Source organism: Chionomys nivalis, chromosome Y (assembly GCF_950005125.1).
Source record: "Chionomys nivalis chromosome Y, mChiNiv1.1, whole genome shotgun sequence".
NCBI classification, from domain to species: domain Eukaryota; kingdom Metazoa; phylum Chordata; class Mammalia; order Rodentia; family Cricetidae; genus Chionomys; species Chionomys nivalis.
Genome location: NC_080113.1, coordinates 747,363 through 819,451, shown reverse-complemented (window position 1 = coordinate 819,451; position 72,089 = coordinate 747,363). Strand labels below are relative to the sequence as shown.

At 40.5% G+C, this 72,089-nt stretch overlaps 1 protein-coding gene and 1 pseudogene across 1 annotated transcript; both read right to left on the bottom strand.

The window, feature by feature from the left end:
* Window positions 1–16,866: 16,866 nt before the first annotated feature.
* On the bottom strand, window positions 16,867–17,787 carry LOC130868856 (olfactory receptor 2AK2-like). The gene has a single exon (XM_057760871.1). It carries the CDS (start codon window positions 17,785–17,787, stop codon window positions 16,867–16,869), a length of 921 nt encoding a protein of 306 aa, XP_057616854.1.
* Window positions 17,788–36,575: 18,788 nt separating this feature from the next.
* On the bottom strand, window positions 36,576–67,509 carry LOC130868796 (spindlin-2-like; annotated as a pseudogene).
* Window positions 67,510–72,089: the final 4,580 nt, after the last annotated feature.

Genomic DNA, 72,089 nt, shown 5'->3' with positions numbered 1-72,089 from the left:
TTATAATCAATGTGTTAGGACGTTACTTACAGCTACTGTTAGTAGTATTGTGCATTGAAGGCACATTACTCATTCTGAATATCAAGTACTAGACAGCTGTTGGAATCTTCTCTGTCTTGTCGTGTGTCCTAGAAGCCATGAGATTTTGAATAATGTATTAATTATATTTCTTTTAATCTATTAATATCATCTCTCTCCTTTTATGCATCTATCCATCCATCCTTCCATCTATCCATTTATTCCTCATTTGTTTACTTACTATCTAAAACCTGTCTGTCTCTCTATCTCTATCTATCTTTCTATCCATCTTGTTTCAGGTATGGTTTCTATTGCTGTGAAGAGACACCATGACCACCATAAGTCTTATAAAGGAAAGCATTTAGTTGGGTGCTGTCCAGTAACATCATGGCAGTATTATGTCAGACTTCAGGGAGACATGGTGCTGGAGAAGAGATACTGTCAGATCCTCGGGCAACAAGAGGCAAGAATAACACACTGCGTCTATGTTGAGCTTCAGACATCAAAGATTATTCTGGTGACACATTTTCTCCAACAAGGCCACACCTCCCAATAATGTTACTCTCCATGGGCTGATAGAGGACCATTTTCATTCAAACCACCACATATCTATTCCTGTATGTGATGCTGCCTTAATTAGCATGGTGGATTATTTCTGTAGAATGATCACTGAAGTTGTCTTTTGGTCAACTCACATGTACAAACAAAAAGACAAACAATCACCCAGACTCATGCACACACCCACCCGTACACACACACTATAAAAGCTACAAAATATCCCTCCAAATCACATTACTGCATATATACTAATTATTTAATACACTTGGCATCGTTTTTGTGCCATGTGTCAGTCATGTTTCCAAGATTAGATGGTTGGACAGTGCTGCTTCCAAAGGTGAATAATGAGATTTTAGCTATTGTGTGGCTTAATTATCTTAATTGTGAGGCAGAACCCCAGCCAACTTTCTGGAATCTTCCAGCTTCCTGGGACCCATCCCATTTTTAGAACTCTATCTATTAACAGCTCCATAGGTCTCAAAGAGTGTTACTACTACTGGCTGTTAAATATATTGGAGCAGCTTGGGAGTGGTTGGGAAAAGTAGCCAGCTCATCATGTGTGTGGTGCATTTGTTGAAAAAGCAGTATTATAATTATCAGACCTGGGAGTAAGACAGAGAGCAGAATGAACTATATGAGATATACCGCAGGTGAACATGACAGGACCTCTAATGGGAAGAAGAGGTTTCCTTTAAATCATGGAGAAAGACTTGTGAAGACAGACAGCATAAGTACATATCAACCTGTAGAAGAATAAAAATAGATCCATATTTATCACCATGCACAAAACGCAAGTACAAACGGATTAAAGACTTCAATATTAATCTGACCACACTGAACTTGATAGAAAAGAATGTTGTAATGAGTCTGCAACACATGAGCAAGGAGACCACTTCCTATGTAGAACCCCAGTAGCATAGACAATGAGACCAAAAAGGAATAAATGGGACCTCCTGAAACTGAGAAGCTTCTGTAATGCAAAAAACATTGTCACTAAGACAAAAAGTCATCCTACTGAATGGGAAAAGATCTTCACCAATCCAGAATAAAAAGCCTTATCTCCAAATATATAAAGAAATCCAAAAACTAGACATTAACACTCAAATTAATGCAATTAAAAATTGGGTACTTAACTGAACACAGAATTCTCAACAGAAGAGGTTCAATGGCCAAAAGACAATGTCATGCTCAACATTTTTAGCAATCACGGAAACACAAATCATAACAATTCTACTATACAATGATAGAACTGTCAGAATGGCTAAAATCAAAAACACCAATGAAAGACTATGCTGGAAAGGATGAAGAAAAAAAGGAACACCGATCCATTAGTGTCGGGAATGCAGACTTGGGCAACTACTTGGGTAATCAGTGTGGCAGTTTTCTGTTTTTGTGAAACTGGCAGTCATGATACCTCAGAACCTAATAATTCCAGTCTGTAAGAGTATTGTGCTCTTGAATATAGTTCCCTGCTAGTTTGAAATAAAAGAGTAACTACTATTTTTAATATAAATGATTAAATTTCTTTTTATGTGTCTGAGCTTATCTGCACATTTGTGTTCACCATGTGCATTCAGTGCTCGTGGAGGCCAGGGTCAGATTTTCTAGAACTGGACTTACAGATGATTTTATGGGTGCGAGGAATTGAAACATGGTCATCAGGAAAACAAGGCTGTGACGTTAATTGCTGAGCCATCTCTCCCATCCAAGAATGATAGTTCGCCTTCAGGGGCAGGCCTGTTTCCTAACAGGCCTAAGGCCTAACCAACAAAACCGTGGAGGATATTTTGTAGTCCTAATTAGAGTCCAGGTGGTGGGTGACTCATTCAGTTGCCCTTTCTCCCCTTTTCACTCTTATAACCTGTTTGCTCACCTGTGTCCTTTCCTCTCTTGCTTAGGACACAGAAACCTTGAACACTAATATACTCCATGGAAAGGTCTTAGGGGTCAAGCAATAAATTCTGTGTTGGATGTCTTGGAGTCTCTGGAATGCTGGTTGCCTGATAAAGATTTTGGGATGGTACAGGAGGAACACACATGCTCTGGTGTTCCATACTCTCTGTCTTTACACCTCCAGAATGTTTCCTTTCTTTTTCTCACCCTTCACCTCCACCATGTTCACACATCTCTCTCCTGCATGTTCTGTCTGAATGTCTGTCATTTGTAGGAATGAAGATGACCTTAAAGAAGAGGAGATTTTTGTCAACTAAGAAGCTTTTATTTCCTTTGTTGGTTTTTAGTCTCAACAGATGATCTCTTCCCTTTTCTCTCTTCTTCCTTCCTCTCTGTCTTTCGCATAAGAGGGCTGCTTCCTTTACTTTGGCAATCAATACATTATTGCAGGTTTTAACAAGTTGTAATGCCTAGTTGAATTATTTACTGAGTATTCTTTCTTTATGTGCCCTACTTTCTTGCAGCAGCTGTCGGCATTATCTGGTTGAAGTCTCATACCAATAAAGCCTCTTTTACCTTAGCTTAAAAACTAATTTGGGGTCAATGTAAGATAAGAAAACCCATAAGCTTGATGTGTTAAAATTTTACTTTATATATTAATGTAAATGACTATTAAAATTACAATAAAAAGCCTCATCATGCACATCCTGGCTTAATTTGAATTCCACCAAAGGAACACCCAGCTTGCACTTGAGATATATGGACATGGGATACTTCTACCCAATTCTCTTCATTTGTGATCATTGATTAATTTGGCTCCAAATTCTTTCAGAATTTTCTGGAAGTTTCATTGTTCTTACTTTCTGTCAGAAAGCTTAAAGATTAGTATTTATATTGCCCCCCCCCCCTATTTTTGCATATTGGATACTCATTGCTCTTCTAACAGAAACTGCAGGGAAAAAGGATTCTAAATTTGAATCAATCAGAGTGCTCCCAATTCCAATCATCTCAGATAGTGTAGGAAAATTAAATTCACACAAAGATCCTCCTCTTTTCATCTCATCTGCTTCTGTTTAGTGGTGAAATGAGACCTGGTCTTAGGCTTTTCCAACCTACATTAATTAACATAATTTCATAACATGTGCATGCACAAACAGATGCATGCATGCATTTGGAGGTCAGAAGACAGCTGTCTAGGCTCATGTTCCTCCTTCCACTGTATGTGTCTCTGGCTTGAATTCAGGTCATGAAGCTTAGAAGAAGGTGGCTTTATCTGTTGAGCCACTTGCCAGCCCTTGGTATCAGCTTTTTTAGACACATGCTGATGGCTAGCAAGGGAATGCCTAGAAAAGGTTGATGCTTTCTCTGTGTGGCCTGCACAAGAATGAGCTTGGTCTAGAGTATGTCTGATAAAGAAGGATGTTTGATCCATAAAGTCTCATTGAACCTGAATGTGAAGCAGCTTCTAATGTGACATACTTTGTTTCCTGGGCATGGACTGGTTTAATACCTACAATATGGCCTTGCCCTAGAACTCCTGGCAATTCTTGTGCTCGTTAGGTAAAACAAGTTAAACAAAACAAGGTCTTCCATATTAGGAGTCAAGAAAAACCTGAGTTTAGGAGATAGGTACATAAGAGACAGACTGACAATGCATATCTACACACAGACACACTCATAAACACACACAACCATATATTTGAGATAGGTTCTCTCATTAAACCAGATGCTTACAGATTTTTCTAGAAAAAGTGGTCCAATTGGTTTATAAGTATGTATCTGTAGTTGATTCTAGATCATAAAGAGGCAGCCCTAGTGCCAGACTTGGCCCAGAAGGGTGTAGGGATTAGTATGTGTGCAATCATACATATGGAATTTGTTTCCTTCTTTTTGTGTTTGTGTATCTCTGTGTGTTTGTGTGTGTGTGTGTGTATTCAAGAGTGTGAGTGAAAGTAGGCATTGCCAAAGTAGCATGTGAGCTTGTGGAGAGGAGAATGCATGTCAATCGTTGTCTTCCATTTTGTTTGATGTGATGTCTCTGTTCATGTGTTGCATTTTCAAGGCTAGATGACTAGCTAGCTTCTGAAGAGTCTCCTGTCTCCACCTCCCACCTCCTATTAAGAGAAATGGGTTTGCAGATACTTGTACACATCCTGATTTTAAACAGATTCTGAGAATTCAGTCACAGTACCTTTCACTTCCATGGCAAGTGTTTTGCCCACTGTGTCAACTTCCTGGCCCATGAGTTACTTATTGTTACTATTATTTAATTCAGTAACATTTCTATTAGTCATGGTTCTCTAGAGTAACAGAAATTATAGAAAAAGTTTTAAAACAATGGTTTATAGGTTTTGGCCTCGTTAATCCCACTATAAAAGGAAATCCAAGAGCACAGTAGGTATTTAGTCCGAGAGTCGGAGTATCTCAGCTAGTCTTTGGTACACACCAGAATTTCAAAGAAGAAAGTGTTAACGCTGGTGAGTGTGTAGCCTTGCCTTTGAGACCAAACAGGCAGAGAAAGAGATTCCTTCTTCCATTTCCTTTATATAAGCTGACAGCAGAAGGTGTGGCCCAGACAAAAGTGCCTCTTCCCACCTCAAAAGAGTCCTATCTCAAAGATCCAGATTAGGAGTGTGTCTTACCACTTCAAAATTGTAATTAAGAAGAAATACCCTTCATAAATATGTCCAGTCATTAAAATTCTTGTCAATTCTAGATGTAGTCAAGTTGACAACTAAGAATAGCTATCCCATCATTATGAATAATTTGTCTATTCATGTAGAAATATGTATTTCTAGTTCATGAAAACCTCCAAAGTTGTATGGCCACAGATGTACTTTGCTTCCTATGAAACTTTTCTTAAATTGAGCAGAGACTTGCCGCTTCTGTGGAATGTCAGTCCTGCTCACTGCAATCTACACCACTAGTTTATCTCCTTGTGGGGGTGCAGGGATGTCACATTTACATGCTGATATTCTGGTTTAGATGTGACAGGACAGTAGAAAGCTTATTATTCAGGCCCCCTCTTTTATAAAATAATGGGACACAACTACAGTTCATCCCATCAGTCTGGTGGCAAAGTCTGTCTATGTAAATCTCAAAGGGGCATTGGGCAGTTTGGGATTTAGGAATAATGTGAGGGGATGGAGGATTCTGGAAATCAAATCACAGAAGGAAAGATTGAGCAAGGTAGGTAGCCAACTGACCTGTCAAATACAGAGGAATAAGATGTCATTTTATAAATGGAGAGCTGGCCATAAGAATGCTCTTCACATCTATCATGGGCCATTGTGGGGTAGATGCAGTGTGAATTTGCCTTTCAGCTCCACAGAGTGTGGGTTCATTCTCAGTGGAAAGAAAGTATGGTCGTGCACTGAGTTCCTTGGTTAAGATTTTAAACTTTGGCAATTAATTCAGATCTTGATTTCATCCTTCCTTTCTGTTGGAACTTTGTTAGACTCTGTAACATGTCTGAGCCTAGCTTTCTTATCTCTTAGGAAGAGAGGAGGCAGGATTCAAGAGAACAAATGAGATAGTGGACAGGGTTCTAACAGAAAGATTTCTTCTAATGTCATTGTGTGAGGCAGGCCAAAGTGATGGAGGAGGACTGTATGTCTATAGGTTTATAAAGAAACTGCCTTGGTCCTTTTGATAGGACAGCAGCTTAGATAGGCAGAGTAAACAGAACAGAATGCTTGGAGAAAGAAGCCACGTCAGACAGATGCCATGCCACCACTCTCTGAGACAGGAGCAGCTTAAGAATCTCCCTGCTAAGCCAACAGCTCATGGTGCTATACACATTATTTGAAATGGGTTAATCAGGATCTGAGATTTAGCAAATAAGAGTCTAGAAATAATGGGTAAAGCAGTATTTAAAAGAATACAATTTCTGTGTAATTATTTCAGGTAAAGCTAGCCAGTGCAGGATATGGGTGGTAGGATGCAGCCTGCAATTCCTACAACACCAAAGAGCAGTGAAAATTAGCTCAAAGATCCTCCACAGAAAAGTGTGTATTTAGAAAGTCAAAAAACAGTTGTTTAAAAAGATGAGTATAACTTTTTTTCTAAATGTGTATGCATGCATGCAGAGGCCAGAATTAACCCTGGGTGTCTTCCTTAGTTACTCTCTGTCTTGTTTAAGATACATCATCACTTTGAACCTGGAGCTGACCAATTCCCCTTGACCAAAGAGTGAGTCTCAGAGACACAGGTGTGGCTGTCTCCTCAGCACTCAGTGATCGGTTTATATCTTTAATGCCAAGATTCTTGCATGAGTTCGAAGGGATCAAATTTATGTTCTCCATTTTTATGGAAAACACCTTACTGACTGAGCCATTGCTAAAGAACAAGAGTGTTGATTAAAAAATACTGAGCTATGAGCAAATATTCTGGCTCAGAAAAGGGAATGGTATAACTTTAAAGAAATGTTGGGTGCACAAGTTTGCATTCCCACCAGCAATGAATGAGTGTTCCCCTTTCTCCACAACCTCTCCAGCAAAGGCTATCATTGGTGTTTTTGATTATAGCCATTTTGACAGGTGTAAGATGGTATCTCAAAGTTGTTTTAATTTGCATTTCCCTTATCGCTAAGGAGGTTGATCACGACCTTAAGTGTCTATTGGCCATTTGAATTTCTTCTGTTGAGAATTCTCTGTTCAGTTCAGTGCCCCATTTTTATTGGGTTCATTAGCATTTTAAAGTCTAGTTTCTTGAGTTCTTTATATATTTTGGAGATCATACCTTTGTCTGTTGCAGGGTTGGTGAAGATCTTCTCCCAGTCAGTGGGTTGCCTTTTTGTCTTAGTGACAGGGTCCTTTGCTTTACAGAAGCCTGTCAGTTTCAGGAGGTCCCATTTATTCAATATTGTCGTTAATGTCTGTGCTGCTGGGGATAAACGTAGGAAGTGATCTCCTGTACCCATAGGTTGTAGAGTACTTCCCACTTTTTCTTCTATCAGGTTCAGTGTGTTCAGACTAATATTGAGGTCTTTAATCCATTTGGACTTGAGTTTTGTGCATGGTGATGGATATGGATCTATTTTCATTCTTCAGTGTGGCGATTTCTCAGGAAATTTGGGATCAACCTACCCCAAGATCCAGTAATACCACTATTGGGAATATACCCAAGAGATGCCCCATCAAATGACAAAAGTATCTGTTCAACTATGTTCATAGCAACATTGTTTGTAATAGTCAAAACCTGGAAACAACCTAGATGCCCTTCAATGGAGGAATGGATGAATAAAGTGTGGAATATATACATATTAGAGTAATACACAGCGGTAAAAAAAAATGACTTCTCGAATTTTGCATGCAAATGGATGGAAATAGAAAACACTATCCTGCGTGAGGTATCCCAGACCCAAAAAGAGGAACAGGGGATGTACTCACTTATAATCGGTTTCTAGCCATAAATAAAGAACATTGAGCATATAATTTGTGATCCTAGAGAAGCTAAATAATAAAGTTAACCCAAAGAAAATCGTATAGTCATCCGCCTGGATAGGGGAAGTAGACAAGATTGCAGGGCAAAAACTGGGAACTTGCGGGTGAGGTGGCATGGGGCAAAGGGGAAATGGGATGAGAAACGTGAGAAGGGGAGGATGGGAGGAGCTCGGGTATTGAGATGGTTGGGATAGAGGAAGGGTGGATACGGGAGCAGCGAAGTGTATATCCTAACTAAGGGAGCCATCTTAGGGTTGGCAAGAGACTTGACTCTAGAGGGGTTCGCAGGTGTCCAGGGAGATGTCCCCAGCTGGTATCTTGGGCAACTGAGGAGACGGAACCTGAAATGATCCTATCCAATACTGATGAATATCTTACATATTACCTTAGAACCTTCATCTGGTGATGGATCGAGGTAGAGACAGAGACTCAATTTGGAGCAACAGTCTGAGTTCTTAAGGTCCAAATGAGGAGCAGAAGGAGGGAGTACATGAGCAAGGAAAGCAGGACCACGAGGGATGCACCCACCCACTGTGACAGTGGGAACTGATTTATTTGGAGCCCACCAAGGCCAGCTGGTCTGGGACTGAATAAGCATGGGTTGAAACTGGACTCTCTGAGCATGGTGGACAATGAAGGCTGATGAGAAGCCAAGGACATGGCACTAGGTTTCGATCCTAATACATGAACTGGCTTTGTGGGAGCTTAGCCTGTTTAGATGCTCACCTTCCTGGACATAGATAGAAGACCTTCGTCTTCCCGCAGGGTAGAGAATTTGGACTGCTCTTCAGTATCGAGAGGGAGGGAGAATGTTGTGGGGGGAGGAGAAGAGGAGTGAGGATAGGGGGAGGGGACTGGGGGGAGGGGGCAATATTTGGGAGGAGGGGAGGGAAATGGGAAACGGGGAGCATGTGGAAATATTAATTAACAAAGAATTAAAAAAAAGAAATGTTGGGGAGATTGAGATGAGAGACATTTAAACATGAATGCCTTTGCTTCCTCCCCTCAAGTCTCCTGGGGGATGTATCAAGAGGGCTACTGAATTATCACAGCATGGGAAAACTGCGTACTGTGAAATCTGTTTGTGCTCAGGTCTTCATATCAAATTTAGGGGGTAATTATATAAAAGTGTACATCCAAATGAAACATGCAATGGTAGGTCTATCACAGTAGTATATTGCTTTTAAAAGCAGATGTTAATTTCTGTAGATGCTCATTTTAGAGGGGCATGGCAGCAGAGGTGCATTGTTATAGATGCTTAAGGCAAAGAAATATTGCTCCAGATGCTCAAGGCAGAGATACATCATTATAGATGCTCAAGGCAGAGATTCATTTTTTGGGGGATTGAAAATGGAATTCCAGCTCCTGAGCTCTGACTGCTAGGATTTGTGGTTCATTAACCTTTAAAAATGCTCTCATTATCTTCCTGGAATTGGGATGTGGGGTTCTTCATTGCTCAGTGACCACCTTTGTTTCATCAGTGCCTCTTATTTTCCATAGTCTCAGTTTTTCTACTTTCTGATTATGAAAGCCATCTTTTGCAGTCTTAGCTTCTTCCAAAATGTAACTGAATTTACTCTCTGGAACTCTACAATTCCTCATGGTGTTACATGCCTTACCTTTGGTATTAGGTCCTCAGCTTCCATTGATGCTCAGATTTCTTCATGTTTTTCCTTGTTGCTGTCTATGTAACCATGTATATTATACATGTATATTATATTATGTGGCCATGTATATTATACCTCAAGCTGGATGCTCAACCTATTTTTCTGTTATTCCTGCAACTGCTTCATCCCACTGTGCCTAAGATAGAGACTACCCTGTGGTAGAAGACCAGCAAAGAGGACATTTTAATGCCCTGGTATTACAACCCCAGATGAGATGCTTCCCAAACCAGCAGGCATACTGTTCATATGATCAGAAGGGAGGCAGATGTGCCCGTGTAGATTGACATCATCACATCCTGGAAGATGTATTAGCTCCCAACTCTGTTAGTTATGATGCTTCCCCAAGGGTCCTTCATAAGCCTTTTGTTACATCAGTAGACTTGTTGTTGAGACTCTAGGGAGACATGCCTCCTTCTGTGCATGGTGAGGATAACTCCAGGGAAAAAGGTCATCTGTGCCACACTCTAGCTGGCCCTCTCAGAGGAAAAACTTCCATTGATTGTGCTCGCTGCTTGGAGATTTTGTGGCCTAGACAGGAGTAGTGACTGTGGAAACAGCTGTGACTGTTTCCCTCTTTCCTCAGGTCCCCTCCTCCATTTTGAAAGCCTACACTGCAGTGCCCTCATACTCCCTCTCTTTCTCTTTTCTCTCTTCTGTATGAGCCCATAATTTTACCTTCTTATCTGACTCTGACCCTTCCATCTCCTCATATAATGCTCTCTAATGCCAACATGGAGTCTTGGTTGATAGACTCTATCCTGCAGGGAAACTACTTAGATAGGAGTAAACAACTCAAATTAGCTATAGAGAATCTGTTAACCTGAGCAGTTTCACTAGGCCACTTCCTCTAAATGGTATATTCGCATTAAATATATAACCGAGCAATCATCACAGACAAATAGAGATGCTTAGATGAGGCTCAGATGAACTGAGCCACCAGATTTAAAAAAAAAAACAAAAAACAAAGTACTCTTCCCTTCACTGAGCTTCCTGAAGGCTGTACAGTGAATTCCAGGTTCTCAACTATACTGAACTATTAACCATGCTGTGGTGGGCTTTGGTAAACCAACTCTCATTGAGTCACTTCTACTCTAAGTGCTCTCTCACCCATTTTCCTGTAAGTAACCCCAATAAAATTCATTGGTTCCCCTAGTTAGACTTGGTCAACTGTTAGTTCCATAACTCTGGAGTGTAGTCAATTTGTTCACACAACATAGATTTCACCCAGACAAGCCATCTCAAGATAGTCAATGAATCTTCAATACACTTTGTTGGTGGAGGCCACTCATTAGTTTGTTTCCTGACAACCTCGACTTGAAATAATAACATAAAACCTATATTATTTACAATACTGTTTGACTAATAGCTGAACCATATTTCTAGATTCTTCCCTTATTTGCATTTATCTGTATCACCAGTAGTTCATGTCTTACCAACAAATTTTTGGCAACTCCAGAGAAGGTGTTCTTCCATGGTGGTGTCTAGGTGGCTTCTCACTGGCCCCACATTCTTTCTCCCAACATTGTTTACTTTTTCCACCTAGGTCTATTCTGCTAAGCTAATGTCTGAAAAAACATTATTCATTAATCAATAAAAGCAAACATAGACAGAAGGACTTCCCAAACCAACCCTTTGTCCAATGTATTAATTCCAAGAACTGGTATAAAATTTTCTATTAAACCAAATACTTGAAAGAGGTTGATGTTTATTCTCAGGATCTGAAATAAATGTGTTGGTGGGGACCCTTCTTCCTCAAGATGTGCTAGGAAAGTTGGCTTCTGATATTCCTCAGTTTGTATCAGTTCTCTTCTTGTCTCCATTGTTTTGTGAGAACACCACTGTTTTCCTGTGTGTCTCTTTTGATAAAGGGGTTTTCCATTGAATTTAAAGACCATCTTAACCTGAGATGACCCAGTTTTGAGAATCTTAAGCTTCTATTTTCAAAGTACTTTTTAAAAAATATGATCCCTCTCAGTGGGTGCTAGGACTTGGATATATCTCTTTTATGTCCTGGTTCCCTACTGTACTGTGTATTCACATATTCTCAGGATTAAGACTGTGTTACTTGGCAAGAGGAACTACATTTTATGTGACCCTGTGTGATTTGTTTTTCCTTTGTTAAATATTATCTTTAATGATCTTGAGAGAAAGGAAGTGAAATGCTATTTCAATATGTTAAATATGCTTTATTCCTTGGGCATTTGTCTTTCAGAGGATTGGTTTTGTTTAAATTTCATGTATGTACTTGCAAAATGTAATGGTTTTATTCTGATTGCTTTGACAAAGCATTGTGACAAACAAACAAGCAAGCAAAAAGCATCAACACAAAAACAACTTAAGGGAGAAAAGGTTTAATTTTGTCCACCATTTCAGAGGGATTGGTTCAATAGCTATTGGAATGGCAGAGCAAGAGTAGTATAAGGATTGCTGGCCATGTTGCATCAACAATTAGGAACCAGAGATAGAACAGGAAGTCGGTTGAGTCTACAGATTCCTAGACCCTATCCACAGTGTCATACTTCCTCCAGCAAATCTCTGCCTCCTAAAGGTTTTGCAACCACTTCAAAGAGCACCACCTGTTTGGGATAAAATGTTCAAATATGGGAGCTTGTGGGGGACATTTCTCACTCAAACCACAATATGTTCTATGCCAATTGCTTCCAGAACTAATCAGTGAAAACTACTATCACAGATGATGGGTGCTTCTCATACTCAGGGAGAGATAAATATAAATTCATGCACCACTTGAAGACGGATCCTGTAACTTTAGGCTGTCATAATTACATGCATAAAATATAGGTATCAGGTAGGTTAATAATAATGTAACCTTGAATGTCTAAACAATTTTAATATTTTAAAGTCTATTTAACCACAAGCAAAAATCCTGCTTCTGAAAAAGTTGGTCTGTGGGCGACGACGTGAATAACAGAGAAAAGGATAAAGTGTTCTCTAGTTTAGTTAGCTGTTGAGGTGCTGGTCATTAAAGCTCCATGGGGAATAAGAGCAAGACCCACAGTAGCAGCTTTTTGTGTCAGTGTGTGCAACCACAGTAGGCTGTGTGATCAAAGTCACCCTAAGTGTTGGGTTCCAGAGTAGATTAAATGGAAGGCAAGTGTATTCAGAGAGGGCTCCTCAGGGACACACACGAGTTGACATCAGCCCTCAAGCAATGGAAACAGGCCAGGTGTAACACACAGGGAGAGGGGGATCTGACAGAAAGAGGATGAATTCTGGAATGAGCAACTATTATTTTCATTGTTGTTTCACATTAGAGAAACCAAAATACACCTGCCTCTTTCAATTTGACTTGAAAAAACATGGAGAGAATGGTAAAAAAAAATCAGAGATTTAAAGCCATGTCTTTTGCTCTTGCAATGTACAATGCTTCACACAATAAAAAACCTATATAAAAAGACCCACTCTTTGTCTATCTCTGGGCACAAATTTCCTTCCTTCCCCACATTGCCAGGAGCCATCCAGGTAAGAACAAGTTGTCAGGCAGTTTGGCTGTTGCTATTACTGAATTCTGTCCTTCTTTTTGCTTGTAATTTTGATGTTTATTGTTTCATTTTGTTTTGGAGATGTGTGATATTGGTCAGGCATACACACTGCTGTATTCTCAATATTTTGTTCTGTAAACTTCATTACATTTCCAATATCAATTAGAGGATTTGTTCCTTTTCATCTTTGGCATCTCTAATTAAGAAATAAGCATCCTGGCACTACTTCTGCATATATCTGGGCAATCTTAGAGTGAGCCTGCTTGAACCTACTTTCCTCCAGCTTCTCCCAGGAGCTGGGCACCTGTACTTCCGTCCCACACACTTTATGATTTGAACACCTGTTGCTCTCCTTCTCTTTACAGAGACCTGGACAGATCTGATTGCTGGTACCTATGACTTCCACAGATACATTATTGTCTCCTAGACATGTGCTCCCTGGGTATTCAGTGATACCAAATGTATTTTTGATTTGACCTAAGTGTAATTAGATGGTGGGTGGAGCTATCATCTTTATTGGCATGAATTGAAATAAACTGCCAGGTTCAACTAAGTCACACACATGTAAGATTCAGTCCCAAGTAGGAGTGTATCTAGGAACAGGATATGTGACAAGGATATAAATGACACCAGAGTGTCAACATCTGCCGTAAGTTTCCTAACAACTTTTCAGAGCAGTAATGGATGTCCATGAAGGGTAAATCTTTAAATGAAAATCTGATAGGTGTTTTTTATGTTATAGGTGTTTTCCAATGTATTGATGTTATCAAAATTACTCATCAGCACTTTCACAGTTGGCTTTAACTACCAACTTGACCCAACTTAGAAGCAGATAAGAGTCTCAGTTGAGGAATTGCCTCATCAGGTGGGTCTGTAAGCATGAGTGTTAGTCAAGTGTTAATCAAGCCCAGTCCACTGTGAGTAGCTTCATTCCCTTGGAAGTGGTCCTGTGCTGTGTATGAAAGCTAGATGAGTGTGAGGCTGCAAGCAAGTTAGCAAGTGGTATCCACTACACTTGTGCTACAGGGGCTGCTGGAGTTTTAATGATATAAATTAAACAACACACACAGAATGGGTCTATATTGGAGTCAACAGTCGAGGGATGGTCAAGTGTAAAAGTAGGCTATTTGGTATAGCAGAGAGACAGGTATTTGACTCTTCAATTTGGACCTGTCTTGCTGAAACTATAGAATGTATCAGGGACATTAAAATGGAAATAACTGAAGTCCTTATTCTTGGTAGTGTCTCTCTGCTGAGATTTACTGACTATTCTTAAATACACAGGAGTTTTGTCTGGTCTTGGAGTAAGCATATCTCTTTCTTCATCTGTTCTAAATAAGAGAGAAGGGTCAGAAGTTTGTGCCAGACCCAAAAAGCACCTAGATGACAACTGGTATCAGTGGCCAGTGTGTTTTTAATTTTGCTACAGAGTGCCCCATGGGAGATTCGAATAACTTGTTTCCCAGTGATGAATTTTCTCCCCCTGAGGACGACCTGGTGGACAGTATGATTTTAAGATTTTTTGAAGGCACAAACTGCAAAATCATCTGGAAGTAATAGCTCAAAGAGATATAGGAATATGGCTGCTCTCCCTTAGGCCACTTGCTTCTCTTGCAGATGAAGAGCACTTCAGAATGTAGGTGGTATCTATAACAGCATGGCTGTGTTTGCTAAGCATATCTCATTGAAGGTTTCCAACACCTTAGGCACTAGCTTACAACAAATAGGTGCAGGATAGGGTGGGGTTAGCACATGTGCCCAAAGAAATTCTTAAGGAATTTGGTTACCAGCCATCTCAAATGTATGGTGCTTTCCATCACCATCAATTAGGCAGGGGCTTTTATGTATCAGCTACAGATGAAATTTTTTATGACTCTAATAATTTCACAGTATCTATGACAAAATTTTCCACCTGATATCTCTTTGGAATAATAGATGAGCTCCCTGAGGGCCACAGACATGTCTCAGTTTTCACCTTCCAGTCCCAGAAGTTTCAATGGTACCTGACAATCTCAGGGCTCTCAGTAAGTGATAAAGGGAAAATAAGGTTTTGGCATATCCAAAGACAGCAGAAAAGTCCTGAGGGACTGAAGCATGGCCAGGTCTTTCCTTAGATCTGCTGTTACTCTCCATGCCCCTCTCCTGAAAATTCATGGAAGGAAATGTGACTGTAGTCTGTGTTTGATGTCAGGAAGGTGTGGAAGAATGCTGGCTTATTGACCTTATGAGCATTTTTCCCTTTGATGAAGGCTGTGTGATGCAGTGGGAATCATGCTAACTATCTTCTCAGTTTTTCTGGGTCACCTGTCAACATGAGTGTCCTGTGAAAGTGTTCTATGAACAGATCCTAGTGCAGTCTGATGAGGAAAGCTAAAGGTACTGAAACATAATGTCATTGCTGGGAAGACAGTGATTCTTTGAAGTCCTTTGTAAGAGGTTTATAAAAGACCCCAATTACCATTTTCTGGGGTACTGTGGGATCAAACTTAAATGTAGGCACTCTTTGACTTTTATTCATTTTTTTCTGTTGTTTACTTACGATGTATATGTGTGTATGCAAGTTTCTTCATGTGTGTGAATTCACATGTATGTATGTGTCCACATGCATTAAGCAGCACAGAGATCACTGTTGGGAGTCTAGCTCAGTCATTTTCCAACCATCGGCATTCAAGCAGAGCTTCTTAAACAAATATATCCATTGACAGTGAGGCCAGACTCTTTAGCCAGCACACCAAGTGGGTTTCTGGGGGATAAGATCTTTGATGCTTACACTATACCAAGCAGCCATCTCCCCAACCTCTTAGGCACCAACTTTACATGACATAAGGAGTAGCACTTATTGTGAACCCAGATGCTTGATGCCTATCATTCTCTGCAGTATTTCAAACCTCTTGAGGCTTGCCTCATAAACTCCACATCCTACTGAAGTAAAAACCATTTAGCGCAACATTCATTTTCTATTCACCATGGATAAAAGAAAAAATCTTCTATACAGAAGCATTCTGGGACCATTTGTCCTAATGTACTTCTCATAAGCTAGCATGATGCTGGAAAAGCAGCATAAAAGAGTTTGTGTAAAGAGACAGAGTCTGTGCTGACAAACAAATCCTTTGCTGATTCCTATTACCAAGCAATTTGTGAATTTTGGAGAAAGGTATTAATAAAATGGAGTCAGTGAGACATCACTAAACACGTAGGAGAACAAGGAAACCTTATTTACATGGGAACAGTCAAAAAGCATCAAAGGAAACAGTAACTTATCTTCTACTTCTTTAAGAATTGTCCTTAAGATATGTCATACTATCAAAAGAGATGTGCACTCTTAAATAATAGTTGTATCCAACAAAAAACAGCAGAATATTCCAGGTTTATGTAAAGTCTCTGCAGACATATGGCTGTCCGCAAAAACTGCAGGAGAAGCATCCAGAGGAAGAGGTGGGTATGTGCATATGCTGACTCACACAGTTGTCTGAGAAGACACGGTGCCTTGCATCAGGGCAGAAGGTGAAAAAGTTCTGTGAAAAGCAACCCAGCATTACAGGCAGACAGAGATCCCAGGGACAAGGACAAAGCCCTTGAACTTCCTCAGAGCCAACATTCAGATTCAAGCCATCCACTCGATGTGACACTGAGAGGACAATGTTTCCTGCTCTTATTGGTTTAGTTAGACAACTTGATGAGCATCCAATGGAACATCAATCCTGCCGGCTTCCCAGTTAATGTCAAGACCAGCTTTTAGATCAGTCCACAAGGTGACACAACACCATGTTTACTGTCTCAATATCCTCATCCCATCTGTCTCCTTAGGGCCCCCATGACTTCCTTGTTACACAGGCTGTAGATAAAAGGGTTCAGAACAGGAGTGACAATTGAGTAAAACACAGCCAGCACCTTGTCCCTTGAAGGAGAATGCAGGGAGTGTGGCTGGGTGTAGGTGGAGAGACCAGTGGCATAGAACAGGCTGGCCATAGTCAGGTGGGAGGAGCAGGTGGACAGGGCTCTACTCTGTCCTTTCCCTGAGTGCATCTGGAACACAACCACTAACACATGAATATAGGAAGCTAGAATGGCCAGGAAGGGGAGCAGCAGAATGACAAGGCTACTCATGAGGATTGTGTGCTCATATTGGGATGTGTCTTCACACACCAATGGTAGGAAAGATGGTACTTCACAGAAGAGGTGGTTAACCTTCCTAGATTGACAGAATGGAAGTTGAAACACATACAGCATGTATATTAAAGCATTAAAGGAAATGCTGCTCCAGGCACAGGAGACCATGGAGCAGCAGATCTTCCTGCTCATGAGCACAGGGTAGTGCAGGGGCCGGCAGATGGCTATGTACCTGTCATAGGACATGAAGCCCAGCAGCAGGGCTTCAGAGCCACCCAAGGTCAAAAACACAAAGGCTTGGATCTTACAGCCCAGAAAGGAAATGGTCTTGGTGTCTGACAGGAAGTTAGCTGCCATCTTGGACACGGTGGTGGAGATGTACATCATGTTGATGATGGAGAGCTGGCTGAGGAGGAAGTACATGGGGGTGTGGAGTCTCTGGTCCAGCCTGAAGAAGAGGACCAGTGTGATGTTGCCTATCAGAGCTACTGCAAAGAGGATGGCGATGACTGTGAAGAGGAGAGCATCCATCTGGCCATACTGGAAAAGACCCACCAAGATGAAGTCTGTCGCCCAGCTGTGATTTCCTGTTTCCATGGCTCAGACTGAACCATCAGAGCAGACACAATCTGGAAGGGACATGGTCTGATGAGGACTGTCCTTGGGAAGAAAGCAAATGACAGTTAACATATAAGATTGTTCTGGAATAGCTGTAGGGCAATTTCTCTTTTTTTTTATTTGTATGTGTGAGTTTATTTTATAAACAGAATTCTGTATAATATTTTAGGTTGATAATTAATAGTATAATAGTATGTTTCCTTATGACTTTCTGACATAGTATAATTTTACTTTCCTCTAACCTTCTATATTTACTCCACCCCTTTGACTTCTCTCTGATTATAGCCTCTTTGTCTAATTTCCTCATCATATCATTGTCCCATGTAATTTCTTTCTCTTTTACTTTTTTTTTATTCTTTTTTAATTAAAATTTCCAACTGCTCCCCGTTTCCCATTTCCCTCCCCCTCCTCCCACACATTGGCCCCTCCCCTCACTCCCCTCCCCCATTCCCACTCCTCTTCTCCTCCCCCAGTCCATTCCCCCTCCCTCTCGATACTGAAGAGCAGTCGAAATTCCCTGCTCTACAGGAAGACCAAGGTCCTCACACTTCCATCCAGGCCCAGGAAGGTGAGCATCCAAACAGGCTAAGCTCCCACAAAGCCAGTTCATGTATTAGGATCGAAACCTAGTGCCATTGTCCTTGGCTTCTCATCAGCCTTCATTGTCCGCCATGTTCAGAGAGTCCAGTTTCAACCCATGCTTATTCAGTCCCAGACCAGCTGGCCTTGGAGAGCTCCCAATAGATCAGTTCCACTGTCACAGTGGGTGGGTGCACGCCTCGTGGTCCTGATTTCCTTGCTCATGTTCTCCCTCCTTCTGCTCCTCATTTGGACCTTAAGAGCTCAGACGGTTGATCCAAATTGGGTCTCTGTCTCTCTCTCGATCTATCGCCAGATGAAAGTTCCTGTGCCATTCTCCTTGGCCTCTCGTCAGCTCTCATTGTCCGCCACATTCAAGAGTCCGGTTTTATCCCATGTTTTTTCAGTAGCAGTCCAGCTGGCCTTGGTGAGCTGCCAATAGATCGGCCCCCCTGTCTCAGTGGTTGGGTGCACCCCTCATGGTCCTGACTTCCTTGTTCATGTTCTCTCTCCTTCTGCTCCTCATGATAACCTTGGGAGCTCAGTCCGGTGCTCCAGTGTGGGTCTCTGGCTCTATCTCCATCCATCGCTAGATGAAGGTTCTATGGCGATATGCAAGATATTCATCAGTATGATTATAGGATAGGTTCATTTCAGGTTCCCTATCCTCAGGTGCCCCAATGAACTAACTGGGGACATTGCCCTGGGCATCTGGTAGCCATTCCAAGTTCAAGTCTCTTGCCAACCCTTAGGTGGCTCCCTTAACTAAGGTATGAGTTTCCCTGCTCCCCTATCCAACCTTACTTTATCCCCAATCACCCCGATTCCCCCAGTACCCCTCATCTTCTCCTTCACACTTTTCTTTCCCCATCATCCCTCATCCCCATCCCACCCCACCCCCAAGATTCCAATTTTTTGCCCATCATTCATGTCTATTTCCCATAGCTGGAAGGATATCTATATGTTTTTCCTTGGGTTTACCCTCTTGTTTAGCTTCTTTAGGATCACAAATTATAGACTCAGTGGCTCATATCCATGGCTAGAAACAAATGATGAGTGAGTACATCCCATGTTCTTCTTTTTGGGTCTGGGTTACCTCACTCAGGATCATATTTTCTATTTCCATTCATTTGCATGCAAAATTCGAGAAGTCATTGTTTTTTACCGCAGAGTAGTACTCTAATGTGTATATATTCCACACTTTCTTCATCCATTCTTCCATTGAAGGGCATCTAGGTTGCTTCCAAGTTCTGGCTATTACAAATAATGCTGCTATGAACATAGTTGGACAAATGCTTTTGTCATATGATAGGGCATCTCTTGGGTATATTCCCAAGAGTGGTATTGCTGGGTCCAGGGGTAGGTTGATCCCAATTTTTCTGAGAAACTGCCACACTGATTTCCAAAGTGGGTTGCGCAAGTTTGCAGTCCCACCAGCAATGGATGAGGGTACCCCTTTCTCCACAACCTCTCCATCAAAGGCTATCCTTGGCGTTTTTGATTTTAGCCATTCTGACAGGTGTAAGATGATATCTCAAAGTTGTTTTGATTTGCATTTCTCTGATTGCTAAGGAGGTTGAGCATGACCTTAAGTATCTTTTGGCCATTTTAACTTCTTCTGTTGAGAATTCTCTGTTCAGTTCAGTGCCCCATTTTTTAATTGGGTTAATTATCCTTTTAAAGTCTAGTTTCTTGAGTTCTTTATATATTTTGGATATCAGACCTTTGTCTGTTGCGGGGTTGGTGAAGATCTTCTCCCAGTCAGTAGGCTGCCTTTTTGTCTTAATGACAGTATCCATTGCTTTACTGAAGCTTCTCAGTTTCAGGAGGTCCCATTTATTCAATGTTGCCCTTAATGTCTGTGCTGCTGGGATTATACATAGGAAGCGATCTCCTGTGCCCATATGTTGTAGGGTACTTCCCATTTTCTCTTCTATCAGGTTCAGTGTGTTCAGATTGATATTGAGGTCTTTGATCCATTTGGACTTGAGTTTTGTGCATGGTGATAGATATGGGTATATTTTCATTCTTCTACAGGTTGACATCCAATTGGGCCAGCACCATTTGTTGAAGATGCTTTCTTTCTTCCATTGTATACTTTTAACTCCTTTATCGAAAATCAGTTGTTCATAGGTTTGTGGGTTAAAATCCGGGTCTTCTATATGATTCCATTGGTCGACTTCTCTGTTTTTATGCCAGTACCACGCTGTTTTCATTACTGTAGCTTTGTAATAGAGTTTGAAGTCAGGGATGGTAATGCCTCCAGAAGTTACTTTATTGTATAAGATTGTTTTGGCTATCCTGGGTTTTTTGTTTCTCCATATAGAGATTATTATTGTCCTTTCAAGATCTGTGAAGAATTTTGATGGGATTTTAATGGGGATTGCATTGAATCTATAAATTGCCCTTGGTAGAATTGCCATTTTTACTATGTTGATTCTCCCAATCCAAGAGCAAGGGAGATCCTTCCATTTTCTGGTATCCTCCTCAATTTCTTTCTTCGATGCCTTAAAGTTTTTGTCAAATAGATCTTTCACTTCCTTGGTTAGAGTTACCCCAAGATATTTTATGCTGTTTGTGGCTATCGTGAAAGGTGATGATTCTCTTATTTCTCTCTCTGCTTCTATATCCTTTGTGTATAAGAGGGAGACTGACTTTTTGGAGTTGATCTTGTATCCTGCCACATTACTAAAGGCGTTTATCAGCTGTAGGAGTTCTTTGGAGGAGTTTTTGGGGTCGCTCATGTACACTATCATATCATCTGCAAATAATGCAAGTTTAACTTCTCCCTTTCCAATTTGAATCCCCTTTATCCCCTTATGTTGTATTATTGCTATTGCTAAAACTTCGAGAACTATATTGAAGAGGTATGGAGAGAGTGGACAGCCTTGGCATGTTCCTGATTTTAGTGGGATGGCTTTAAGTTTCTCTCCATTTAATTTGATATTAGCTGTCGGCTTGCTGTATATCTTTAATTATATATAGGTATGACCCTTGTATCCCTAAACTCTCCAAGACTTTTATCATAAAGGGATGTTGAATTTTGTCAGATGCTTTTTCAGCATCTAGTGAAACGATCATATGGTTTTTTTCTTTCAGTTTATTTATATGATGGATTACATTGATAGATTTGCGTATGTTAAACCAGCCCTGCATCTCTGGTATGAAGCCTACTTGATCATAATGGATAATTTTTCTAATGTGTTCTTGGATTCGGTTTGCCAGAATTTTGTTGAGGATTTTTGCGTCGATGTTCATGAGTGAGATTGGCCTGTAATTCTCTTTCTTGGTTGGGTCTTTGTGTGGTTTTGGTATTAGAGTTACTGTAGCTTCATAAAAGGAATTTGGCAATGACTCTTCTGTTTCTATATTGTGAAATACATTAAGGAGAATAGGTATTAGGTCTTCTTGGAAGTTCTGGTAGAATTCTGCATTGAAACCATCTGGTCCTGGACTTTTTTTGGAAGGGAGGTTTTTGATAACAGCTTCCAATTCTTCATGACTAACAGGTCTATTTAGGTTGTTCACCTGGTCCTGGTTTAACTTTGGTATATGGTATTTATCTAAAAAAGCGTCCATTTCTTTTACATTTTCCAGTTTTGTGGCATACAGGCTTTTGTAGTAAGATCTAATGATTCTCTGAATTTCCTCTGTGTCTGTGGTTATGTCCCCCTTTTCTTTTCTGATCTTAGTAATTTGCAAATTCTCTCTCTGCCATTTGATTCGTTTGGATAGGGGTTTATCAATCTTGTTGATTTTCTCCAGGAACCAGCTTTTTGATTCATTGATTCTTTCAATTGTTTTCTGTGTTTCTATTTTGTTGATTTCAGCCCTCAGTTTGATTATTTCCAGTCTTCTACCCCTTCTAGGTGAGTCTGCTTCTTTTTTTTCTAGAGCTTTCAGGTGGGCTGTTAAGTCTCCAATGTGTGCTTTCTCTGTTTTATTTAAGTGGGCAGTTAGTGCTATGAACTTTCCTCTCAGGACTGCTTTCATAGTGTCCCATAGGTTTGAGTATGTTGTTTCTTTATTTTCATTGTCTTCAAGGAAGACTTTAATTTCTTTCTTTATTTCTTCCTTAATCCAGGTATGGTTCAGTAGTCGACTATTCAGTTTCCATGAGTTTGTAGGCTTTCTGGGGGTAGCATTGTTGCTGAATTCTAGCTTTAATCCATGGTGATTTGATAAGATAGAGGTGGTTATTTATATTTTTTGTAACTGTGGATGTTTGCTTTGTTACCGAGTATGTGGTCGATTTTTGAGAAGGTTCCATGAGCTGCAGAGAAGAAGGTATATTCTTTCCTAATTGGGTGGAATATTCTATAGATGTCTGTTAAGTCCATTTGATTCATTACCTCCATTAATTCTCTTACTTCTCTGTTAGGTTTCTGTCTAATTGACCTGTCCATTGGTGAGAGAGGAGTATTAAAGTCTCCTACTGTTAATGTGTGCGGTTTGATGGCTGCCTTGAGTTTTAACAATGTTTCTTTTACATACGTGGGTGCTTTTATATTAGGGGCATAGATATTCAGGATTGAGACTTCATCCTGATGAATTGTTCCTGTTATGAGTAGAAAATGTCTCTTTCCATCTCTCCTGATTGATTTAAGTTTGACTTCAACTTTGTTAGAAATTAGTATGGCCACCCCTGCTTGTTTCTTAGGTCCATTTACTTGATAATCCTTACCCCAACCCTTTACTCTGAGTAGGTGCCTGTCTTTGTGGTTGAGGTGTGTTTCTTGTAAACAGCAGAATGTTGGATCCTGTTTTCGTATCCAATCTCTTAGTCTGTGCCTTTTTATAGGAGAGTTGAGTCCATTGACATTAATTGATGTTAATGACCAGTGGTTGTTAGCTCCGGTCATTTTTTTTTAGTAGTAGATTTTGTGTGTTCCCCTTCTTTGTGTTGCGCTGGTGAAGGGTCTCTAGTTGTCTGAGATATTGTGGTCATTGTTGGACTCCTTAGTTAGTGATTTTCCTTCTATTACTTTCTGTAAGGCCGGATTTGTGGCTACGTATTGTTTAAATTTGTTTTTATCCTGGAAAATTTTGTTTTCTCCATTTATAGTGAACGAAAGCTTGGCTGGGTATAGTAGTCTGGGCTTGCATCCATGGTCTCTTAGTTTCTGCAGTACATCTATCCAGGACCTTCTGGCTTTCATGGTTTCCATAGAGAAGTCAGGTGTAAGTCTGATAGGTTTACCTTTATAAGTAACTTGGCCTTTTTCCTTTTCTGCTCTTAGTATTCTTTCTTTTTAATCTGTATGCTTTGTGTTTTGATTATTATATGGCGAGAGGATGTTTTTTTTTTGATCCAGCCTATTCGTTGTTCTGTATGCTTCTTGAACCTTCATAGGTATATCTTTCTTTAGGTTGGGAAAGTTTTCTTCTATAATTTTATTAAATATATTTTCTGGACCGTTGAGCTGCGCTTCTTCTACTTCTTCTATTCCTATTATTCTTAGGTTTGGTCTTTTTATTGTTTCCCATATTTTCTGAATGTTTTGTGATGAGAATTTGTTGGCCTTGCTGTTTTCTTTGATCTGCGTGTTTATTTTCTCTATGGTATCTTCAGAATCTGAGATTCTTTCTTCTATCTCTTGTATTCTGTTGGTTATGCTTGCTTCTGTAGTCTCTATTCGTTTACCTAGGTTTTCCCTGTCCAGCTGGCCTTCTGTTTGTGTTTTCTTCTTTGCCTCCATTTCAGTTTTTAAGTCTTGAACTGTTTCCATTATGTGTTTGATTGTTTTTCCTTGATTTCCTAGGGTATCATTCACTGATTTACTCAATTCTTCAAACTTTCTGTTATACTTCTCATCCATTTCTATAAGGGCATTTTTTACATGCTGTTTAAGGGCGTCAATCACTTTCATAAAGTCAATTTTATCTACTTCTTCATGATTAAGGTGTTCATGTCCTCCTGTTGGGAGGTCGCTGGGTTCTGGTGGTTTCATATAGTTTTTCAGATTGTTAGGTGAATTCTTGCATTGGCGCCTGCTCATCTCTTTCTCCGAATGCTCCCCTATGGATCTTCTTTTACCGGATCAGGTCTCCTTGCCTACTGATGCACCTTCCTAGTGATGGCTCTCTGCAGTGATAGCTCTCCTGGTGCTCCAGTGATGTCTCTCCTTGCTTGTTGCAGGCAGGCCTGTGAAACAAAGGAAGTCTCCTCTGCCTACTTGCCCTGAGGATTTGCCCCCAGCGCCAGACAGACTGAGCTGGATGGTGTTATGTGCCCAAAGAGGAAAGGGGGCAGAAGGAAGAAGGGTTCTGGATGCAAGCTGGGTGGGACAAGGAGAGAGAGGCAGTATGTGGGGTGTAGTGCCCCTGCAGGGAGCCCAGGTAGTATAGGGAGGGGGATGAGGAACTTCAGAGTTACCTGTCCAGGGCTGCTTCCGCTGCCGCTGGTCACAAACTCACCCCACTGCTGTCTCTCCTGGTGCCAAGATCAGATCTCCGTGCAGGTTGGGTAGTTCGTAAACAAAGCGCCTACCTTGGTTGGTGCAGGCAGGCCAGTGAAACAAAGGAGGTCTCGCCTGCCTACTTGCTCTGAGGATTTGCCCCCAGCGCCAGACAGACTGAGCTGGATGGTGTTATGTGCACAAAAAGGAAAGGGGGCAGAAGGAAGAAGGGTTCTGGATTCAAGCTGGGTGGGACAAGAAGAGAGAGGCAGTATGCGGGGTATAGAGCCCCTCCAGGGAGCCCAGGGAGTATAGGGAGGGGGATGAGGAACTTCAGAGTTCCCTGTCCAGGGCTGCTTCCGCCGCCGCTGGTCACAAACTCACCCCACTGCTGTCTCTCCTGGTGCCAAGATGAGATCTCCGTGCAGGTTGGGTAGTTCGTAAACAAAGCGCCTACCTTGGTTGGTGCCGGCAGGCCAGTGAAACAAAGGAGGTCTTGCCTGCCTACTTGCCCTGAGGTTTTGCCCCCAGCGCCAGACAGACTGAGCTGGATGGTGTTATGTGCCCAAAGAGGAAAGGGGGCAGAAGGAAGAAGGGTTCTTGATGCAAGCTGGGTGGGACCTCTTTTACATTTTTTTAATTTTAATTTTTATTCTTTTTTAATAAAAATTTCCACCTGCTCCCAGTTTCCCATTTCCCTCCCCTCCTCCCAAATATTGCCCCTTCCCCCACTCCCTTCCCCCTAACCCCACTCCTTTTCTCCTCCCCCCACATCATTCCCACTCCCTCTCAATACTGAAGAGCAGTCCAAATTCCCTGCCCTGCGGGAAGACGAAGGTCTTCTATTTATGTCCAGGAAGGTGAGCTTCTAAAGAGGCTAAGCTCACACAAAGCCAGTTCATGTATTAGGATCAAAACCTAGTGCCATTGTCCTTGGCTTCTCATCAGCCTTCATTGTTTGCCATGCTCAGAGAGTCCAGTTTCAACCCATGCTTATTCAGTCCCAGACCAGCTGGCCTTGGTGGGCTCCCAATAGGTTAGTTCCACTGTCACAGTGGGTGGGTGCACCCCTTGTGGTCCTGATTTCCTTGCTCATGTTCTCACTCCTTCTGCTCCTCATTTGGACCTTAAGAGCTCAGTCTGTTGCTCCAAATTGAATCTCTGTCTCTACCTCGATCCATTGCCAGATGAAGGTTCTAAGGTGATATGTGAGATATTCATCAGTATAGGATAGAATCATTTCAGGTTCCCTCCCCTCAGTTGCCCAAGGTACCAGCTGAGGACATCTTCCTGGATACCTGCAAACCCCTCTAGAGTCACGTCTCTTGCCAACCCTAAGATGGCTTCCTTAGTTAGGATATATAATTGGCTGCTCCTGTACCACCCTTCCTATATCCCAAACATCCCAATCCCCCAAGTTCCTCCCATCCTCCCCTTCTCATGTTTCTCATCCCATTTCCCCTTTGCCCCATGCCACCTCTCCCGCAAGTTCCCAGTTTTTGCCCTGCAATCTTCTCTATTTCCCCTATCTAGGCGGTAGACTATACGATTTTCTTTGGGTTCACTTTCTTATTTAGCTTCTCTAGGATCAAAAATTATATGCTCAATGTTCTTTATTTATGGCTAGAAACCGATTATGAGTGAGTACATCACCTGTTACTCTTTTTGGGTCTGGGATACCTCACTCAGGATAGTGTTTTCTATTTCCAATCATTTGCACTCAAAATTCGAGAAGTCATTGTTTTTTACTGCTGAGTAGTACTCTAATATGTATATATTCCACACTTTCTTCATCCATTCCTCCATTGAACGGCATCTAAGTTTTTTCCAGGTTCTGGCTATTACAAATAATGCTGCTATGAACATAGTTGAACAGATACTTTAGTCATATGATAGGGCATCTCTTGGGTATATTCCCAAGAGTGGTATTGCTGGATCGTGGGGTAGGTTGATACCAAATTTCCTGAGAAATCACCACACTGATTTCCAATGTGGTTGCACAAGTTTGCATTCCCACCAGCAATGAATGAGTGTGCCCATTTCTCCACAACCTCTGCAGCAAAGGCTATCATAGGTGTTTTTGATTTTAGCCATTCTGTCAGGTGTAAGATGGTATCTCAAATTGTTTTAATTTGCATTTCCCTTATCGCTAAGGAGGTTGAGCATGACCTTAAGTGTCTTTTGGCCATTTGAGTTTCTTCTGTTGAGAATTCTCTGTTCAGTTCAGTGCCCCATTTTTTAATTGGGTTAATTAGCATTTTAAGGTCTAGTTTCTTGAGTTCTTTATATATTTTAGAGATCAGACCTTTGTCTGTTGCAGGGTTGGTGAAGATCTTCTCCCAGTCAGTGCGTGGCCCTTTTGTCTTAGTGACAGTGTCCTTTGCTTTACAGAAGCTACTCAGTTTCAGGACGTCCCATTTATTCAATGTTGTCCTTAATGTCTGTGCTGCTGGGGATAAACGTAGGAAGTGATCTCCTGTACCCATAGGTTGTAGAGTACTTCCAACTTTTTCTTATATCAGGTTCATTGTGTTCAAACTAATATTGAGGTCTTTAATCCATTTGGACTTGAGTTTTGTGCATGGCGATAATTATTAATCTATTTTCATTCTTCTACAGGTTGCCAACCAGTTCTGCCAGCACCATTTGTTGAAGATGCTCTCTATTTTGCATTGAATACTTTTAGCTCCTTTATCAAAAATTAGTTGTTCATATGTTTGATGGTTAAAATCAGGGTCTTCTACTCGGTTCCATTGGTTGACTTCTCTGTTTTTATGCCAATACCAAGATATTTTCAATACTGAAGCTCTGTAATAGTATTTGAAGTCAGGGATGGTAATGCCTCCAGACAATCTTTATTATATAAGATTGTTTTGGCTATCCTGGGTTTTTTGTTTCTCCATATAAAGTTGATTATTTTCCTCTCAAGATCTGTGAAGAATTTTTATGGGAGTTTAATGAAGATTGCATTGAAACTATAAATTGCCCTTGGTAGAATTGCCATTTTTACTATGTTGATCCTCCCAATCCAAGAGCAAGGGAGATCCTTCCATTTTCTGGTATCCTCCTCAATTTCTTTCTTCATAGACTTAAAGTTCTTGTCAAATAGATCCTTCACTTCCTTGGTTAGAGTTACCCCAAGATATTCTATACTATTTGTGGCTATCGTGAAGGGTGATGCTTCTCTGATTTCCCACTCTGCTTCCTTATCCTTTGTGTATATGAGGGCAACTGATTTTTTTGAATTGATCTTGTATCCTGCAACGCTACTAATGGTGTTTATCAGCTGAAGAAGTTCTTTGCTGGAGTTTTTGGGGTCGCTTATGTACACTATCATATCGTCTGCAAATAATGAAAGTTTAACTTCTTCCTTTCCAATTTTAATCCCTTTGATCCCTTTATGTTGTCTTATTGCTATTGCTAGAATTTCAAGCACTATATTAAAGAGGTATGGAGAGAGTGGACAGCCTTGGCGTGTTCCTGATTTTAGTGGAATAGTTTTGAGTATCTCTCCATTTAATTTGATGTTAGCTGAAGGCTTGCTATAAATAGCTTTTATTAAACTTACGAAGGACGCTTGTATCCCTAATCTCTCTAAAACCTTTATCATAAAGGGATGTTGAATTCTGTCAAATGCTTTTTCAGCATCTAATGAAATGATCATATGGTTTTTTCTTTCAGTTTATTTATATGATGGATTATATTGATAGATTTTCATATGTTAAACCAGCCCTGCATCTCTGGGATAAAGCCTACTTGATCATAATGGATAATTTTTCTAACGTGTTTTTGGATTCCGTTTGCCAGTATTTTATTGAGTGTTTTTGCATCAATGTTCATGAGTGAGATTGGCCTGTAGTTCTCTTTGTTGGATGTGTCTTTGTGTGGTTTTGGTATCAGAGTAACTGCTGCTTCATAAAAGGAATTTGGCAATGACTTCCCTGTTTCTATATTGTGAAATACATTAAGGAGTATAGGTATTAGGTCTTCTTGGAAGTTCTGGTAGAATTCTGCATTGAAGCCGTCTGGACTGGGGCTTTTTTTGGTGGGGAGGTTTTTTATAACAACTTCTAATTCTTTGCGACTAACAGGTCTATTTAGATTGTTCACCTGGTCCTGGTTTAACTTTGGTATATGGTACTTATCTAAAAAAGTGTCCATTTCTTTTACATTTTCCAATTTTGTGGCATACAGGTTTTTGTAGTAAGATCTAATGATTCTCTGAATTTCCTCTGTGTCTGTGGTTATATCTCCCTTTTTGTTTCTGATTTTGTTAATTTGCATATTCTCTCTCGGCCATTTGATTAGTTTGGATAGGGGTTTATCAATCTTATTGATTTTCTCCAGGAACCAGCTCTTTGTTTCATTGATTCTTTGGATTGTTTTCTGTGTTTCTATTTTGTTGATTTCAGCCCTCAATTTGATTATTTCCAGTCTTCTACTTCTCCTAGGTCTGTTTCTTTTTTTTCTAAAGCTTTCAGCTGGGTTATTAATTCTATAATGTATGCTTTCTCCATTTTCTTTAAGTGGGCACTTAATGTTATGAACTTTCCTCTTAGCACTGCTTTCATAGTGTCCCATAGGTTTGAGTATGTTGAGTCTTCATTTTCATTGAATTCAAGAAAGATGTTAATTTCTTTCTTTATTTCTTCCTTGATCCAGGTGTGGTTCAGTAGTTGACTGTCCAGTTTCCATAAGTTCCTAGGCTTTCTGGGGATAGCATTGCTGTTGAATTCTAACTTTAATCCATGTTGATCTGATAAGACACAGGTGGTTACCGATATTTTTTGTAACTGTGTAAGTTTGCTTTGTTACCCAGTATGTGGTCTATTTTCGAGAAGGTTCCATGAGCTGCAGAGAAGAAGATATATTCTTTCCTATTTGAGTGGAATATTCTCCTCATCATATAATAATCAAAACACAAAACATTCAGAATAAAGAAAGAATATTAAGAGCTGCAAAGGAAAAACGTCAAGTTACCTATAAAGGTAAACCTATCAGACTTACACCTGATTTCTCTATGGAAACCATGAAAGCCAGAAAGTCCTTGATAGATGTACTGCAGAAACTAAGAGACCATGGATACAAGCCCAGACTACTATACCCAGCCACGCTTTTGTTCACTATAAATGAAGAAAACAGAATTTTCCAGGATAAAAACAAATTTAAACAATACGTAGCCACAAATCCGGCCTTACAGAAAGTAATAGAAGGAAAATCACAAACCAAAGAGTCCAACAATGCCCACAATAACCCAGATATCTAATGACCCTTCACCAGCACAACTTGAAGAAGGGAAACACACAAACTCTACTACCAAAAGAAAGAAAGAAAGGAAAAATGACTGGAGTTAACAACCACTGGTCATTAATATCACTTAATATCAATGGACTCAACTCACCTATAAAGAGGCACAGGGTAAGAGTTTGGATATGAAAACAGGATCCAACATTCTGCTCCTTACAAGAAACACACCTCAACCACAAAGACAGACATCTACTCAGAGTAAAGAGCTGGGAAAATGTTTATCAAGCAAACGGACCTAAGAAACAAGCAGGTGTGGCCATACTAATTTCTAAGAAAGTTGACTTCAATCTAAAATCAATCAAAAGAGATGGAGAGGGACATTTTTTATTCATAACAGGAACAATTCATCCGGATGAAGTCTCAATCCTGTATAAATATGCCCCTAATATAAAAGTACCCACTTATGTAAAAGAAACATTACTAAAACTCAAGGCAGTCATCCAACCACACACACTAGTAGTAGGATATTTCAACACTCCTCTCTCTCCATCCACCTCTTAAGGTGCGTTTCCAAATGGCGTAGACTCCCACAAATCCAGTATTTGCAGTAGGATCAAAAACCCATTGCCATTGTTCTTGAGTTCTCAGTAGTCCTCATTATCCACTATTTTCAGGGAGTCCTTTTTAATCCCATGCTTTTACATACCCAGGCCAGCTGGCCTTGCTGAGATCCTGTTAAACAATCCCCATTATCTCATTTTGTGGGTACACCCCTCGCGGTCCTGAGTTCCTTGCTCGTGCTCTTTTCTGCACCTGATTTGGACCCTGAAATTTCAGTCCAGTGCTCCAATGTGGTTTCTGTCTCTGTACATTACATCGCGTAATGAAGGTTAATATTCAAGAGGATGCCTATATGGTTTTTTATTTTTTGGGTTCACCTTATTTAGCTTCTCTAGGATCATGAATTATAGCCTTAATGTACTTTATTTATGACTAGAAACAAAATTAGAGTGAGTACATCCTATGTTCCTCTTCTTGGGTCTGGCTTACCTCACTCAGGATATTGTTTTATATTTCCATCCATTTGCATGCAAAATTCAAGAAGTCATTGTTTTTTTTTTATACTAAGTAGTGCTCTAATGTGGATATATTCCATACTTTCTTCATTCATTCTTCCCTTGATGGGCATCTAGGTTTTTTCCAGGTGCTGGCTATTACAAACAATGCTGCTATGAACATAGTTGAGCATAAACTTTTGTTTTATGATAGGGCATCTCTTGGGTATATTCACAAGAGTGGTATTCCTGGGTCAAAGGATATGTTGATCCCAAATTGCCTGAGAAGCTGAAGCACTGCTTTTCAAAGTGGTTGTACAAGTTTGCATTCCCAACAGCAATGGTTGAGTATACCCCTTTCTCTACAATTTTCCAACAAAGGCTATCATTGGTGTTTTTTAATTTAGCCATTCTGACAGGTGTAATATGGTATCTCAAAGTTGTCTTGATTTGCATTTCCCTTATTGCTAAGGAAGTTGAGCATGACCTTAAGTGTCTTTTGTCCAATTGAACTTCTTCTGTGGGGAATTCTCTGCTCAGTTCAGTGCCCCAATTTTAATTGGGTTAATTAGTATTTTAACATTGAGTTTCTCGAGTTCTTTATATATTTTGGAGATCAGACCTTTGTCTGTTGCAGGGTTGGTGAAAATCTTCTTCCAGTCAGTTGTTTGGCTTTTGTCTTAGTGGCAGTGTCCTTTGCTTTCCAGAGGGTTCTCAGTTCCAGGAGGTCCCATTTATTCAAAGTTTCCATTAATCTGTGCTGCTGGATTTATATTTAGGAAGTGTTCTCCTGTGCCCATATGTTGTAGAGTACTTCATATTTTCTCTTCTATCAGGTTCACTCCTGGTCCACTGTCTTTTGGCTATCTTTCTGTGGTTGAGCTTCTTACTTGCCCACTCTCTAGGTTAGAAAAATTCTTCTGTTTAAGTCAGAATCAAAGTTGTTGTCTCCATTATGAGTACAAGCAAGCATAAGAAGGGGAAGATGTATGTATTTTGTTCTCTGCTGAGAAACCTACTTCCTTACTGACTGAGTCAATGAAAAGAGAAGGTTTGCCTATCTCCAAAATGAGTAAGAAAAATCTGAACAGATAGAAAAGCATTCGCAGGACAGCTACACCTGTCCTTCAACATCAAGCTAATAGTTAGGTGGTTGGATACAAAAAACCTGCCCGAGGTCATGGCACTCCAGTCTACTGGCTCTCTGTAATTGTCCTCTCATCCAGACTCAGGGTGTTACAGAAAGTCATTCTGTGTGTTTTTTAGGGTGAGCACTGTGAGATCCACTGCAAAATGAAAGATTCGTTAGTTGTGACAACAGTAGCCCCGCTCAATGCAGATTGAGGAAGGTAGGCATCCACACATAATAGCATCACATAAAGCCTATATTTGCAGTACAGACAAATCCCAGTGCCATTATCATTGGGTTTTCATTCTGCCCCAATTGTCAGCAACATTCAGAACTTCCACTTTGATCCCATGCTCTGTCAGTCCCAGCCCAGCGGGAACTGTTGAGCTCCAAATAGCTCAGGCACAGTGTCTCAGTGGGTGGACCTTGCCTTGTATTCCTGACATCTTTGCTCATATTCTCTTCCCTTCTGCTCTTCAACTCGAGCTTGAAAGCTCAGTCTAGTGTTCTGATATGGGTCCCAGTCTTTATATCCATCCTTTGCTGAACAAAACTTCTATAGTGATATTCAAGGTAGTCATCAGTCTGATTATGGGACAAGGCAGTCATTAGTGCCTAGGGACATGGTACAGTGCAGGCACCTTCTCCTCACCTGTCCAAGGTTCTAGGTGAAGTCACACCATGGCCATATGGGAACCCCTCTAGAGATTAGCCTCTTGCCAACCTCAGAATGGTCCCAAGGTGAGCTCTCATCAATTTGTGAGCATTAGCTTGTGTGTGTGTGTGTATGTGGGTGTGTGTTTGAATCACAATAAAAGCAGATGGATTGTAGTATTGAAATTTGTTCTTATCTTGAGAAGAATATTTGCTACAGAAACACTATCACAGTAGTACTGAGAATGTAGGCTCTCTCAGCATGGAGAAGTAACAAGAGGAAACCCCTAGTAGTTAGGCTCAGTGGCCCAGGAAAGATGGTCAAATTAAGCCAATGAACTCAGGGATGGAAGATAAAACTCAGTTTAAATCACATCCCAAATCATTTAGGTGGAACATGAGACACTCGTGCAACAGTCACAAGATGTCTAAAATGCCTGGAACTAGAATCTTAGGGCAGGACAATGAGGTGGAGTTGAGAATGCATGGCTGAAACTGATTGAATCTTTTATGTAAGCATAACTCAGCAAACATCCAAGGAAAGCACCAGTGGGAGAAAACCCTGAGAAACCTGCACAAAAACATATCATCTTGACAATTCTGAGATTTAAAGACAAAGAAGAGATCTTAAATATGTCACTGTCACACTGGTGATGATTAACCCACTCCATCGCAGAGTGACTCCCTGATGTGTTTAAGATAACCTTTCAATTCTCTCTAATTATTTTCAGGGAAATTCACATTGCTTGCACAGATTAACTAGCACCATCATTTACTGCTCCATCAAAGGCAAAGCTAAGAAACCAAAGACATATTGTGGAATGCTGATGATGTTGTTGGGAGTGTTTGTGGTTTTTTTCTTAAAGGAAAATCATTGATCACACTCATGCATGAAGCAGATCCTGTCTCTGTTATGTATCCTGAAGGATTGAAAAAAATAAACTAAAATAGTTTTCTGTTACATACTGGTAACTTTTTATTGCTATGTCCAAACATATGTTTTGCAGGAGCTCCTTCTGCACCTTTAGGCTATTGCAACTGAGATAAAGGCCATTGGAATGTGGTCTCTCTCTCTTTCAAAATGGAGCAACTGACTTCAGCTTGCTCTCTTGCCTCCAGCTCCACTTCCAGCTACTTGGCTCCTTTCCTGATCCTGCAGAGGACTGTTGTCTGGGATTGTGATCTGTAAGTTTTTCACTTTAAAAGAAATAACCATTTTATAAATCATAATGCTAAACTGGTGTGGGAGATTGTTTGTGACCTACACCTTCATATGTGTTGAAAGCAACCAGGGTGTGGAGGGGGTTCTCAGTGTTCATGTTGCAGAAGCCATGGCAGCAGGAGGAGGAGGCTGCTCCTTCTCTGTAAGAAAATCAGAAAACAGTTGGGGCCAGTGAAAAGATGCCCTGAAACATCAAAAATAGTCTTTTCAGACCCCAATTCTCCAGCTAGGTCTGGGTCTCCACAACCTCCAAAACCTGCTGAGGACCAATTTTTCCGAACCAGAAGGTGGTGTGGGAATATCCCATGCAATCGTAGTGAGTACACCAATCTGTTTTTTAATGTACATCCTTTTGTCCCTCTAGAACAATTTGTATTTCCAATAAAGATAACCTGCTGCCTTTTTGGGGTCCTGGAATTACTCTAAGGTGGTTGTTGGGCATTCTTATATACATTGCTGTGTTATTATGAGCAATTGTTAAGGTGTCAGCAATTGTTTCAGAAATCAACGGCAGTTAGGGTCAAACCTGTGGTTAGCAGTATGACAAAAACTTGGGTTGCCTATAGTTAATCCATGGAAAGATGGATTTGAGTAAGAAAGGGTGGTAGCACACGTTGTGGCAGGTAGACTTACCTTTTCCAATGAACCATTTTGAGATCTTACATCAGGCTTCTCTATTCTCATCTTCTTTGTTTCTTTATCAGATTAGGACAAAAATTAAAACTCAATGTCCTGGATGAGAACACTGAATGAGTTATCTATGTAGGATCACAGTGGGAGAGCTCATGGGAATCTGACTCATTGCACAGGATTGCCAGCCATCACTCTGTGGTCTGCCTAACTCTACCGCACAAGGGTTGTCATGCTTGCTCCTCTGTTTCTTCTCATATGGTCTCCATCTACAGAGAAGTCAGAAAAATCCACCCCTGAGAGGACAAGTTCTTTACAAATTAAAGTTTCTAGAACACAAGAGAAATAGAAGATTTATCTGGGCATGCTGTTGACAGAATACAGAAGGAAATTGAAGACGGGATTCAAGAAAATAGAGACATGGGAGAATGGATGAATTCAATCATTCATTGGATAAGTGAATGAACCAATGAATGAGATGGCTAGTAGGATAAAATGTGCTGCATGCCCTCTGAAAGTCAGTCCAAATTAAGGCTAGATAAGGTTATCCACTAAGGAGGAAGCTTAGTCCATTTTGCCTTCTTTGTGCTCTAGACCTACCCAGGAGAGTGACAATGAAGTTGAGGAGAAGAAGGGGCAAAGGTTTACCAGCATGCCCTGGTACATGTTCTCACAAACATTGTAGCCAAATCACCTGACCTGGGAGAGTTGATCTCCCTGCTGGACCCTGACTGGTAGTTTGACACCTCGATCCTTACTAATGAAGTTTGTGAAGATGAAGGAACCAAAACTGTCCCGGTACAAGATGGCAGGATCCTTGCATGATGGGAGACATGCATCAATATCATACTGGTATTTTGTGGTCAGAAGGGTTTGTGCGGTCTTTGCCACATTCCAACTAACATCACAGATTCCCTAGGTAACTGATTTTATGGAGCTCAGTGCATTCATCATATATGTGCATGTCACACATCAATGTGCATCAATGTGTACATGTTTAGCCTGGGTGCAGGTGAGTGTGTTCATAAGTTTTATAGCCCAAGTCCCACAGAACATGATCAATGACAAGGGAACTGTGATTTACAGTTAAGGCAGGCCAATTGTTTAAATGAACTCACAGGGGTTGAATGGCATGCATAAGACCTGTGAGAGTTCAAGGCAAACAGAATCCAGGCATGACAAAATAGGTGTCAGACAGAATCCCGGCAAAAGTAAGTAGGTAGCATGAGGTCCAACCCATTGCAGAGTAGCCGCTGAGAGGAAACACTTTTCTCTAGGCAGGAGAATCCTGGTCACTCAACATGCTCCAGTGGAGATAATATACCCAGTGACTTCCAGATGGTATGAATTAAACCATTAATCAAATGGAACCTATTTTCTTTTCTTCTCAGTATACATTAGTGACCCTTCATGATCATTCTACTCTGTATCCTCTTACGCCCCAACATCTCAATGTCACATCTTTCCATATGACATACTTTTCCCTCATGCTTTATCCCTCCCTGAGATCCTATGTCTTTTTGGCCCCTCTCCTCAGATTCTTAAACAGCCACCTTGTTCTCTTTCCCACACTGCATCTGCTGTCATCCTTTCCTCTCCAAGGGGAAAAGACTATACGTCCTATTTTGTTTTGAGGCATGTCTTTCTGTGATATCCCATCCACCAGACACTTCATCATTGACCAAGCAATAGAACATGTTCACAAATTTTTATTTTTAGAACAAAAAAATTCCATTGGGAAAGATACCAGGATTAATAGAAGACCTGAGGTATTTCTGAAAAAAATAATTCCCCAAACACAGTTTTAAGTCTGACACCCAAAATTTGTGAATTTCACTTTAACAGATCTTCATCAAATCATAGACATAGATATGGAAGTCATTATCAAACTTGATAAAATACACTGAATGTTTGGTGGGAACTAGGTAAATAATTTTACTTATCTTTTGGGTTCAGTCTTTTTTGTTGTGCTGCACACTTTTGCCTGCCAAGGAGTCCCTGCCTCATTGCAAATTCACCCCTATTGGAAGACATCCTGGCATAATGTGGAGGTTGCTTTCAATGTAGTCATCTAGATGGTGGTAAAGTTACAGAACTGGATCTTTCTCGTAGGTAATGTAGAAACAGGTCTTCATGGTCTGTACCTCATCTGGGACCACCCCATTCCACTGCTCCATAAAGCCTGGCATGATGTGGAGGTTGCCTTCAAGGTAGTCAACCAGGAGGTGATAAATGTGCAAGACCGGATCGTTCTTGTAGGTAATATGGAACCAGGTCTTCATGATTGGCACCTCCTCTAGGACCCTTCCAGTGACCCTTAGAGCCATTTGTGCCCTCAAATGTATGTTTCACTGCTCTGCCAACTATGGTGTTTGTGAGATGAGTGTCTGTCTCCTGAGGAAATGGCACGTTGTTAGGCAGGAACTTAAGGTTTAAAATCCTTTCATCACTGTGAAGCTCCAATCCATAGACACAATCAATCCCATCATACTTCAACAAATAGAGAGCAGATTTGTTGGAAGTTGATCTAGAATGATGGCTTTCCACTCTGTGACTCATTCATTTGTTTCCTTCCAGCCATGAGAAATTCTGTGGCCGACAATATTCTCCAGGGCCTCAAAAGGCCTACTCAGTTTTGCTTCTGGAGAGATGACCCATTCCTCTTCTGGAGAGGTGGCATGCAACTCATACTAAGAGGCATCTCCATCATGGCTGTATACTTACTGAGATAGGCCACTGACCTCCTGTTCCGCTGTCTCTTGGCTATCTTTCTGTGCTTGGGCTTCATAGCTGCACACTCTCTAGGTTGAAAGAACTCTTCTGTTTAATTCAGAAACAAAGTCAAGGCCTCTACCATGAGTGCCTGCAAGGATAAGAAGAGGAGACTGTGAGGTCAAGACTCTTTTCTGGAAGAACTTTGGGGCAGTAGACAAAGATAGTGTTGAACAGGTTTGGATACCTAAATATATTTTTCTCTTAAGAGATGAATAGGACAATTAGCAAGCTTTTCTCTACTGCCCAGAGACAATTTCCTGCTGCCCAAAGGCAAATGACCTCTGCTGAGAATCCTACTTTCCGACTGACTAAGTCAATGAGAGGAGAAGGTATGCCTATCCCCAATATGAGTAAGAAAAATCTGAACAGATAACAAAGATTTCGAAGGATAGCCACACCTCTCCTTTGACATCAAGCTAATAGTTAGGTGGCTGAATCCAAGACAGCCTGCCCCAGTCATGGCACTCCAGTCCACTGGCTCTCTGTATTGTGTCTTCTGATCCAGATCTATGTATATAACATAAAGCAATTCTGTGTCCTTATTTTGGAAGTGAGTACTGTGAAACCAACTTCAACCTGAAAGACTCATTAGTCTGGGCAACAGCAGCTATTTAGCAATAATTAGTATCTTTTAAAACACCTATGGACAAAGAGGAACTTTGTCTTTTTTTTCTATCTGAATTGGACAAAGAGGAGCTTTGTCATTTTTTTTCTATCTGAATATTATTATTTTTATATTTATTTATTTAGTTAGTTTTATTCTTTTTTAATTAAAATTTCCACCTGTTCCCAGTTTCCAATTTCCCTCCCCATCCTCCCACATATTGCCCCCTCTCTCCACTCCCCTCCACCATCCCTTCTCTTCTTTCCCCACACTCCATTCCCCTTCCCTCTCTATACTGAAGAGCAGTCCAAATTCCCTGCCCTGCGGGTAGACCAAGGTTCTCCCACTTCTATCTAGGTCCAGGAAGGTGAGCATCCAAACTGAATAAGCTCCCACCGAGCCAGTTTATGTATTAGGATTGAAACCTAGTGCCATTGTCCTTGGCTTCTCATCAGTCTTCATTGTCCACCATCATCGGAGAGTCCAGTTTCAACCCTTGCTTATTCAGTCCCAGTCCAGCTGGACTTGGTGGGCTCCCAATAGGTCAGTTCCACTGTCACAGTGGGTGGGTGCACCCCTCATGGTGCTGACTTCAATGCTCATCTTCTCCCTCCTTCTGCTCCTCATTTGGACCTTAAGAGCTCAGACCTTTGCCCCAATTTGGGTGTCTGTCGCTATCTTGGTCCATCGCCAAATGAAGGTTCAAAGGTGATATGCAAGATATTCATTAGTATAGCATAGGGTCCTTTCAGGTTCCCTCTCCTCAGTTGCCCAAGGTACCAGCTGGAGACATCTCCCTGGACACCTGCGAGCCCCTCTAGAGTCAAGTCTCTTGCCAATCCTAAGATGGCTCCCTTAGTTAGGATATATACTTCGCTGTACCCATATCCATCTTTCCTATATCCCAAACATCCCATTCCGCCTAGCTCCTCCCATCCTCCCCTTCTCACGTTTCTCACCCCATTTCCCCTTACCCCGATGCCACCTCATCTGCAAGTTCCTAGTTTTTGCCTGGCAATCTTGCCTACTTCCCCTATCCAGGCAGATGACTATACTTTTTTCTTTGGGTTCACTTTCTTATTTAGCTTCTCTAGGATCACAAATTATATGCTCAATGTCCTTTATTTATGGCTAGAAACCAATTATGAGTGAGTACAACCCATATTCCTCATTTTGGGACTGGGATACCTCACTCAGGATAGTGTTTTCTATTTTCATCCATTTGCATGCAAAATTCGAGAAGTCATTGTTTTTTAACTCTGAGTAATACTCTAATATGTATATATTCCACACTTTCTTCATCCATTCCTCCGCTGAAGGACATCTAGGTTGTTTCCAGGTTCTGGCTATTACAAACAATGCTGCTATGAACATAGTTGAACAGATACATTTGTCAGATGATCTCCTGTACCCATATATTAGAGTACTTACCACATTTTCTTCTATCAGGTTCAGTGTGTTCAGTATGATATTGTGGTCTTTAAGCCATTTGGACTTGAGTTTTGTGCATGGTGATATATATGGATCTATTTCCATTCTTCTACTGGTTGACAACAAGTTCTGCCTGCACCATTTGTTGAAGATGCTCTCTTTTTCCCATTGAACACTTTTAGCTCCTTTATCAAAAATCAGGTGTTTATATGTTTGTCGGTTAAAATCAGGGTCTTTAACTGGTTCCATTGATCGACTTCTCTGTTTTTATGCCAATACCAAGTTGTTTTCAATAGGGAAACTCAGTAATAGAGTTTGAAGTCAGGGATGATAATGCGTACAGATGATCCTTTATTATATAAGATTGTTTTGGCTATCCTGGTTTTTTTTTTTCATATAAAGTTGATTAATGTCCTCTCAAGATCTGTGAAGAATTTTGATGGGATTTTAATGGGGATTGCATTGATCAATAAATTGCCCTTGGTAGAATTGCCATTTTTACTATGTTGATCCTCCCAATCCAAGAGCAAGGAAGATCCTTCCATTTTCTGGTATCCTCCTCAATTTCTTTCCTCAAAGACTTAAACCTCTTGTCAAATCCTTCACTTCCATGGTTAGAGTTACCCCAAGATATTTTATGCTTTTTGGCGCTATCATGAAGGGTGATGCTTCTCTGATTTCCCTCTCTGCTCCCTTATCTTTTGTGTTTTGGAGGGCAAGTGATATATTGTAATTATCTTATATCCTGCCACGCTACGGAAGGTGTTTATCAGCTGTAGGAGTTCTTTGCTGGAGTTTTTAGGGTCGCTTATGTACACTATCATATTGTCTGCAAATAATGAAAGTTTAACTTCTTCCTTTCCAATTTGAATCCCTTTGATCCCCTTATGTTGTCTTATTGCTATTGCTAGAATTTCAAGAACTATATTAAAGAGGTATGTAGAGAGTGGTCAACCTTGTCATATTCCTGATTTTAGTTGAACAGCTTTGAGTTTCTCATCATTTAATTTGATGTTAGCTGTCACCTTGCTATAAATAGCTTTTATTATAGTTAGATACAACCCTTGTATCCCTAATCTCTCTAAGACCTTTATCATAAAGGGATGTTAAATTTTGTCAAATGCTTTTTCAGCATCTAATGAAATGATCATATGGTTTTTTTCTTTCAGTTTATTTATATGATTACATTGATAGATTTTTGTATGTTGAACCAGACCTGCATGTCTGGGATTAAGCCTACTTGACCATAATGGATAATTTTTCTAATATGTTCTTGGATTCGGTTTGCCAGTATTTTATTGAGTATTTTTGCATCGATGTTCATGAGTGAGATTGGCCTGTAGTACTCTTTTTTGTTTTTTTCTTTGTGTGGTTTTGGTATCAGCATAACTGCAGCTTCATAAAAGGAATTTGGCAGTGACTTCTCTGTTTTTATATTGTGAAATACCTTAAGGAGTATAGGTATTATGTCTTGGAAGTTCTGGTAGAATTCTGCCTTGAAGCTGTCTGGATCTAGGCTTTTTTTGTTGGGAGGTTTTTTATAACAACTTCTAATTCTTCAGGACTAATGGGTCTATTTAGATTGTTCACCTGGTCCTGGTTTAACTTTGGTATATGGTACTTATATAAGAAACTGTCCATTTCTTTTACATTTTCGAATTTTGTGGCATACAGGCTTTTGTAGTAAGATCTAATGATTCTCTGAATTTCCTCTGTGTCTGTGGTTATGTTTCCCTTTTCTTTTCTGATCTTGTTAATTTGCGTATTCTCTCTGCGCCATATGATTAGTTTGGATAGGGGTTTTCAATGTTGTTGATTTTCTCCAAGAACCAGCTTTTTGTTTCATTGATTCTTTTGATTTTTTTCTGTGTTTCTATTTTGTTGATTTCAGCCCCCAGTTTGATTAATTCCAGTCTTCTACTTCTCCTAGGTGTGTCTGCTTCTTCATTTTTTTCTAGAGCTTTTAGATAAGCTATTAACTCTCCAATGTGTTCATTCTCCGTTTTCTTTAAGTGGGCACTTAATGCTATGAACTTTCCTCTTAGCACTGCTTTCAAAGTGTCCCATATGTTGGAGTATATTGAGTCTTTGTTTTCATTGAATTCAAGAAGACTTTAATTTCTTTATTTCTTCCTTGATCCAGGAGTGGTTCAGTAGTTGACTGTCCAGTTTCCATGAGTTCGTATGCTTTCTTGTGGTAGCATTGTTGTTGAATTCTAACTTTAATCCATGATGATCTGATAAGACACAGGTGGTTACTAATAATTTTTTGTAACTGTGTAAGTTTGCTTTGTTACAGAGTATGTGGTCTTTTTTTGAGAAGGTTCCATGAGCTGCAAAGAAGAAGGTATATTCTTTTCTATTTGGGTGGAATGTTCTATAGATGTCTGTTAAGTATATTTGATTCATTACCTCCCTTAATCCTCTTATTTGTCTGTTAGGTTTCTGTCTTATGGTCCTGTCCATTGGTTAGAGAGGAGTGTTGAAATCTCTTACTATTAGTGTGTGTAGTTTGATGACTGCTTTGAGTTTTAATAATGTTTCTTTTACATACGTGGGTGCTTTTTATTAGGGGGATAGGTATTGATGATTGAGACTTCATCCTGATGAATGTTCCTGTTATGAGTAAAAAATGTCCCTCTCCATCTCTTCTGATTGATTTTAGTTGGAAGTCAACTTTGTTAGAAATTAGTATAGCCACACCTGCTACTTTCTTAGGTGCGTTTGCTTGATAAACATTTTCCCAGCACTTCACTCTGAGTAGGTGTCTATCTTTGTGGTTGAGGTGTGTTTCTTGTAAACAGCAGAATGTTGGATCCTGTTTTCATATCCAAACTCTTAGCCTGTGCCTCTTTATAGGTGAGTTGAGTCCATTGATATTAAGTGATATTAATGACTAGTGGTTGTTAACTCCGGTCATTTTCTTTCTTTCTTTCTTTCCTTCTTTCTTTCTTTCTTTCTTCCTTTTTTTCTTTCTTTCTTATTTTTTTTGTAGAAGAGTTTGTGTGTTTCCCTTCTTCAAGTTGTGCTGGTGAAGGGTCATTAGATGTCTGGGTTATTGTGGGCATTGTTGGACTCCTTGGGTTGTGATTTTCTTTCAATTACTTTCCGTAAGGCTGGATTTGAGCTTAGGTATTGTTTAAATTTGTTTTTATCCTGGAAGATTTTGTTTTCTCCGTTTATAGTGAGCGAAAGCTTAGTTGGGTATAGTAGTCTGGGCTTGTATCCATCCATGATCTCTTAGTTTCTTCAGTACATCTCTCCATGACCTTCTGGCTTTTATGATTTCCATAGAGAAGTCAGGTGTCAGTCTGATAGGTTTCCTATATAGGTAACTTGATCTTTTTCCTTTTCAGCTCTTAATATTATTTTTTTATTCTGTATGTTTTGTGTTTTGATTATTATATGATGAGGAGATTTTTTTGATTCAGTCTATTCAGTGTTCTGTATGCTTCTTGGACCTTCAAAGGAATATCTTTCTTAAGGTTGGGAATGTTTTTTTCTATAATTTTATTAAAAATATTTTCTGGACCCTTGAGCTGTACTTCTTCTCCTTCTTTTATCCCTATTATTCTTAGGTTTGGTCTTTTTATTGTGTCTCAGATTTCCTGAACATTTTGTGATGAGAATTTGTATTGGTTTTGCTGTTTTCTTTGATCAGTGTGTTTATTTTCTCTATGGTACCTTCAGTGTCTGAGATTCTTTCTTCTATCTCTTGTAATCTGTTGGTAGTACTTGTCTGTGTAGTTCCTGTTCTTTTATCCAAATTTTCCATCTCCATCCTTCCCTCGGTTTGTGTTTTCTTTATTATTTCCACTTGATTCCTCAAGTCTTGAACTGTTTTCCTTGTGTGTTTGATTGCATTTTCTTGTTTCTCTTGGTTTTTATGGGTATCTTTGAAAGATTTATTCATTTCCTCTACCTTTTTGTTTGTAATCTCTAATTGATTATGGCAGTTTTTCACCTCCTATTTGAGGTTCTCTATTATTTTCATATAATTCACTTTTGAGTCAAATTCTTCTAATTCTTCTGGAATAGGGTGTACAATTCTTCTTATTTCAGGATTCCTGGATTCTGGTGATGTCACATTGCCTTTCTCATTGTTGGAGGAATCCTTGCATTGGTGCCTGCCCATCTCTTCCTTCAAATGCAGCCAGGAGAGGCCTTTTGTCTTGGTCCAGTCTTTGCTGTGACTGACTCCCTTGGTGTATCTCCTCAGTTTAGGGGCAGGAACCATTCCCTTCCAGATGGACTCCTCAACACCAAAACATGGACGCCTGGTAGTCCAATGACCGGCAGACAAAAGGGTGAATGTGGGGGGTAGGGCAGGGTCGATTAGAACACAGGCAACCCAGCAGCACAAGCTGGAGGTGCCGGCGCTCCCTTTCGAGGGTGAGTGCTAGTGAGGCACTCACTGCTCTGGGTGAGTAGCCTTGGTGTAGGAACAGGAAGCTGATCCTCAGAAAAGGACCTTGCAGACAAGACAGGCTTGGTGGGGGTGTGCTTGTGTAGTAAAGAATGCATTGCAGCAGGAGCTGGCGGAGGGGCGTTTGTGGTCTCTTCCGGGAGAGTCCATCCCTGGATAGCACAAACTCACCCACCCAGATGGAACATCTCAGCACCTATACAGGGACACCTGGGAGCTCAATGAGCCAGGACAATGGGAAGAACAAGGCATCCAGTGCGGGTCCACAGAGCACAGCAGACCCTATAACCACAGCAGCAGGGGCCTGCGCTCCCTCACAGGGACTTGAGGACTGCCTGATAGTCAGGCACTCACTGCTCTGGGTGGCTAAACCCTGCTTCTTGTTAACACGGAAATAAATCTTCGTGGTCACTGAAGCATGGGGACAGGGTGGTTGCTGTCGAGATTTGTCATTTTAGTGGATTGATGAATTTGATATTGTTAGCAAAGATAAAGTGGGTAGAATAGCTGGCATTCACCATCCCCACAGCTATCAAATATTGGAGCTGGTAACAACATAAATGGTGGACTCCCAGGAGATTTGGAGGATAACTTTCTGATACTACAGAGGTCTTAGTTGCATTGTAAACATATTTACCAAAGAAAATGTCCTATCTCTCCAGATTCCATCTTCTGGAAATGTTCAGGTGCCAAAAGCCTGTTGAACAGTTGTGGAGCCCAGGAGCTGAACTGTCCTCCTCTGCCACTGTGAGGATAATAAACGCACCTTCATAGAAGACTAGTGCTCTGAGTGGAACAGAGTTGCTACCACAAACCATGGTTTTGTGACATCATCAAGGCTCTACTTATGTCAGAAAACCCCTCACAGCCTTGTTACTTCCATATTTACTCACAGAAACATACAGCATACAGTTCAATCAAAGATGTATACAGCCCCCTGGAGACCCAATATAAAGCCCACACTCAACTTCCCAATTACTTGAGTCACACTCTTGTGCAAGCAATTCAATCCCTGTATTTTTTTTTCAGAAAAAGTCTTTGGTGTCTGAGTCAACAACTCACATGAATTTTTTTTCCTTAGCTCCCATCTCTACATTGGTTTTCTCCTATTGAATTTTTATTACTTCATAAAAAATAAGTTTCAAATTTTCACTTCATTTCTTCCTCCCACTAACTTCTCACTCAACAACTAAACCTCTCCACTCCAACTCCATTTCTAATAGAGGGGCAGGTACCTTGATCTGTGGGAATTCAGGTATGCATCCACATATAATAGGATCACATAAAGCCTGTATGTGCAGTACAGACAAATTCCAGTTCCATTATCATTGGGTTTTCAGTCTGTCCTAATTGTCAGCCACATTCAGAGCTTCCACTTTGATCCCATGGTCTGTCATTTCAAGCCCAGGTGGTTTTGTTGAGCACCCATTAAGTCAGGCACAGTGTCTCAGTGGGTGGATCAAGCCATTGTATTCCTGACTTCTTTGCTCTTAATTTCCCCCCTTCTGCTCTTCAACTGGATCTTGGAAGCTCAGTCTAGTTTTCTGATGTGGGTCCCTTTCTTTATCTCCATCTTTTGCCGAACAAAACTTCTATGGTGATATTCAAGATAGTCATCAGTCTGGTTATGGGATAAGGCACCCAAAGAGCCTAGGGACATGGTAGAATGCAGGCACCCACTGCTCACTTGCCCAAGGTCTTAATTGGGGTCAGCACATGGCCTTCTTGGAAATACTCTAGAGATAAGCCTCTTGCCAACCCAGAATGGCCCCTAAGTTGAGCTATCATCAGTGTGTGTGCATTAACTTGTATGGGTGTTTTATCTCACACACACACAAAAAAAAAACAGAAGGATTGTAATACTGAGATTTCTTCTTATCTTGAGAAGAATATTTGCTACAGAAACACAGTCACGGTAGTACTGAGAGTGTAGGCTGTCTTAGCATGGAAAAGTAACTGGAGGAAACCACTAGTACTTAGGCTCAGTGGCCCAGGAAAGATGGTTAAGGAAAGTCAATGAACTCAGGGATGGAAGATAAAACTCACACTAAGTAACATCCCAAATCATTTAGGCAGAACATGAGACACCCGTGCAACAGTCACAAGATGTCTAAAATGCCTGGAACTAGAATCTAAGGGCAGGACAATGAGGTGGAGCTGAGAGTGCATGGCAAAAACTGATTGAATCCGTTATGTAAACATAACTTAGCTAACATTCAAGGAAACCACCAGTGGGAGAAAATCCTGAGAAATCTACATGAAAACATGCCATGTTGACAATTCTGAGTTTTAAAGACAAAGGAGAGATCATAAACATATCACTGTCAAACTGTTGATGATTAACCAACTCCATCGCAGAGTGATTCCCTGATGTGTTTAATATAATCTGTAAATTCTGTCTATATATTTACAGGGAAATTCACATTAGTGACAATGTCCTTTACTTTACAGAAGCTTCTCATATTCTGGAGGTTCCATTTGTTCAATGTTGCCCTTAATGTCTGTTCTTCTGTGGTTATAATATATGGAGTGGTCTACTGTGCCCATATGTTGTAGAGTACATAACACTTTCTCTTCAGTGTGTTCTCACTGATATTGAGGTCTTCAATAATATGTGATTGTGAATTGTACGCTGTTTTTTGTTTGCCTTATATCAAAAAGTCACTTATGTGTGAATTTATGTGATATTTATCTTTCTGGGTCTGGGTTACCTTGCTCAATATGGTGTTTTCTAGATCTATTCATTTGCCCACAAATTAGGTATTTTCCTAGTTCTGGCTTTGACAAATAATGCTGCTATTAACATAATTGAGCAGCTTTAGTAACCTGGCAGGATACTAGATTATATCCAAAAAAATCAGTAGAACTCCTATATATGGAGGATAAAGAAGCAGAGACGGGTTTCAGAGAAGCATCACCTTTCACGATAGCCAAAAATAGCATAAAATATCTTGGGTAACTCTGACCACGGAAGTGAGAGACCTATTTCACAAGAACTTTAAGTCTTTGAATAAAAGAAATTGAAGAGGATACCAGAAAATGGAAGTATCTCCCTTGCTCTTGGATTGGTAGCATCAACACAGTATAAATGTCAATTCTCCTAAAAGAAATCTATAGATTCAATGCAATCCTCATCAAAATCTCATCAAAATTCTTCACAGACCATGAGAGGACAATAATCAACTTTATATGGAAAAGCAAAAAAACCCAGGGTTGCCAAAACAATCTCATACAATAAAGGAACATTTGGAGGCATTACTGAAATATGTCTTTTAAAGTCACTTCTATTTTCATTTTCAAATGATAAGATGTTTTATATTATGCAATCAATCAATAATTTTCAAGATCATAAAACTCTTACAATAGAAGGAAAAAAAGCATTAGTCTTGCGTATGTTCACAGTGGCAACTCTCAGATAAAAATTATAAAAAAGCTTATATCTACACACTGAGATACCAGAACTAAAGTCCAGAAAACAATTCTTATCAAGCTCTCCACCCCAAGATATCTGATGTGCTGGATCAAATTAAACTATTGATTTTTCAGTTCAAACTGATTTATTTTATTTATTTAAAATTACCACTTCCTCCCATTTCCTTGCCCCTCTGCCCAGGGCCATTGTCATTTGCTTCTCAGTCAGCCCTCATTGTCAGCCACATTCAGAGAGACTGGTTTGATCACATGCTCCATCAATCACTGTCCAGCTGTCTTTGGTGGGCTCCCATTAGATGAGCCCAACAGTCTCAATGAGGGGCACGCTCCTCAAGGTCCTGACTTCCTTGCTCATGGTCTGCCTTCTTCTGCTCCTCATTTGGACTTTGTGAGCTCAGTCCAGTGCTCCATGTGGATCTCTGTCTCTATCTCCATCCATCGCCAGATGAAGGTTCTATGGTGATATGCCAAATATTCATCAGTGTGGATATAGGATAAGGCCAGTTCAGGAGACCTCACCTCAGCTGTCCAAAGAACAAGCAGGGGAAATCTGCTTGGACCAGCCATCCCCTTTTATTCAAGTCACTTTCAAACCCTAAAATGGCTCTAATTATCTTCTTCACTGCTCCCATATCCACCCATCCTCCATTCCAACCATTCCATTCCCCAACGTTCTTTCCAAATTTTCCTTCTCTGTTCTCTCTCCCCATGACCCCTTACACCCACACAAACACCATCCCCAAGTTCCAAATTTTTACCTCACAATCTTGTCTACTTCCATTTCCAGGAGGATAACTATATGTTTTTCTTTGGGTTTAACTTCTTATTTAGTTTCTCTATGATTGATCATGAATTATAGGCTCAATATCCTATATTTAAGGCCAGAATCCTCTTATTAGTGAGTAAATACCATATTCATCTTCTTAGGTCTGGGTTACCTCACTCAGGGTAAGGTTTTCTATTTCCATCAATATGCATGCAAAATTAAAGATATTGTTTTTTTAACCATTAGTAGAACTATAATGTGTATATGTTCCATGCTTTCTTTATCCATTCTTCTATTGAGGCACATCTAGGTTGTTTTCCATTACAGGATATTATCAATAATGTTCTAAAAGAAAAAAAATCTTGGGTTTATTCCCATGAGTAGGATTGCTGGTACATAAGGTAGGTCGATCCCAAAATTCCTGAGAAACAGCCACACTGATTTCCAAAGTGGTTGCACAAGTTTTCACTTCCACCAGCAATGGATGAGTGTTCTCCTTACTGCACATCCTCTCCAGCAAAGGCTATTATTTATGTTTTTCATTTTAGCCATACTGACTGGTATAAAATAGTATCTCAAAGTTGTTTTGACTTGCATTTTCCTAATTGCTAAGGAGATTGAGCTTGACCTAAGTGTCTTTTGGCCATTTGAACGTCTTCTGTTGAGAATTCTCTGTTCAGTTCACTGCCCCATTTTTAAATGATTTTTTTAAAAGAATTTTAAAGTCTAGTTTCTTGAGTTCTTTATATATTTTGGAGATCAGACCTTTTTTTGTTGCTTGGTTTGTGGAAATCCTCTCCCAGTCAATAGGTTGCCATTTTGTCTTAATAACAGTGTCCTCTTCTGTATAGAAAAGGTGATACCATTTATTCATTATTGCCTTTACTGTCTGTGCTACTGGGGTTATATGTAGGAAGTGGTCTCCTGTGCCCATGCGTTGAGGAGTACATCCCACTTTTTCTTCTATCAGGTTCAGTGTGGTCAGATTAATATTGATGTATTTAATCCATTTGGACATGAGTTTTGTGCATGGGATAGATATGGATCTATTTTTATTCTTCTACATGTTGACAACCAGTTATGCCAGCACCATTTGTTGAAAATGGTTTCTATCTTCCATCATATACTTTTAGAATCTTTGTCCAAAATCAGGTATTCATAGGTTTGTTGGTTAATATCCTTCTCTTCAATTCCATTGGTCGACTTCTCTAGTTTTATGCCAGTACCAAGCTGTTTTCAATACTGAAGCTCTGAATTAGAGTTGGTATTTATGGATGGTAATGCCTCCAGAAGTTCCTTTGTATAATACTGTTATGGCTATCCTGCTTCATTTTTTTCATATAAAGTTGATGATTGTTCTCTCAAGGTATGTTGTCATTTTGTTGAAATTTTATGGGGGATTGCCTTAAATTTATAGAATGCCTTTGATAGAATTGCCATTTTACTATGTTGATCCTACTCATCCAAGAACATGGGAGATACTTCCATTTTCTTGTAATCTCTTCAATATTTTTTCTTCAATGCTTTAACGTTCTTGTCAAATTGATCTCTCACTTTTTGATTAGAGGTACCACACATTACTATTTGCTATTTGTGGCTACTGTAAAAGGTGAAGTTTCTCTAAATTCCCTCCTTGCTTCTCTGTCCTTTGTGTATAAGAGGGCTAATTATTATTTTTCTTTTGAGTTAATTTGGTAACCTGAAACATCACTGAAGGTATTTATCCAAGGTAGGAGTTCTTTGGTAGGGTTTTTTGGGTCAATAATGTACACTATCTCATCATCTGCAAATATCAAAAGTTTAACTTCTTCTTTTCTGATTCAAATCCCCTTGATCTCCTGATGTAGTCTTATTACTATTGCTAAACCTTCAAGAAATATGTTGAAGAGATACGGTGAGAATGTACAGCCTTGTCTTGTTCCTGATTTTAGTGGAATGCTTTGAGTTTCTATATACTTTATTTTATTTTACAGTAGTTGTTGACTTGCTATATATTGCTTTTATTATATTTAGGTACAATCTTTTTAATCCGTAATCCCTCCAAAACCTTTATGATAGAGTGGTGTTGAATTTTGTCAAATTCTTTTTTTGCATTTAGAAATGATCTTATAGCTTTTTCTTTCAGTTTAATTATATGATAGATTACATTGATAGATTTTTGTATGTTGATCCAGGCTTACTTCACTAAGATGAAGCCTATTGATTGTAATGGATAATTTTGTAAATGTGTTCTTGGATTCTGTATGACAGAATTTTATTGAGAATTTTTTTCATCTATGTTAATGAGTGATATTGGTCTGTAATTCTCTTTCATATTTGGGTCTTTCTGTGGTTTTGGAATCAGTATGACTGTCACTTCATAAAAAGAGTTTGGCAATGACTCTTCTGGTTCTATTATGTGAAACACATTAAGGGTATAGATATCATATTTTCTCTGAAGTTCTGATAAAATTCAGCATTGTAACCATCTGGTCCTGAGCTTGATTTGCTTGGGAGCTTTTTCATGACCTCTTCTATTTCCTGATGACTTATAGGTCTATTTAAATTGTTCTCCTGCTCTTGATTTAATTTTGGTAAATGGTACTTATCTAAAAATATGTCAATATCTTTTACATTTTCTAACTTTGTGGCATACAAGCTTTTGTAAAAAGACCTCATGATTCTCTGAATTTCCTCAGTGTCTGTTGTTAAGTCCCCCTTTCATTCCTGATCTTATTAATTTGGGTATTCTCTCTCTATCTTTTGTTTAGTATGAAAAAGTGTTTGTCAATCTTGTTGACTTTTGCAAAGAACCTGCTCATTCTTTCATTGATTCTTTGAATTGTTTGCTCTGTTCCTATTTTGTTGACTTCAGCCTTCTGGTTGATAACTTCTGGGCTTCTAATCCTACAGGGTGAGTGTGCTTTTTTTTCAAAAGTTTTCAGCTAGGCTGTTAAGGCTCTAATGTGAACTTCCTCCACTTTTTAATGTGGCCACTAAAAGCTATGAACTTTCTTCTTAGTACTGCTTATAGTTTCCATAGGTTTATATATGAGGTGTCTTTATTTTCATTGATTAGAAGAAACATTTTAATTTCTTTCTTTATTTCTTCTATGACCCAGTTGTGGTTCAGTAGTTGACTGTTCAGCTTTCATAAGTTTTTAGTCTTTATTGGGGTAGAATTACGGTTAAATTCTAACTTTACTCCATGGTGAACTGATAAGACACAGGAGGATACTAATTTTTCTTTGTATCTGTGAAATTTTGCTTTGTTATCGAGTATTTGGTCAGTTCTCAAGAAGGTTCCATGAGATGCTCAGAATAATGTATATTCTTTTGTCTTTAGGTGGAATGTTCTATAGATGTCTGTTAAGTCCTTTTGATTTTTTACCTCCATTAATTCTATTGTTTCTCATGTCAGTTTCTCTCTGATTGCCCTGTCCTTTAGGGAGAGAGCTGTTTTGAAATCTCCTGTTATTAGTGTGTGTGTTTTGATGTCTGCCTTGAGATCTAATAATTTTTTTTACATAAGTGGGTACTTTTCTATTAGGGACATAGATATTCAGGATTGAGACTTCATCCTGACGAATTGTTCCTGTTATGAGAAAAAAGTGTCCATCACCATCCATTCTGGTTGAACAGTTTTAAGTCAATTTTGTTAGATATTAGTATAGCCACACCCACTTGTTTCTTAGGTCTATTTGATTGAAAAACCGTTTCCCAACACTTTACTCTTTGTAGATATCTGTCTTTTTGGTTGAGGGTTGTTTCTTATAAACCATAGAATGTTGGATCCTGTCTTTGCATCCAATCTCTTAGCCTTTGTCTTTTTTATAGGTGAATTGAACACATTGATATTAAGTGATATTAATGACCAATGGTTGTTATCTCTGGTTATTTTTTTACTCTTTGGTGTTAGAGTTTGTTGTTACCCTTTTTTGGATTGTATTTGTGAAGAGTTGCTAGATGTCTGAGTTATTTGGGCCTTGTTTGATTTCTTCAGTTGTGATTTTCCCTCAATTTCTTTGTGTTATGCTGGCTTTATGGCTACATATTATTTAAATTTGTTTTTGTCCTGGAAAGTTTTGATTTTCCATTGATGGTGAACTAAAGGTTGGCTGGGTATAGTATTCTGGCCTTGCATTCATGGTCTCTTACTTTCTGTAACAATCTATCCAAGAGCTTCCTGCTTTCCGGGTTTCTATAGAGATGTCAGATGAATTCTGAATGGTTTATCTTTATAATTTACTTGACATTTTTCCTTTGCAACTCTTAATATTCTTTCTTTATATTCTATGTTTTGTGTTTTGACTATTATATGGTAAGTGGATTTTTTTTGATTCATTCTATTTGGTAATCTTTATGCTAGTTGAACTTTTATAAGAATATCCTTCTTTAGGTTGGAATATTCTCTTCTATAAGTTTGTTGAATATATTTTCTGGGCCTTTGATCTGTAATTCATCTCCTTCTTCTACCCCTATTATTTTTATGTTGGGTCTCTTTATGGTGTCCCTAGTGTCCTGGATGTTTTGTGATGAGATTTTTTTAGATTTTCTGTTTCTGTTCAACAGTGTTTTTATTTTCTCAATAGTGTTTCAGCATGTGAGATAGTTTCTTCTATCTCTTGTATTCTGTTGGTTATGCTTGCTTGTCTCTGTTGTCTCTGTTTGTTTACCGAGAATTTCCATATCCATATGGCCTTTGGTTATTGTTTTCTTCCTTACCTTCATTTCAGTTTTCAAGTCTTGAACTGTTTCCATTATCTCTTTGATTGTTTTTTCTTGGTTTCCTAGGGTATCTTTACAGAATCTTTTCTTCAAACTTTTTGTTATTATTCTCATCCATTTCTTTAAGGGAGTTTTTCACATCCTGTTTAAGGGACTCTATCATTTTCATAATGTCTATTTTGTCTATTTCTTCTGCATTGGGGGTTACAGTCTTCCTGTTGTACGTTCATTGGATTCTGGTGTAATCATGATTTTCAGGTTGGTGGAGGAGCTCGTCTTCTCATCTCTTCCTTCAATTGCCTTCTGATGGATCTTCTGGTACAAGATAAGAGCCACTTGATGGCCAGGGAAGTCCCAGACTAAAGGACTAGCTTGCTATTTCCAAACTGAGTGAAATAAAGAAAATCCGGCCTGGTTGCACCCAACACACCATCCAAGATCCTCAGCCCCCAAATAGGCTGAGCAAGGGGATATTATGGCCCCACAGAAGGGAATGGGTGCCTGGGAGCAAGCTGGGATGGAATCAGATAAGAGAGGCAGTAACTGGGGAGAGAAGCTCCTGCAGAATGACCACAAAGAATAGGGGGTTTGGGAGTGTCTGTGCTCCATTTCGATGCCATCGGCCGGCCAGTCAGGAGCACACTCAACTCGCTGATGGATTTACTCATACAGGATCAGGACCACCTTCTGTCCAGGGACTTCATAGATAAGAGGACTAGCTTGCTGTTTACAGCACAGAGACGCAAAGAAATCCTTTCTGGTGGCCCCCACCTCCTGATTTTATTTCTTTTTCTATCTAAATCACAAGGCATATGAAAGAATATACAATAATATGGCTTGCTTGAATAGGTAAGCATCATTCATTACTTGAAATCAGAGTTGTTCTCTATTATCATTTGATTGAAACATATCAATACACTCTAGTGAACCTTGAAATGACATCTCAAAGGCAGAGAAGCCTTTCTACGTTGAAGCATACTCAATAAAAACCATAAAATTATGGATAGGGCACAATGGGATGCAGAGAAATGTAACCTTAACTCTGGAGCACATAACTGTGAAAGAAGATTATAGGAAAATGCTTTTTTTCCCTTCATTTTATTCTTTTTTACTTAATGTTTCTGCCTCCACCCCATTTCCTATTCCCTCCCCTCCTTCCACACATTGGACCCTCCCTCTAGGTACTGAAGAGCAGTTCAAATTCCCTGCACTGCGGGAAGTCCAATGTCCTCCCACTTCTATCTAGGTCCAGGAAGGTGAGCATCCAAACAGGCTAGGCTCCCACGAAGCCAATTCATGTATTAGCATCGAAACCTAGTGCCATTGTCCTTTGCTTCTCTTCAGCCTTTTTGGTCTGCCATGTTTAGGGAGTCCAGTTTCATCCCATGCTTATTCAGTGCCAGAGCAGCTGGCCCTGGTGAGCTCCCAATATATCAGGTCCACTGTCACAGTGCTTGTGTGTACCCCTTTGTGGTCCTGACTTCCTTGCTCATGTTCTCTCTCCTTCTGTTCCTCATTTGGAGCTTAAGGGTTCAGTCCTTTGTTCCAAATTGTGTCTCTATCTCGATCTATAGTCAGATGAAGGTTCTAAGGTGATATGCAAGATATTCATCAGTATGTCTATAGGATAGGGTCATTTCAGGTTCGCTTTCCTCAGGTGCTCAAGGCACTAGCTCAGCACTTCTCCTTAGACACCTGGGAGCCCCTCTACATTCAAGTCTCTTGCCAACCCAAAGATGGCTCCCTTAATTAGTGTATGTATGTATATATATATATATATATATATATATATTTCTCTACTCTCATATCCAACCTTCTTATATAGCAAACATCCTATTCCCCCAAGCACCCCCCATCCTCCCCTTCTCACGTTTCTCACCCCATTTCTCCTAAGCCCCATGCCACCTCACCCACAAATTCCCAGCTTTTTCCCGGCAATCTTGTCTACTTTCTCTATCCAGGGGAATGACTATACGTTTTTAGGGGGGTTCATCTTCTTATTTGGCTTCTCTAGGATCACAAATTTTATGCTGAATATCAGTCTGAACACACTGAAACTATAGATGAAAAAGTATGAAAATGCTTTAAACTAAGTATAAAGATCACAAAAATTTGTACCCAATTTGTTCATTTGTGTACATGCACTACTCAAAAAGAACACTGAATATGCCAGACATAGATCTCATGATAGGGAAAAACAAATTTTTAATTTCTTTCTTACTTTAAATCAATCTATTTTATATACTCGTCCAAGTTATTACTTCCTCTGTTTCGTCTACTGCCCCCAACTTCTATGAACCCAAACACCCATGCACTGCTCAGAGATGGAAAGCCTTCTCATAGAAAGTCAGCAAAGTCTGCTACATCACTTTGATGCAGGATCAAGTCCCTCTCCCTGTATCTAGTGTGAACAAGATAGCCATCCTTCTAAAGAAAATGGGGTTGAAAGAACTACTTCATGAAATAGGATTACATACAAGTCTTACTGCCAGTGGACCCACACAGTCTTGCCAAGCCAAATACTTGTCAGTCACATTCAGATGACCCAGTTTGGTTAAATGTTGTTACTCTCAGATGTCATCCCTGAGTCAGTGAGCTCCCGCTAGCTCAGGAATGCTGTCTCTGTGGGTTTCCCCTCCATGGTCTTGACTCCATTGCCTCTATACTCTCTTCAGTCTCTCTTTTACTGGACCTCAGTAGCTTGGCTCACTGTTTAGCTATGGATCTCAGCATCTTTTTCCATCAGTGGTTGAATAAAAATTCTATGATGATCATTAGAGTGGTCAAGATGTGATTATAGATGCAGGCCAGTTCAGACACCCTCTCCACTAGTACTAGGAGTTTTGTCTGGGCCTTTTTTATGGATTACTGAGAATTTTTCTGGCAGCAGTTTTCTCTCTAATCCCTGTATTGATTTCTATATCAAGATATTTTCTTCATTGTTCTCCCCCTCTGACCTTCCTGCATCTCAACCATCCCATTCCTTCATTTCTCCTTGCCCTCCCATTCTTCCCTCTCCTTCCTCTTCCTCCCAACTTTCTTCCCCCACTGCTCCCAATTTTCTCAGGTGCTCTTTTCTTTTACCCTTCCCATGGGTATCCATGCATACATGACTTTAGATTCTCCATGTTACCTTCTGGTTGTAGATGACTCTATCCAGCCTAGTCCCACAGTGACTAACTTCTAAAGAGCACACAGAGGCTTTTATTAATTATGAACTGTTTGGCCAATTAGTGCACATTTATTATTGGCTAGCTCTTACATCTTATATTAACCCTTATTTTTTATCTATGTTTAGAAACATGGCATGGTAACTTTGCCCAATAAGTCATTCTCATTGCTTTTTGTGGGAATTGCAGCCCCGAGTTGATATCCCTGCCCCCATTTGAGGTGCTTATCTGCAAGGAAAACATAATAAATTCCCTCTGCTCCTGGAGCGGGGAAGGAAGGAATTTTGAGTGCATGGTGACTGGTTCTTCATCCCTGCCAGGCTCAGGTTACAGTCCCTTCGCAGCCTCCTCCTCATTTGGTGCCATGTTATAAAACCAGCCCAGCAGACAATAAAGAAAGCTGTTCCACCTCAACCTCCTGCTCTGTGTATTAATTCAACCTGGACACCCTCCGCCAAGACTCTTGGTTCGGCGCATGCTGGCTCGGCATCTGGAGGTCCCAACCGAGATCGGAAAGTGAGGTACAGTGGACTGGGTCATCCCGTAAGCTGGCCAGGACGCATTGGGGAATTAATTATATAAATGAATATTAATTAATTAATTAATATGGGAAATATTACAAGTAAATCGGAGTTAAAGTTTCAGTTAAAGAGATTATTGAAAGAGCAGGGAACAGCTGTAAAAACTAAGACTTTAGAAGATTTTCTTAAAACTATAGAGACGTGGAGTCCCTGATTCATCACCAGTGGAGCCCCCAATATTTCTGAATGGGAACAGGTCTGCAGGGATCTTCAGAAAACATTGAGAATGGAGGGGCCTGAAGTCCTACCAATGGCCACGTTCTCCCTTTGGAGACTGATCAGGAATGCTTTGCTTACAGAGAAAGTCCCGGCTAAGCAGGCTTTGGAAGCAACAAAAGAGGTGTTATCTGAGATCCAAGACAGTGAGACTAAGGTTTCCCTTTGTTCTGATAATGCCTCTGAAACAGAGGCTGAACCACTCTCTCAGCCTGCTGAGGGGAGGCTTGACAAGGTAGAAAAGAGAAAGATTATAGAAAGCGAAAACCTTCAGACAAGGGGGAGGGAAGTGAATCCCAGGACCAAGTTTCCTCTGAGAGCTTAGGGGCTCATCCCAAGCAAAATTCTTCGGCGCAAACACGCCTCTACCCTTCTTTGTCTGATTTTGAAGAGAGCTTAGGGGAATCAACAGGTTCAGAAGAAGTAGTTTTGGAGGGAGAAATCGCAGCACTGCAGTGGGAATTGCGCAGGGCCTGTTTAAAAGAAAAGACAGAGGGGACCTCTGGGGAGCAGGACAAGCCCCCTCCCTATCCTCTTTCTGACCAGTTAGGGACCTCTCTGGCCCCTCCCACTTGGTTGGGCTTGAGGAGGCTTTGCTAGGAGGAGGCTCCCCTTGGAGGCGTTAAGTGCTGCCCAGTGATTGCCCCTGTTATAAAAATTTCTGACCCTAACAATCCAGGACTGGGCTGCCAGTCCTTCAATTTGTCAAATATATGTTGCAGCTTCTTTGGATCCACTTTGGCTTAAGTTTCCCTCCTTCCATATTGTCCTTTATATAAATGATATACTTCTAGTAGTACCAACCAAAGAGGAAAGTTTATTAATGTTTGAAAGTTACAGACCCTTCTAGAGGGACATGGGTTCATTTTGGCCCCAGAGAAGGTGCAGATGCAACCACCCTGTTCATATCTGGGCTTTCAAATTCAATCCATTGGGCTTCAGCCCCAGAGACTGCAGCTGGATTGCTCCCATTTACAGACCCTCCATGATTGGCAGAGATTATTGGGAGATGTTCAGTGGATCTGTTCCTCCCTTTCCATTCCTACAGGAGCTCTTAAGCCCCTTTATGATATGCTGCCTGGGGACCCTTCCCCTGCCTCCCCCAGGATCATGACTCCAGCGGCAAAAGAAGTCCTGTATGCCTTGCTTAATGCTCTTGAGCGAGCACATCTCCGCTGCCTCAATTATGACTGCCCTTTTTATTTCATGGTCTTTTCTTCACAATTTTCTCCTACTGGAGTTTTTTGGCATAGGGGACCCAATTTATTGGCTACATTTACCTGCTTCCCCTAAGAAGGTGGTGACTCCATATTATGAAATGGTGCTACAACTCCTATGGAAGGCATATGATTTTAGTTTACAAGTTTTTGGCAGGATCCCAAATAAATTTCTAATCGCTTATCAAAAGGAAGAAATAGCAAGGCTACAGAGGCGTCAAGATGGATGGACCTTGTTCATCGCCACCACTGGAGCCATTTTTGATAACCATTATCCTGATTCCCATTTAATTTCTTTTTTAAAGAATCATCCTGTTATTTTTCCAAAAATTATTAAAACCTACCCCCTTAAAGGAGTGTGCTCAGTGTTCACTGATGGTTCTTCCAAGGGCTATGCAGTGGTAGTTTCTGATTCAATTAAAGAAAAGCAGCCCCTAGGTCCAATTTCTGCCCAAGCTGCAGAACTCATGGCCTGCCTTATGGCCTTTTCTCTTTTCAAGGATCAACCCTTCAACTTGTATACTGATAGTATATATGTGGCAAGAATTGTCGGGCCATTGGAAAGCTCACCATACATATTACCTACCTCTCAGGTTTTCCACCTTTTGGTTCAGCTACAAAGTCTTATATGCCAAAGAGTGTTTCCTGCCTTTATTGGTCACATTCGGGCCCATACTGATTTGCCAGGGCCCTTGACAGAGGGAAATAAGCTTGCTGATTCCCTCACCCGCCCCATGGCATTGTTCCTTTCTGAGGAACAATGAGCCCATCATCTTCATGAAAAGTATCATTTAAATGCCTCTTCTCTAAAGTTTCACTCTGGCTGTTCTCTAGCCACGGCTACTCAAATCACATCCCAATGTCCAGCTTGTGCTCCATTTCATAATGCCCCCAACGAAGGTGTTAATCCTTGAGGCCTCTGTCCTAACCACCTTTGGCAGATGGATGTTACCCATTTGTCCCAAGCTGGCAGGCTTAAATTTTTACATGTCTCTATAGATACTTATTCCAAGGTAATTTATGCCTCCCTACATTGAGGGGGAAAGATTAAGGATGTTATTGCCCATTGCCTACAGGCTTTTGCCTATATGGGCATCCCAGACTTTCTCAAAACAGACAACGGACTGGCTTATACCAGCCAACTGTTTGCAAAATTTTGCCAAGAACAACAAATTACACATACCTTTGGAATTCCACATAATCCCACTGGACAGGCCATAGTGGAGCGCACGCATGCTACCCTTAAACAGTTCTTTTGTAAAATAAAGGAGGGGAGTATATCACCTCCCCAAATACCCAATTATCTACAATTTTATACATTTTAAATTTTCTAACAGTAGATAAACAAGGTCTATCAGCAATGGAAAGACATTGGCAGAAACCCTCCCAATCTCTGGGCTGGGTTATATGGAAGGATAGTATCACGGGACAATGGCAATCACCCACACCTATGCTGGCTAGGGTGAGGGGAGCCATTTGTGTCTTCCCTCCAGGAACCAAAAAACCCATCTGAGTGCCAGAGCAGAATGTTCGGCCAGTGGAGTCGGGGCATACTGGCCCTGATAATATGGGTTCAAGTGAAGAACATCGAGGGAGGCCTGAGATGGGCACTGGTGAGGAATTCACCCATACTGATGCCAGTAAGTAAAATAAGCTCTGTTTTTCCATCCTCTTACTCCACCAATTATACCTTGGGAGTTCCTGCAGCAAATACAACATTAGAAAGATCCTCACTGGGTAATTTAACGCTTGATATATCCCATGCCCTCTGCTTCCGGAGGATTAACAATATTTCAGTGATGCCTAGTGTCTCCCTTTCTGGGCCATGTGTGGTCCTTAGTAATTATTCTCTGGGAGACTTTTCTTCTAATTCTTCTGGGCATCCCTGTTTTGGATTGAGAGATATCTTTTACCCAATAAATTTTAAAAGAAATGTTTCTGGATTCCTACCCCTCCGAGACTAGCTCCCTTAATTTGGAAGATGCCACAATCCTTCAAATTATATTTACCATTGCCTTGGGGAAATTGTGCTCCTAAGGAACCATGGAAATTGGAGGGAGATAAATATTTATTGTGGTTTGGTCACCGACCTACCTTTAAAAACTCCTTGGGAGGGGCCTTTGATTATTCCTATAGAAATCCAAAAATGGCAGGAGTTTCACCTACGTTCACAGGCATGTTTCTCTGTGGCCCTCGTGCATGTACAGATATTAGACCTTTAGCCCTTCAAAGGGGCTTGGCCTTCAATGCCACAGCCCGATGGAACATATCGGACATCTTTGAAACCTCCCTCCAGATTAATTATGGAGCAGTAATGAATTTCTCTATTGTCAGCCTAGCTTGTGTTCTACCTCCCTTTATGTTTGTTTCCTTTAATGGGTCGGTCGGGGAGGATGGTGTCCTTAATTGTTCTTCCAGCTCCTGCTTTTTGAGCAATTGCTGGTCCCCGATGGATGAGTCTGTGCTGATGGTGAGGATTCCTGCCCTGGTTCCCCTGGTGGTAGAAGACCCACATGATGGACGAGAGCTTATCTTGTATAGAGAAAGGAGAGACTTTGGGATCACTGCTGCAGTCATTGCAGCTATCGCCATATCAGCCACAGCTGGCACCGTTGCAGGAATCACCGTGTCCCAGAGTGCAGCTACTGCAGAGACTGTTAACACTCTTGCTGCCCATGTTACCCAGGCCTTAGAAACTCAAAATACTATTAACTCACATATTCAGTTGGGGATGTTAAATTTAAATCAGCAAACAGCCTTATTACAGGAACAGATTAATGTGTTATGGATGGTGCAACAAGCTTCTTGTTCTCATTTTTATCATTCTGCCTGTGTGACCCTTATGGAAGTGAAAAATATGTCCTTTCAGGTGCAACGCCTTAATGCTTACCTTAGAGGACCTTGGAATGATTCCTTTGTAAACTTTACCCACTCTTTGGTACATCAAATTATTGCAATTAATGAAACTCGTGTTGAACCTGTATCTGCTGAGCGATAGTGGAATACCATGGTCCAGATTGGGAGTTGGGCACAGCGATGGGGAGGTGCCTTATCCCCGGGGATCTTGGGACTAATAGGGGTGGCAGTAGGCCTGCTCCTCTTAAAACGAGTCTTAAACATCTTCACTCTGACTGAGCTTGCCCACCATCAGGTGTTACTCAGTCTGGTGCATGACTCTCCCAGAAGTCATGAGGTGTGGCTACAGATGCTGAAAAAATGAGGGCCTCCAAGGACGGGCAACCTGTGGGGAGACCCCATACCTAAGACAGGGCATCGGGGGCCCTATGACGGGTAAGGGAAGGTACTTCTCTCGCAGGACCTAACAGGACCCCTCATTATGAAATAAAGTAGGGGGAATTGTGGGAATTGCAGCCCCGAGTTGATATCCCTGCCCCCATTTGCGGTGCTTATCTGCAAGAAAAACATAATAAATTCCCTCTGCTCCTGGAGCGGGGAAGGAAGGAATTTTGAGTGCATGGTGACTGGTTCTTCATCCCTGCCAGGCTCAGGTTACAGTCCCTTCGCAGCCCCCTCTTCATTTGGTGCCATGTTATAAAACCAGCCCAGCAGACAATAAAGAAAGCTGTTCCACCTCAACCTCCTGCTCTGTGTATTTATTTAACCTGGACACCCTCCGTCAAGACTCTTGGTTCCGGCTCACGCTGGTGAGGCACCTTTTCTTCTGCCTCTTGCTGATAAGTCACTGTGAAATCCCCTTCCCATATTTCTCTTAGTCTAATAACCTCAACTATATTTCCTGCCTAGTTACAGGAAAGTCTATAGCTTTCCTGTGACTACTCTTTATAGTCTACAAGAACGTTATCCCACAGTATTCACCGCTTTTTCTTTGTCTGGAAAGTATAGAAAGACACAATTATGAGGAGATTGGTTCATGGAAGTTCATTCCTATACACTCTATGCATCAGCCTTGAGCCCTAGTCATCTTGACTGCTTATAGTCCTCCACACATGGGTCATCTAAACAATTTCTGGCAGTCATTGTTTTTTTTCTTTTTTTTATTACTAAGTAGTACACTAACATGTATATATTCCATACTTTCTTCTTTCATTATTCCATTGATGGGCATCTAGGTTGTTTCCAGGTGCTGATTATTACAAAAAATGCTGCTATGAAAATAGTTGAGCATATACTTTTGTTGTATGATAGGGCATTTCTTGGGTATATTACCAAGAGTGGTCTTGATGGGTACCAGGAGAGGTTGATCCTGAATTTGCTGAGAAAACTCCACACTGCTTTCCAAAGTGGTTTCACAAGATTGCATTCCCACCAGCAATGGATGAGTGTACCCCTTTCTCCACAACTTTACCAGCAAAGGCTATCATTGGTGCTTGATTATTGTAGCCTTTCTGATAGGTGTAAGGTGTATCTCAAAGTTGTCTTGATTTGCATTTCCCTGATTTCCTAGGAAGTTGAGCATGACCTTAAGTATCTTTTGGCCATTTGAACTTCTTTTGAAAATTCTCTGTTCAGTTCAGTGCCCCAATTTCTAATTGGATTAATTAGTATTTTAACATCTAATTTCTCAAGTTCTTTATATATTTTGGAGATCAGACCTTTATCTGTTGGGTTGTTCAAGATCTTCTATCAGTCATTGGGTTGCCTTTTGGTCTTAATGACAGTGTCCTTTGCACTACAGTAGCTTGTCAGTTCCAGGAGGTCCCTTTTATTAAATGTGGTCCTTAATCTCTTGGGCCCATATGTTGTAGAGTACTTCCTAGTTTCTCTTCTATAAGGTTCACTCATGGTCTGCTGTCTCTAGGCTATCTTTCTGTGGTTGGGCTTCTTACCTGCCAACTATCTAGGTAAGTAACATGCAATGGTAGCTCTATCCCAGTAGTATATTGCTTTTGAAAGCAGATGTTAATTTGTGTAGATGCTCATTTTAGAGGGGCATGACAGCAGATGTTCAAGGCAGAGGTGCATTGATATAGATGCTTAAGGCAAATAAATATTACTCCAGATGCTCAAGGCAGAGATACATCATTGTAGATGCTTAAGGCAGAGATTCATTACATGGGATTGAAATGGCATTCCATCTCCTGAGCTCTGACTGCCAGGATTTGTGGCTCATTAACATTTAAAAATGCTTTCATTATCTTCTTGGAATTGGGACTTGGGGTTCTTCATTTTCAGTTACCACCTTTGTCTCATCACTGCATATATTTTGTATAGTCTCAGTTTTTCTACTTTCTGATTTGGAAAGACATTTTTGCAGTCTTAGCTTCTTCCAGAATGTAACTGAATATATTCTCTGGAACTCTGCAACTCCCCATGGTGTTACATGCCTTAGCTTTGGTGTTACGTCCTCAGCTTCCATTGATGCTCAGAATTCTTCATCTGTTTCCTTGTTGCTGCCAATGTGATTGTGGCCATGTATGATATATCTCAAGCTGGATGCTCTACCTATTTTTCTATTATTCCTGCAAGTGGTTCAATGTACTGTACCTGAGATAGAGACTACTCTGGGGGAGAAGACAAGCAAAGAGGACATTATGATGTCCTGGTATTACAACGCCAGATGAGATGGTTCCTCAAGCAGCAAGCATCCTGTTCATATAATCAGAAGAGAGGCAGATGTGCCAGTGTAAATTGACATCATCACATCCTGGATGATGCATTTGTTCCCAACTATGTTAGTTATGAGTCTTCCCCAAGGGTCCTTCATAAGCCTTTTGTTACATCAGTGAGACTTGTTGTTGAGACTTTAGGGAGATATGCCTCCTTCTGTCGATCATGAGGATAACTCCAGGGAAAAAGGTCATCTGTGCCACACTCTAGCTGGCCCTCTCAGAGTAGAAACTTCGAATGCTTGAGCTATCTGCTTGGAGATTTTGTGGCCTAGACAGAAGTAGTGACTGTGGAAAAGGCTGTGGCTGTTTCCTTCTTAGCTCAGGTCCCCTCCTTCATTTTGAAATCCTACAGGGTAGTGCTCTCATACACCCTCTCCTTTTCTTTTATCTCTCCTGTGTGAACCCATAATTTTACCTTCTTATCTGACTCTGACACTTCCATCTCCACATATAAAGTTCTTTAATGCCAATATGTAGTTTTGGTTGATAGACTCTATCCTGCAGGGAAACTACTTAGATAGGAAGTAAGCAACTCAAATTAGCAATAGAGAGTTTGTTAACCTGAGCAGATTCACAGGGCAACGTCCTCCAAACAGCATATTGGCAGTTAATATATAACTGAACAATCATCACAGACAAATAGAGATGCTTAGATGAGGCTCAGATCAACTGAGCCAAAGATTAAAAAAAAAACACTCTTCAGATCACTGATCTGCCTCAAGGCTGCACAGTGAATTCCATGTTCTCAGCCTTACCAAACTATTAACCATGCTGGGCTGAGCTTTGTTGAACCAACTGCTATTGAGTCATTTCTACTGTAAGTGCTCTCTCACCAATTTTCCTGTAAGTAAGCCCAAAAATATTCATTGGTTCACCTAGTTAGACTTTGTCTATTGTTAGTCAAAATCTCTGGTGTGTAGCCAATTTATTCATACAACATAGGTTTTACCCAGACAAGCCATCTCAGGATAGTCAATGATTCTTCAATAGCCTTTGTTGGTGGAGGCCACTCATTAGTTAGTTTCCCGACCACCTTGACTTTAAATAATCACATCAAACCTATATTATTCACAACACTGTTCGGCCAATAGCTTAACCATATTTCTAGATTCCTCCCTTATTCTAAATTAACCCATTTGCATTTATCTGTATCACCAGTAGTTCATGTCTTAGCGACAAATTTTTGGCAACTACAGAGAAGGTGTTCTTCCATGGTGGTGTCTAGGTGGCTTCTCACTGGCCCTACCCTCTTTCTCCCATCATCATTTACTTTTCCCACCTAGGTCTATTCTGCCAAGCTACTGTCTGAAACAACATTATTAATTAACCAATAAAAGCAAACATAGACAGAAGGACTTCCCAAACCAACCCTTTGTCCAATGTATTAATTCCAAGAACTGGTATAAAATTTTCTATTAAAACAAATACTTGAAAGAGGTTGATGTTTATTCTCAGGATCTGGAATAAATGTGTTGGTGGGGACCCTTCTTCCTCAAGATGTGCTAGGAAAGTTGGCTTTTGATATTCCTCAGTTTGTATCAGTTCTCTTACTGTCTCCATTGCTTTGTGAGCACACCACTGTTTTCCTGTGTCTCTTTTGATACAGGGGTTTGCCATTGAATATAAAGACCATCGTAACCTGAGATGACCCATTTTTGAGAATCTTAAGCTTCTATTTGCAAAGTACTTTTTTTTTAAATTTTGATCCCTCTCAGTGGGGGCTAAAAATTGGATAGATCACTTTTATCCTGGTTTTCTGCTGTACTTTGTATTTACAAATGCTCAGGATTAAGACTGTGTTACTTGGCAGGAGTCACTACCTTTTAGGTGACCCTGTGTGATTGGTTTTTCCTTTGTTAAATAGAATCTTTAATGATCGTAAGAGAAAGTAAATGAAATGCTATTTCAATATGTTAAATATGCTTTCTTCGTTGGACATCTGTCCTTCTGAGTGTTGGTTTTGTTTTAATTTCATGTATGTACTTTCAAAATGTAATTGTTTCATTCCCTTTGCTATGCAAAGCATTGCGGCAAATAAACAAGCAAGCAAAAAGCATCAACACAAAAACAGCTTAAGGGAGAGAAGGTTTAATTTTGCCCAGCATTTCAGAGGGATTATTTCAATAGCTATTGAAATGGAAGAGCTACAGGAGTCTGAGGCTCGCTGGCCACATTGCATTAACAATTAAGAAGCAGAGAGAGATCAGGAAGTCGTGTGAGTCTATAGATTCTTAGAGCCTATCTTCAGTGTCCACTTCCTCCAGCAATTCTCTGCCTCCTAAAGGTTTGGCAACCTCTTCAAAGAGCACCACCTGTGTGGGACATTTCCCACTCAAACCACAACATGTTCTATGCCAAGAGATTCCAGAACTAACCAGTGAAAACTAGTATCACCCATGATGGGCAGCTTGTTATACTCAAGGAGAAATAAATATAAATGCATGCACAACTTGAAAATGGCTCCTGTAACTTTAGGTTGTCATAATTATATGCATAACATATAGGTATCAGGTCGGTTCATAATAATGCAACCTTTAAGTCTAATCAATCTTAACATTTTAAAGTCTATTTAACCACAATCAACGATCCTGCTTTGGAAGAAGCTGGTCTGTGGGAGAGAAGAGGCGATGACATGAATAACACAGAAAAGGATAAAGTGTTCTCTAGAATGATGAGCTGTTTGAGGAGCTGGTCATTGAAGCTCCATGGGAAATGAGAGCAAGACCCACAGTAACAGCTTTATTGGGTCAGTGTGTGCAACCACAGTAGGCTGTGTGATCAAAGTCACCCTAAGTGTTGGGCTTCCAGAATAGATTAAATGGAAGGCTAGTGTGTTCTGAGAAGGCTCCTCAGGGAGCCACATGAGTTGACATCAGCCCTCAAGCAATGGGAAGAGGCCAGGTGTAAGAGACAGGGACAGGGCTATTTGAAAGAAAAAGGATGAATTCTCGAATGAGCAACTATTATTTTCATTGATGTTTCATATCACAGAAACCCAAATCCACCACCTGCCTCTTTCAATTTGACTTGAAAGAACATGGAGAGAGTGGTAAAAAAAAATCAGAGATTTAAAGCCATTTCTTTTCCTCTTGCAATGTACAATGCTTCACACAAATATATTCTATATAAAAATGCCTCACTTTTTGTCTATCTTTGGGCACAAATTTCCTTCGTGCCCCACATTGCCAGGAACCATACAGGTAAGAACAATTTCTCAGGCAGTTTGGCTGTTGCTGTTCCTGAATTCTGTCCTTCTTTTTGCTGGTAATTTGGATGTTTATTGTTTCATTTCATGTTGGAGGTGGCAAATGTACAAGACCGGATCTTTATTGTAGTTAATATAGAACCAGGTCTTCATGATTGGCACCTCCTCTAGGACCATCCCCTTTCAGTCATCCTTAGAGCCATTTGTGCCCTCAAATGTATGTTTCACTGCTCTGCCAACTATGGTGTTTGAGAGATGAGTGTCTCTCTCCTGAAGAAATGTCTTGTTGTTAGGCAGGATCTTAAGGTTTTAAGTCCTTTCATCACTGTGAAACTCCAATCCATAGACACAATCAATCCCATCATAATTCAACAAATAGAGAGAGGGATTTGTTGGCATTTGATCTAGAATGATGGCTTTCCACTGGGCGACTGGTTCATTGGCTTCCTTCCAGCCATGAGAAATTCTGCGGCTGACAATATTCTCCAGGGCCTCAAAAGGCCTACTCAGTTTTTGCTTCTGGAGAGATGACTCATTCCTCTTCTGGAGAGGTGGCATGAATCTCATACTAGAAGGCATCTCCATTATGGCTGTAGACTTACTGAGGTAGGCCACTGATCTCCTGGTCCTCTGTCTCTTGGCTATCTTTCTGTGCTTGGGCTTCATAGCTGCCCACTTTCTAGGTTGAAAGAACTCTTCTCTTTAATTCAGAAACAAAGTTGTGGCCTCAACCATGAGTGCCTTTAAGAATAAGAAGGGGAGGCTGTGAGTTCAAGGCTCTTTTCTGGAAGAACTTTGGGGCAGGAGACAAAGACAGTGCTGAACAGGTTTGGATACCTAACTGTAATTTTCTCTTAAGAAATGAATAAGACAATTAGCAAATATTTCTCTACAGTTCAGTATATCAATCTCAGAGACACATTCCTGCTGCCCAAAGGCAAATGACCTCTGCTGAGAAACCTACTTTCTGACTGACTGAGTCAATGACAGGAGAAGGTATGTCTATCACTGAAATGAGTAAGAAAAATCTAAACAGATAGCAAAGAATTTGACAGACACCCACACCTCTCTTTCGACATCAAGCTAATAGGTAGGGGGCTCAATCCAAGACAGCCTGCCCAAGTCATGGCACTCCAGTCCACTGGCTCTCTGTATTGTGTCTCCTGATCCAGACCCAGGTATATTACATAAAGCCATTCTGTGTCTTCATTATGGAAGTGAGTACTGTGAGACCCACTTCAACCTGAAAGACTCATTATTCTGGGCAACAGCAGCCATTCAGAATTAATTAGTATCTTTTAAAACACCTATGGACAAAGAGTCACTTTGCCATTTTAGTGGATTGATGAATTTGATATTGTTAGCAAAGATAAAGTGGGAACAATAGCTGGCATTCACCATCCCCACAGCTATCAAATATAGGAGCTGGTAACAACATAAATGGTGGACCCACAGGACATTTGAAGGAAAACTTTTTTGTACTACAGAGGTCTTAGTTGCTTTGGAAACATATTTACCAAAAGAAAATGTCCTACCTCTCCAGATTCCATCTTCCAGAAATGTTCAGGTCCCAAAAGCCTGTTGAACGGTTGTGGAGACCAGGAGCTGAACTGTCCTCCGCAGGCACTGTGAGGATAATAAACACACCTTCATAGAAGACTATTGCTTTGAGTGGAACAGAGTTGCGACCACGAACCAAGGCTTTGTGACATCACCAAGGCTCTACTTATGTCAGAAATCCCCTCACAAGCTTGTTACTTCCCTATTAACCCACAGAAACATCTATCATTCAGCTCCTAAAAAGCTGTATAGTGACCCCAGGACACACAAAATAAAGCCCCCATTTATTTTCCCAATTACTTGAGTCACATTCTTGCCAAGCAACTCAATCCCTGTATCTTAATTTTCTGAAAAACTCTTTGGTGTCTGAGACAACAACTCACATGATAGTTTTTTTTTAACTCCCATCTCTCCATTGGTTATCTTCAATTGATTTTTTCTTCCTTCATAAATAATAAATTTCAAATTTCCACTACCTTTCCTCATCCCACTAAATTCTCACTCAACCAATAAACCTCACCACTTCAAATTCAGTCCTAATAGAAGGCTGGGTATGATGACCTGTGGGAAGCTCATGCCCCCCCTCCATCCAGATTGAGGAAGGTATGCATCCACATATAATAGGATCACATAATGCCTGTATGTGCAGTACAGACAAATCCCAGTGCCATTATCATTGGGTTCTCATTCTTCCTCAATTGTCAGAAACATTCATTGCTTCCACTTTGATCCCATGCTCTGTCAGTCCCAGCACAGCTGGTTTTGTTGAGCTCCCATTAGCTAGACACAGTGTCTCAGTGGGTGGACCAAGCCCTCATTATTCCTGAGTTCTTTGCTCATATTCTCTCCCCTTCAGCTCTTCAACTGGAGCGTGGAAGCTCAGTCTAGTTTTCTGATGTGGGTTCCTGTCTTTATCTACATCCTTTTCCGTACAAGAGTTCTTTGGTTATATTCAAGATAGTCATCAGTCTGATTATGGGACAAAGCACCCGTAGTGCCTAGGGACATGACACAGTGCAGACTAGGGACATGACACAGTGCAGGCATGACACCCACAGGTCACCTGCCCATGTCCTATTTGGGGTTACCCCATGGCCTTCTGGGAACCCCTCTAGAGATAAGCCTCTTATTAAACCCAGAAAGGCACCCTAAGTTGAGATATCAACAGTGTGTGTGCATTAAATTGTGTGTGTGGGGATGTGTGTTTAAGTCACAATAAAAACAAATGGATTATAATATTGAAATTTCTTCTTAAGAAGGATATTTGCTACAGAAACACTATCACAGTAGTACTGAGAGTGTAGGCTGTCTCAGCATGGAGAAGTAACTGGAGGAAACCCCTAGTAGTTCAGCTCAGTGGCCCAGGATAGATGGTCAAGGTAAGCCAATGAACTCAGGGATGGAAGTTAAAACTCAGACTAAATAACATTCCAAATCATTTAGGCATAACATGAGACACTCGTCCAACAGTCACAAGATGTCTAAAATGCCTGGAACTAGAATCTAAGGGCAGGACAATGTTGTGGAGCTGAGAGTGCATGGCAAAAACTGACAGAATCTGGCAAAAGACGTGTAAGCATAATTAGCAAACATCCATGGAAACCATGAATGGGAGAAAACCCTGAGAAGTCTGCACAAAAACATATCATCTTGACAATTCTGAGATTTAAAGACAAAGGAGAGATCTTAAATATGTCACTGTCACATGGTGATGATTAACCCACTCCATGGCAGTGTGACCCCCTGATGTGTTTAAGATAACCTGTCAATTCTATCTATATATTTACAGGAAAATTCACATTGCTTGGACAGATTAACTGCAGCATAATTTACCGCTCCATCAAAGGCAAAGCAAAGAAATCATGGACATGTTGTTGAATGCTGATGATGTTGTTGAGAATGTTTGTGGGTTTTTTTCTTTTTATAATTTTATTTATTTATTTATTAAAGAATTCTACCTCCTCCCCACCACCACCTCCCATTTCCCTCCCCCTGTCAGGTCCCCCTCCCTCGTCAGCGCTAAGAGTAATCAGGGTTCCCTGCCCTTTGGAAAGTCCAAGGACAATCCACCTCCATCCCGATCTAGTAAGAGGAGTGTCCAATCAGCCTAGGCTTGCACAAACCCAGTATGTGCACTAGGATCAAAAACCCATTGCCATTGTTCTTGAGTTCTCAGTAGTCCTCATTGTCAACTATGTTCAGCAAGTCTGGTTTATCCCATGCTTTTTCTGACCCAGGCCATCTGGCCTTGGTGAGTTCCCGATAGAACATCCCTATTGTTCAGTGTGTTGGTGTCCCCCTCTCGGTCCTGAGTTCCTTGCTTGTGCTTTCTCTCCTTCTCCTCTTGATTTGGACTTTGAGATTTCAGTCCAGTGCTCCAATGTGGGTCTTTGTATCTGTCTCCTTTCATCGCCTGATGAAGGTTACTATTCAGGAAGATGCCTATATGTTTTTCTTTGGGTTCACCTTTTTATTTAGCTTCTCTAGGATCATGAATTATAGGCTCAATGTCTTTTATTTATGGCTAGAAACCAAATATGAGTGAGTACATCCCATGTTCCTCTTTTTGTGTCTGGCTTACCTCACTCAGGAGAGCGTTTTCTATTTCTGTCCATTTGCATGCAAAATTCAAGTGGGTTTTTACTTAAAGGGAATTCATTGGTCACACAAATGCATGAAGCACATCCTCTCTATATAATGTATCCTGAAAGACTGAAAAAAAATAAACTTAAATAGGTTTTTGTCACATACTGGTGAATTTTGCTGCTATGTCCAACAATGTGTGTAGCAGGAGTTGCTGCTCCATCAGGCTATAGCAACTGAGATAAAGGCCATTAGGGTGTGGTCTATCTCTCTTTCAAAAGGAGCAACTGCCTTCAGTTTGCTCTCTTGATCCACCTCCACTTCTTGGTACTAGGCTCCTCTCCTGATCCTGCAGAGGGCTGTTGTCTGGCATGGTAATCTGTAAGTTTTTCCCCTTAAAAGAAATAACCATTTTATGTATCATAATTCTAAACTGGTGTGGGAGAGTAATTTGTTACTTACAACTTCCTACGTGATGAAAGCAACCAGGGTTTGGAGGGGGTTCTCACTGTTCATGTTGCAGAAGCCATGGCAGCAGATGTAGGAGTTTGCTCATTCTCTGTAAGGAAATCAGTAAACATTGGGGAAGTGTGCCCTGTGAAAGGATGCCCTGAAACATCAAGGCTTGTCCTTTCAGACCCCAATTCTGCCAGCTAGGTTCTACATCTCCACAACCTCCAAAACCTCCTGAGGACCAAGTTTTCAGAACCATAAGCCTGTGTGGGTCATATCACATAAAATCGTAGTGAGTACGCCAATCTATTTTTTAATATACATCATTTTGTCCCTGCAGAAACATTTGTATTTTCAATAAAGATAACTTGCTGCCTCTTTGGGGTCCTGAAATTGCTCTATGGTGGTGGGGGGGCATTCTTACATACCTTGCTGTGTTGTTATGAGACCTTAAGGGGACAGCAATTGTTTCAGAAATCAAAGGCAGTTAGGATCAAACCTGTGGTTAGCAGTCTGCTGGACACTTGGGTTGCCTATAGCTAATCTATGGAAGGATGAATTTGCTAATAAAGGGTGGCAGCACACGTGGAGATAGGTAGTCTTACCTTTTCAAATGACTCATTTTGTGGCCTTATATCAGGCTCCTCTAT

Coding starts and splice junctions, on each gene's coding strand:
- LOC130868856 (XM_057760871.1), bottom strand. CDS start 17,787: ATGGAAACAGGAAATCACAGCTGGGCGACAGACTTCATCTTGGTGGGT.